The 63,085-nt window shown below is 37.6% G+C and overlaps 2 protein-coding genes and 2 pseudogenes across 13 annotated transcripts; 2 read left to right on the top strand and 2 right to left on the bottom strand.

Moving 5' to 3' along the window:
* Positions 1 to 3,889: 3,889 nt before the first annotated feature.
* Positions 3,890 to 14,313, bottom strand: LOC137818208 (uncharacterized). 10 transcript variants are annotated; one of them, XM_068621494.1, is made up of 5 exons: positions 14,125 to 14,303; positions 13,717 to 13,993; positions 12,788 to 12,857; positions 12,610 to 12,697; positions 3,890 to 4,203 (listed from the first exon to the last, which is right to left on the bottom strand). In XM_068621494.1, the coding sequence occupies exons 2-4, from the start codon at positions 13,897 to 13,899 to the stop codon at positions 12,648 to 12,650; spliced, it is 303 nt and encodes a 100-aa protein (XP_068477595.1). In that variant the 5' UTR covers positions 13,900 to 13,993; positions 14,125 to 14,303; the 3' UTR covers positions 3,890 to 4,203; positions 12,610 to 12,647. The 10 variants fall into 10 exon arrangements, with proteins under 10 accessions (XP_068477595.1, XP_090152453.1, XP_068477585.1 ...); XM_068621484.2 differs by lacking the exon at positions 3,890 to 4,203 and adding an exon at positions 7,025 to 7,312 and having other exon boundaries at positions 13,717 to 14,033; positions 14,125 to 14,313; XM_068621485.2 differs by lacking the exon at positions 3,890 to 4,203 and adding an exon at positions 7,025 to 7,312 and having other exon boundaries at positions 14,125 to 14,307.
* Positions 14,314 to 29,034: 14,721 nt separating this feature from the next.
* Positions 29,035 to 30,626, top strand: LOC137818207 (alpha-L-fucosidase 2 pseudogene; annotated as a pseudogene). The gene is made up of 2 exons (XR_016516154.1): positions 29,035 to 29,363; positions 29,456 to 30,626. The product of XR_016516154.1 is annotated as an alpha-L-fucosidase 2 pseudogene (transcript).
* Positions 30,627 to 33,440: 2,814 nt separating this feature from the next.
* LOC137814351 (alpha-L-fucosidase 2-like) lies at positions 33,441 to 39,933 on the top strand (annotated as a pseudogene). Its single transcript, XR_016516153.1, has 7 exons — positions 33,441 to 33,513; positions 34,796 to 35,102; positions 35,310 to 35,468; positions 36,147 to 36,372; positions 36,456 to 36,546; positions 36,707 to 36,814; positions 38,517 to 39,933. The product of XR_016516153.1 is annotated as an alpha-L-fucosidase 2-like (transcript).
* Positions 39,934 to 47,403: 7,470 nt separating this feature from the next.
* LOC137812779 (uncharacterized) lies at positions 47,404 to 55,271 on the bottom strand. Its single transcript, XM_068614979.1, has 9 exons — positions 54,848 to 55,271; positions 53,680 to 53,843; positions 53,397 to 53,520; positions 53,187 to 53,316; positions 52,820 to 52,881; positions 48,476 to 52,730; positions 48,302 to 48,388; positions 48,108 to 48,212; positions 47,404 to 48,000 (listed from the first exon to the last, which is right to left on the bottom strand). Exons 1-9 carry the CDS (start codon positions 55,000 to 55,002, stop codon positions 47,950 to 47,952), a joined length of 5,133 nt encoding a protein of 1,710 aa, XP_068471080.1. The 5' UTR covers positions 55,003 to 55,271; the 3' UTR covers positions 47,404 to 47,949.
* Between the last annotated feature and the right edge of the window lie 7,814 nt (positions 55,272 to 63,085).

Here is a 63,085-nt window from a genome sequence, read left to right as displayed (position 1 = left end):
CAAGTTTTTGCTAAGAGTTTTTGAGTTTTTCAAAGAGCTGAGATTGCTAAGAGTTTGTGATTGATCAAAGTGTATGGAATAGGATTCTGATTGTATTGATTTCAGATTATCTTCTGTAACAAGTGTAATCCTTGTACTCTGTTAAACAAGTTTCGTTTCTGTGTTGGTGTGTTGGCCAAGGAGAGTGTGTGTCTTGAGGTGTTCAAGGTCATTCTCTTGGTTGTTGTGTAAGTGATCAAGGTGTGATTACTTAGTGGATTTCCTCAGGGTTTCTGAAAAGACTGGATGTAGCTCTGGGTTTGGAGTGAACTAGTATAAACAACTGTGTACCATCTCTCTATCCCTATCTCTTTAAATTTAGTTTTGTTATTTGATAACTGGTATAAACAACCGATTGTTTCGGTAAAACAACCGATTGTTTTTCCAGTATTGTGCTTTTGCTTTATGTTTTGGAAAAACTGATTTCTTAATCAAGGTTTTCTTGAAGTATTTTCATTCTAAGCTTAAAAGTTTCTGAAAATCTTTCTTAAACAATTCAGCCCCCCTCTTGTTTAAGACCATATATTCTAACAGTGCCAAGGTTGCATATCCAATGCTAAATGTGGAAAATTGGAAATATCACACATGTACAAGTAGTGTTATTTGAAGCCAAGATATAAATCATTTGCAAGTTATAGTTTAGTTAGAATAACATGTGATATGTGTTCCTGGGGAATACAAAGACTAGCAATAGTGAGGATTGCAAGAAGATCTTTCCTAAACTTAGTAGCAGTGCAATTTCTTCCCCAAGCAAGAATAGCAAAAACAACCTGCATAACTGACAGACAGAGTGTGCGTTTATAGTGGGAAATGGTTTTCCTCAAAGAATTTGCAAGCACACGCCATAAACTTGGGGGCTCAGGAGCGTTAAGAACCCACTGAGACCTTACATTTTGTGCATTTTGCTCAATGTTCACTTGCATGTGTGAATCCTTTGATTTGTAGGTTTCCGAACCTTCAACAATGGAGAATACGAACCTTCAAACACATACTCACTATTCTAATTAAATCATAAAAAATAATAACAATACATCAAAATAATCTTATCGAAAACCCTCAAATTCTCGTCATGTCCCTTCACGCTTTTCCTAGAATCCAACATTACCACTCTCTTCTTCCCGATATTGATGTAGTAACACTTTTTGACAACAGAAGCTGAACCTGAAGGCTTACAACAGTGAAGCTCTTTGTGAATGCTTCTCCCCTTAACCATCTGAGTCTTCTCCTTCGATGACAGTTTCCCCCATTCTCTTGCTCCCCACACTCAGCTGAACCTGAAAAATAAAGGAAAGAAAAGTGAAAAACAAAAATTAAGAATAGGAGGAGGAGAAAGAGATGATTGCTAGATGATGATGGTGAAAATAGAAGACGGAATAGAGAGGGAAAGAAGAGAATAGGGTCGCTGGATTTTTATAGTTGGAAATGAAAACGAAAAATAATGCTACAGTTGGGAAATAACATAGGGTTAACGTTAGAGAGCACTGTTTCTCTAGGAGAAATGAAGAAAATTGAAATATTTTACTTTGCTTATTAAAAAACTGTTGATGTTTACCAGAGATTTGAAAAACCTCTACTAACGGTGTGTATTACCAGAGGTTTGGAAAACCTCTCCTATCTCTCGTCCTACTAGAGGTTATACTAACCTCCATTAATAAACCCCTATTAAAATAATTAAATTTGATAGTGCTAAAACTCCACAGTTTTGGCTTGTTTAAAGGAGAACAATCACTTTGAACCGATTAAAATTCTTAGAATTGAAACGGATAAAAGTGGATTAACTTAGTTGAACTGTGAGCTAGATTGTAATTGAGCTCGTGATACCACTTGATGGAGCTTTCTCTATACGTGATTAACTTGCACCGATTAAAATTGAAAATGATTGGCAATGGAAGGATTAATATGTAGAATGGAAGAGATGCACAGTGCAAAGCAAGGTTTTCTTCGGTTGAAGCTAGTGTGAAGAAGAGTTTCTTCTTCTAATTTCCCTAGACTAAAGCTTGAACCTTTGAGAGAGTTTAGACTAAAAAGAGGAAGTGGAATGTGTATGAGAAGCTACCCTAACCCTAGCTTGCATGGCAAGTTAGGATTAGGGTTTGAGCCTTGTCATCCAAGCTTCTACAAACCCTAGCTTTCCATGTAAGTTAGGGTTTCTATAAGTGCCCCTTATGCCTCTAACTTTCTAGGTTTAGGGTTTTCATTATATTCTAATTTGTGACCCAAAATACAAGGTCAAAGTAAATGGAAAACCCTAGTCTACTTTTTACACATTTTTGTACAAAGGTTTCAGAGCTGAAGATTTGTTACCTTGGAGCCTCTGCTCTAAACCTTCTTTTGTGGTGGTTGTCTTTATGTGTATGGTTCTCCGTCATATAAGGCCCAAAATAATTCTTAAACTACTTTGTACAATTTTTACAAAGCTAAGAAAAAGAAAAAGATTCTTCAATTGTGAATGCTCCTCCCCAAGAAGGCTTAATCTTCTTCTATCTTCTTAGTCAATGATTTTGAAGTTGAATGGTTTGCATCATACCCTCCCTCTTAAGAAGGATTTGTCCTCAAATAGGAATGATGTTTAATGATAACAACCTCTACTAGTTGATTTATTATTTTCCTTCATGGTAAATTTTATTTATTAAAATAAATTTAAGATAATGTATTTAAAGAAAAAAAAATGTAAGGAAATAAGGCCTATTATTATTTTTATACAAGTTTTGAAAAGAAAAAGTAAAGCCATTTTTAAAAATAATTTTGTTCACTTTATGTTGTTTTTTGCCCAAGCTTGGAAAAAACATCACAAAGTGTTATTTTTTAGAATTTTTAGAATAAGAGTTGACATCATGATGTAATAGGAAAAAAGATTTCAAAGTATCACAATCTTCTTTTAAGGATTCTTTCTCAGTTATGCCTGTAGGCTATGGGAAACTCCTCTTCCTTTTTGGATTTCTCTTCTTCCCCTCTCTCTTTTTCAACTACCCTTCATATTACTTTTTGTGGAAGAAATATTTATATCTATATTTGGTTTAGTCTCATGTACATATTTTTCTTTAAGAACTTCCTCACAAGGGTTATCTATAGAAGATAAAATTGTATAAATGTCTAATTCAATTCCAGACAAAGATTTTTCTTCTCTTCTCTTTCCTTTTCTATTTTTTCTTTCTCTTTGTTTCTCCTTTCTTCTTCTTGTCTTTCCTTTTCTATTTTTTCTCTCTTTTTTTCTCCTTTCTTCTTCTTCTATTTCTGTCTTTTATTTCTCTTCTTTCTTTGTTGTAAGAGTTTGTAGTTTTTCTCTAAATTTTTTTTTCTTCATCTATAAATTTTCTCCTTATTTTTACAAGGTCTTTCATTTCTTCTCTAATCTATTTGTTTATCTTATATGAAGGCGAAATAATTTCTTTATGAATCTCATGCACACCACAATGATAAAGAGAATGATCACTCATTTTTTAATAAAAGATGTAAATTTTTTTCACAAAAGTTTGAATTCAAGAAATAAGTGATAAAAGGGTTTTCATAAAAAGGTTTTCAAATTTTGGAAGTTTCTCATAAGGTCAAAAGGTCAAAGTTTTTATTAGTTTACTCCTAGGAGAGAGAGGTGACTCACTAGGACCATTTAAGAACTAAGTCTTTCCTAACCAAAGTTTCCTAGCTTTCACAAATCTTCCTTAAAGAAACTTGAAGATAATTTCCCCTAATTGTGTGTGCAAAAGTCCTAAAAACCAAACAAAATAGTCAACTAAATGTTTAGGCTCTTGAAAAGATTCAACCTAATTCTCATAGAGACCTAAAGAGAAATAACAAAGTAAAATTGCAAATGAAAGAAAGTAAAGGGAAGTGAATAAAACTAGACGAATCCTTTGTGAAAGATCAAGTGACACTTTGATCCCTTTGACACACTTCCACTACTAAACGATTTAGTTATTACAATGTTCAATTTGGGATTCCTCAAGCATTTTCCCAAAACAAAAACAAAATACACAAAATTCCATGATAAGTCTCAAAAAATATTATGCTTTTTGTTGTTCTTGGCTCTTGTAATTTGTAGTTTTTCCTCTCAAGTGTTTGGTACTCTTCTTTTGCGCTTTCAACTTGATGAATCTCTAAAGAGGAGTCTTCTTTAGCAAGCACTTGTTCTTCTCCAATAGGCTGGCTACCTAAGAAGTAGATAACCTTTCATCCAAGAATTACAAACCAATGAGTCATTCCATCTCAAGAGGTCAAGAAGTTCAAAGCAAGAAAATGCTAAAATTTAAAATGTTAAACTCAAGAGATTAGAATTGTGACAAACTACAAAGAGTGTTTTAGAAGATTCAAAATCAGGAAACTAAGGCTAAAAAACACTAGGCACACAAATGAATTCCTAGAGATGGTTCTAAAATAGAGTACAAAATAAAACAAATTCTAGAGTATTTCTAGCAACTATACTTCTCATATTTATTACAAATTTTTTACAATGAATTTGGCCACGAAATTTTTATCTTATCTTTCTAACTCAAAATAAAGATTGGTCATAATAAAATAGATTAAAAACACCACTAGACAAGTCAAAACAATTTTTAAATCGAGAGAAAACATAGACAAAGAACTTTGTTTTTCAACACATATCATCCTAGCTCTTTTATTTATCATTTTTTTCCTCTTTGAATTAGGATGCCCCTTTCATTAATATGTTGATATATTCAAATCCAAATCCGACTAAAAAATATGGCATATTTCGTATACAAAAAAATTTATAGGCCAATGCCATTAGTACTCAATTTTCAAGTGACTAGAAACCTAAAGGAGGCCACGGTTTTGAACAAAACAGGAAGACATAGTGGAAAACTAACTCTAAAAAAACTTGGTAATGATCTAATAACACGTTATAGAACTCAAATTCAGAATGTAGAAAGTACTTAAAGAACATTACAACTACAATTCTACTTAAGACATTTTATCAAACACTTGCTAGACTAGCATATGGCATTTTCACAAACACCTTCTAGACTAGCACATACTTGTGAATTTTGTGATAAATTTATGTAATACAGAAATTTTGACATAATATGTAAAGATTATAAAGTGAAAACTACTCAATTTTGAATTGATTTAACTAATAGAAATTGAAAAAAAAAAATATACTATAAAAACACAACAACACACAAATAAGAACACCTAAGGCACACAAGTGATGGTTTAAGTATGAACAAATGATTTAAATCAAGGAACAAGACATATTATCAAATTTAAATAGTGAAAACAGTTCAAGACATAGATTTAAACCAAAGAACAACATGAAACAGTTTAAAAATAGTAGAAGAAGAAGAGTTACTTATCTTAACCATAGCTAAGAATACCACTTGATGCAATTCTACTTCCATTTCATGCGCCTATTTCTTCTTCATGATGTTTTAGATTTTTTTAATGCTTTTAATGGTGTTGGAGGCAGAGAAAATCATGTAGGAAATGTAGTTTATGTTATTGTGAGAGATGAAACTTTGAGTTAGAATCCCTAGAGTAAGGTTAGGACAACACTTAGGAGGAGTCTAGAATGTGTCTTAAAAAAGATTACTCTAGAAAGAACCTTGACAAGTAGAAATGCTTTAAGAATTTTGGCAGAATTCATTACTCAAATCAAGATTGAAACTACATGTACAAGAGACTCCTATTTATAGACTAAGAAACTTGCAAAAGAAGCCTCAAACCTTAATCCTAGTCCTCTCCACTAACAAGTTGACACGTGACAAAGGTAGCTTGCAATCCAAACTTCAAATCTTCTCCATTGTGATTGTGATAAGTGGCACATGGAAGGTGGCGTCACCTAGCCCTAAACAAGTAATAACTTGACACCCAAGCTAGGTTATTTAAGGTTATTTATCCTAGCTTAATGCCAACTATCTCTTCTAAAATTAGATTATTTAACCTAAACTAGTAATGATCCAAATAATATCTTACTCTATTTGACCCAAAATACAAGGTTTAAAATAACTACTAAATTATTTTCTACAATATTTACAAAGCTAAGAAGAAGAAAAAGACTCTTCAGTTATGAGTGTTCTTTTCCATAAGGCTCCATCTTCTTCTATCTTCTCACCTAATGATTTGAGGCCGGATAGTTTGTATTTCACTTGTAAAGATAAGGAAGTTTTCCGTGTATACTTTTTTTCACCATGTATAGTTTGGTCTACTTTAATAAAAATGTTTTGAACTTGATAAAAGTCAGATTATGGACACAATTCAAGTCAAAAGATGGAAAAAAAAAATGTTTAATGCTCTCTTTGTTACGTTTATTAATTTTACAGTTTACTTTATTTATATTTCCCCCTTTAGCCTTACAAAACTTCGGTATTCAACTCGTTTAATACTCGTTTCTTAATAAAATTTTAATAATACCTAATATATTGTTGCAGATGTTCATATGTAGGTTTTATATATTTCTTCAATAAAGTTTTTTAATATGAATCATACGCGGGAATAGTTACAATTGGTTAGCTAAGAAAATAATAATACATTTTGAAGGAAAGTTTCCTTGGTAATTTTAAATGACATGGTTGTTATTGCATTTACTATGCTTGTAATCTTTATATAACAATAATTGTTAACTTATTGAAGTGTCTTTGTAGATAACTCTATAATCACTTATTCTATTTGGAGTTGTGATTATCTAATCAAAGTGCTAAATAGTATTCTAATTGAATTTAGTTTTTATGTTATATATAGAAGCAAATGATATGGTTACCATTATGACTATGAAAGCTATATTTACTTTTGTTTTTATTTAATTTCAGTGTCATTGTCATGTTTTATGTCACCAAGACTAGATGAAATTATAAGACTAACAGTCCATGTATAATGAACTTTCAGACATTCAATTATAAATAAACATTTTAAACTATTATCATAATCATCTTAAAAATCAGACTCATCACATCTGATTAACTGACCATATACATAGTTATCCTAAAAAAATGCATAGAAAGCAAACTCAAATTATGAATGATTGAAACTTAACTTAAACTCAAACTCACCATAATGGAGACGTATTTTAACCTTTAAAAATAATATAATTAAGATAAACTAATTTAAGTAAATAACAAACTAATTAGGAAATTAACATGCTAGTCACGAGACCCTAAGTTTTCACATTTGTTCTTCAAACTAAGACTATGAACACCTTTTTCTTTCCCTCTAGAAAAACAAAATTAGAGTAGCAAATCATACAAAATCAAAAACTAGATGTGAAGCTGCAAGTTACATGAACATCCACCATGGCTATGCATAAGTATGGTGCCTAGCAGACCTACAAAACAAAAAAGTATAACATAATATACCAAATAGTGCAGTAACAGGTACAAGAAATAACATCATGCAGAATGGTTACGTGGCTTCATCAATTAAGTTGGTTTAGCATTTGACACTTTTGAAAGGGTGAGAATATAATAAGAACATGTTCAGTTTGAAAAAATGTTCTGTTCTTGTTTTCTTATTATACAAATAATTGCTACATTGTTTTCTCTCAGATACTTATTTTAACTAACCACCAAAAAGTTGTTTTCACCATTTCCTATGCAAACCTCAAAACAGTATCTTGAACATGTCAGGCCCAGGGAACTTTCACTTCTCATCTTTGTAAAAGCTTGGTAGTCCATGAGTAATGAAGAACATTTGCTGCAAGAGATCAACCCCTTAAATGAATTTTCGTATCTTAAAAGATATTAATCTTTGGCTTTTGATTGGAAGATATCTTGGCACTCAAAAATGATTGTGTAGCACAACGATGAAGTGGCCAACAACCACACCACTATCAGCTAATACCATTCACAGCATTATGAATCACTGTATCATGTTAAGACATACTTCCAGGTGGTAGAATTACTTTCTGCTGTTTTATTTTTCTTGCAATATGAGGGTTTAGATAAAGAAGATAAATGTTAGGTTCCGAAAAGGAAAACAAAGAATCCCTCACAAACACAGCAAAAAGAAAGAAAACTCTGTTATTCCAGTACTGTTCAGAACTCACAAAAGAATTACAAAGGAATATAGCTCCTTTCACACAGGTTTGATCCTGTCAAACTTTAACAAATGAGCTAACATCTCCCCATAGCAGGTTGGTCTTTATTTAAAGACCCCCCTAACAACTTACTAATCCCCTTATCCCTTATTTTTAAATTTCCTTCTATGATACACCCTCCAAGTACTGTCCTTATTTTCCTGCCTAACATTAAATCATTATGATTACTGTACTGGACCAGAGCGATCGGTGGTCGGACCTCGGCACCTGCCAAAGACAGGTCAGCTCGACTCTTGGGCCAAGTTGGCGAGCTATGTGATTGGGCCCTAGATTTATATTAGTCCCTTTTTTGTATAACCCTTTGTGCATAAGGCCTAGGCGGCTAGCAACGGGTAGTTTTGAACCTAGAGGTGTGCTTAGTGCGTAGGGGGTCTAGCTTAAGTAAACGTTTTCTTTTAAACCTAAGCCCATGTGTGCTAGGGCACATAGATGTTAGGTTGCATGTATTCAAAAGATAGTGTAACGTCACGCTGAGGGTGGCTACGTAAATAGATTTGACCCCTGATGTTGGTACATGAGTTGGTACCCTGGTGGTTATTTTGTTATTATTGTATGCACTCCAAGAAGGAAAGATTTTGTTCTGTTGCAACACCATGAGGGTGTGCCCTTGAGCAGAATATTTTCCTGTTGAGTATGCTTTCGGTTGAGATTATATTCTCTTGATAGAAAGTTGTTACAAGAGGTAAACTATAAAAGGGACTTGAGATCCTAGGTTAAGGGACATTGTTTCTAAGACTGAAACTTACTACTTCTTGTTTCTTATAAGCCTTGTTGATACAAACCAAGTAGCTATGAAGATGACCAAGGAAGAAAAAGACAAAACACATGGCGAGCAGTCATCTCAACAAACAATTCAAGACCCCACCAAGGATCTCATGGACCCGACCAGAGGAGATGGGCATAAATCAAAGCACCAATTGTTCTTCCTTTTGGTCTTCTTAAGAGATAGAATATGTTGTAAATAATTTTGAGCTCACTTTAAGAGTCCAAATAGCAAAGATAAGCTAGAATAAGGTGTTTATAGCATAATAGTGGGTGTAAGTATCATTTTAGCTTGTTCCTAACCATTTAGGAAGACAATTTGAACTAGTTTCTAGAAGGACAAACCTAGGATGCGGGTTTGACTTAGTCCAACCCTAAGGCTGCTCATTTTCTCCCTTTTCCCATCCTACCCCTCTTGCTTGTTTTCCAAGGCTCCTTCACCTATAAATAAGAGGCCTACCCATTGTATTTTACATGTTGAATTTGAATGAAGTAAAGAAACTCTGCACAAATTGTGTGAGCTCTTAGTGAGGCTTATGTCTTCTTAGGTTTGAGGTCTTATATCGAGTGATTGGAAAACTCTCAAGTGGCGGCCAACACACTCATCTTGGAGCACATCACCCTCCAAGTGGTGTGACATTTCTCACCCACAATCATAAGTTTTCTCATTCCATTTTATGTGTTTGTCTCCTACTTTCTCTTCTTTTTTGCTCTTGGGTTTCACTCATAATCATGAGTATGGTGCATCATTTGGGAGGTCAGGACCACCATTGATGTTACCTTGTGCCCATTTCAATTTCGCAATTGCATCTCATTTTCACCATATCTTGTTTTTTCCTTTGTGAAGTGAACCTTCACACTTAACCACTTGGTTAAGTTCATGTCCAATGGGAATCTTCCTTAGGTCCTCACCATTAATTGCTAAAATCACAATCTTAAGTAAAAGTGTCACCATAAATGAAAACATATAAAAATCAACTCACATCACTTGTACTGACTTGATCGCTTACATCACTTGTACTGACTTGATCGTCGGAGTGCAATCAACAGGTAGGGCCCCCTCTGTTTCAGCGAAGCTACGTTCCAGAGCAACAAGAGACAGATGGAGCTAGAGCTTGTGATTGAAGTCAACCGCCGAGCAGGCCAACCGGTAAGAACAATTACCTATCTATACTCTTGCTTTGCTACTTCGCCCTTTACCACCACGGATTTGTCTCAGCAAGTTAAGGTGTCAACTTATTTCGGAGTAATAAAAAATATTTTAATCACAAAGATACCATATTGTGATTCAATAGAATCCTTCCAATTTGACTAAATAAGGTTGTCTTATAACTTCAATTGGAATCTCAAATTGATAGCAAAATTCCAAACTATACTATAGACAGTTTCTATTCTTAACTTAATCTAGAATTTATTTAATGAACATAAAAAAGGCTATAACTATGCCTTTAGCAAGGTAAATGGAGCTAACTAGCAGGTTGGAAGCACATGTCTTAAAAGCAACAAGAAACAAACAAGATGTTAGGATCCCAGGAAAAAACTACCAAGAAACACACAAGACACAGGCAATTCACTAAATATTCCTCTGTTTATTGTTGTTTCATTGTTACAAAAAGAATGCCTTCAAAGGGAACAAACTCCCTTTCACACAGGATTACTCCTGTCTAGAATTCTAAAATCCAAAAAACTCCCTTTCCCAAAGCTTGTTGCCATACCTAACCCCCTAACTAACCGCTCCCTTCATGGATCCTATTTTTATTTCTCCAATGGTATACCTTCCATGTATTTTCCTTATTTTTATTCTCTGTCCTAACACAAGACACCAAAATTATATTTTCTCATCATCCCTAATTACCACAAATTAGGCAGCTAGCAATTGAAGAAAAGTTTGGGTAACAATTCAACCATTACAGTTTAGGGACATGTTCGAAACATTAAGATTTCAAGAACAAATTAAACAGAAAAAATGAAAATTTTGTTTTCCATAACCAAAATTAGATTATGCTCAAGTTAAAAAACAAAGAATTTAGAGAAACTATACGAGATAGATTCTACAAATTAGCTTATGCACAAGTTAATTTTAACTATATGAGAAACTCATTTTATTCTCTTCGTATTTTTCTCTCCTAGAAGTCTTTATGGAGAAATTTGTACACACAGACCCTAAATGAAGCATATCAAAGCAATAGATATCATGGTGAGAGGTGTATTGGAGAGTACACCCACCCACAATGCTGAGGTAGCAAATTTGTGCACATCTAATTAAAATGAATTAAAATAAGAGAAAATTGGATTTGATAACCTTTCTGTGGGTTATCTCACTTTTTAGGCTAACCTAATTGATTCAAATCAAATGGGATCACTTGCGGCAGACTATCCAAAAGTTATTATACTATCTATTTCAAAACCACAATGAAAACTATATAAAGAATATTGAGAACAGTACAATTGAATCAAAGGTTATTGAAAATTAGGTTAGCACCGTGCCTTATTAATTGCTACCATCTATCCTTTTTTCTAATTAGATCAATTTATTTAGCTCCCAATTTACAAGTATTTCACTAGATAAGGGGAAGAAAACAAGACAGAAGAGATCAAGAGAATATGTAAACCATGTTAAACTTTCATATTCAAGGATTATAGACAGTGGAGAATATAACAATACTGACATTTATAGTCCCAAAGGACTCTCTACTATATAGACAGGGATAATTTATTCAACATTGATTACATGTCAAATTACAGAAGAAACTAAATATAAAAGCGATTGCTTATGCTGCTCCACCTTTGTGTCTGAAAGCTCTATATTCTATAAATGCATACTGCTACAGATATTTAACCTTGTAGACAGTAAATATGTTTATTAGACATTTGGGGTCATATTAATTTACGAGCATTTTTTTGTGTAGCACAAATGATTGAAATTGTATCTCAAATTTTCAATATAGTAACCACACTAGTTTCTATCCGAATATAGCGGTTTTGGGTTTGGCCACTCCATGCCACTACTTGAGATAGATAACTATGAACTAATACTGACATCAAAAGTCCCAGAGGACTCTCTACCATCTAGACAAGGATAATTTATTCAACATTTATTACATTTACATGCCAAATTACAGATGAAACTAAAAATAAAAACCGTCAATTACTTTTGCTGCTCCACCTTTGCGTCTGAAAGCCCTATATTTCATAAATGTATACTGCTACAAATATTCAACCTTGTAAACAGTAAATATGTTTATTAGATATTTGAGGTAATATTTATTTACGAGCTTTTTTACCTGTAGCACAAATTATTTAAATTGTATCTAAAATTTTCAATATAGGAGCCACGCTAGTTTTCTATGTGACTAAAGTGGTTTTGGGGTTGGCCACTCCATGCCACTACTTTATATAGATATCTGTGAACTAAAGTATGACAACAAAAGAAAACTATTAAGAAAAGAGGGTGTCTTAATAGAGCCATGTTATTTACCGTATAATCACTTTAATTAGTGTATACTAGAATGATTAGTTCTGGTAAATTAAGTCTTATTCTTGGAAAGTATTTAATTAGCTGCATATATATTGAACTGTATAGCCTTGTAATTCATCTACTGTTTAGATTCTTAAGTGAAAAATTAATTTTGAATTCTTATCCAAGTAAACTCAAAATACATTGTTATCTAAGAAGGAAGAACAGGCTGATAACTTAATGAGCTCAAGCTTCAAGCTGTTATTAAAATAACCAATAAATCCATAAGAGACTGGGAGAAACTAACCTCTCACATATTTAACCACGAAGGCAAATTAAGTTTGCTTAAGAATCCTCCTTCAATTCATCGGAATCAGAGTCACTGGCATTATAACCTAGAAGGATGCATCAAAACAAGTATGCTCACACCATTATAATTTATATCACAGAAGAACAAAATGAAGCTGCAGGCAATAACAAAGTACCTGGGTGCTTATCACCTACTTTCCAAACCGAAGATCTAGTTCTTGATGCTTTGGTCAGCCAAACTCTTCCCTTAATTGCCAACAGAGGAAATCAATTAGAAACCAAAAGTCCACAGAAACCAAGTACATCCACACGTTGTTAATTAATCTATGATAAAAATTAGACCTTCCTCTTTATATTCAACTAATTGCCCATATACATTTCGTACTACAAAACGTTTACATGCTCTTTCTGTTATTTGCTAATGTTACAAAAAAAATCAAGTTGGAAATCTTTTTATAATGTCATTCTAGATGTATTTACAGAGGCATCTATCCATGTAATTACAGTTACAAACATGCATTTGGAAACAGATTCTTAATTCCTTATATAAACTATTAACAAATGTATTAAAACTAAACAAAATGACATCCTTTTTAAAGTAGTACACAACTTCCGGTTCTCTTAAGCACAATCACATAGGAGAAAAAAAAGGAATGCTTGCAACACACTCCTTCTAAAAAATATATATATTCTTAATTAAAATATATCCGGAATTACAATTTATGAACTTTCAAATTTTGTGATTTTCAATAAATTACAACCAATAACAAAGAGTGTGTTTAGAATAAGAGTTTAATTATCAGCCCACAATGTTGCCGTACATACCATAACTGAATGATAGTATATATAAAATACTTTATACTGTAAGTATATTTAAACTAAATTATTAAACAAAAAATCTGTTCAGAGATTTCGTTGCTAGAATTTCTCAAAACTAGCTAACAATAAACAGAGTTGAATTCTTTAATTACTCGTTAACTTTAGACCAACAAAATCTAACACCACCCTAAGTCCCAACAAACCCTAATCCAGTGAACCAAGGAAAGTAAACCAGTGAAACCAAGGAAAGTTCAAAGAAAAAACAGCAAGAAGAAAAACCACCCACCTTCTGAGCATCTCTGGGAACCCCATAGCCACTGTAGTACATCTGACCCACCAACACTTGCATGTTTATGTCCCCTGCCTTAGCCTCTTTCAGAGCATCTCTGAACCACCGCTTCACACAATCTGCCACCACCTCGGACAGGGGCACGCGACTACTCCTTTCCCCCCCAACGGAACTCTCCATAACCCCTTTCAACTTCAAGTACAAAACGTCGTCTCAGTGTTGAAGTTTTAGTTTTTGCTCTTCTTTTTGTGAGACCCTAAAAGAATTGGACTTTCTGGAATTAGAGTTGAAAAGCGTAAGTCTCTCGCCGTATACTGTTGGAGAAAAATCATGGGTGTATCTCAGATTGAACTAAAATACCCAAATTAACACCAGAATAGCAACATGGGGTTTCGAAGTGCATACCTTTTTTCCCCCGGGTGGTTTCGAGTTTTCTGCGATGCTACTTGATGATCATTTTTGGTTTCAATGATAAGGGTTTGTTTGAAACGAAAAAATTACAAATAAAAAAAGTACTAGAGAGAATGATCACCTATTGGAGCTCGGTGTACAGGTCTGGATAGGTGAGTTCGCTTGTTTAGCTTTTAAATTGGGTCATTTGACCTACTTATATTAGTGTTTAAGAATAATTAAAATAATACTTTTATATATTAATATAAAATTATTAGTAAAAGATATTTTTTAACCTAAGTATGTGTGTTTTAGGGCACGTAGCGGTTAAGTTACATGCACCGTAAAAATATAATGTTGCATCATGAGTAAGGGTGTCCACGTAAACAAATTTTTTTTCTGCAGTTAGTCCTTGAAAATAAGTGGTGGCCTGTTAGTTGGTGATTTTTTTGTTAGTATTTTATGCTCTGATTATAGATAAGATTATTTTCTGTGTAGAGTGAAGGTGTCCATAAACATAATGTTTTTTCTGTTACATATGCTTTCGGTTGAGATTAGATTCTAATAAGAGAAAGTTGTTACAAGAGATAAGCTATAAAAGGGGCTTGAGACTCCACGTAAAGGTACATTGTTTTTTAGACTGAAACTGGATACTTCTTTAATTTTAGTAAGTTTTTACTAACTTGATCGTCGGAGTGTGATCAACAGGTAGAGTGCCCTTTGTTTGAATGGAGCCACGTTTTGTTTCAATGGAGCCACGTTCCAATGCAAAAAGAAGATGTAGAACAAATTCCAGAGGAGACAGATCGAAGGTGGAGTTTCTCACCATAGTCAACCGGCGAGAAAGTCAACCGAGGATAACATTTGGTGCCCACCGTGGGGGCCCGATAAGACCTGATCACATCCACATTTGTGTTTGAATTTTCCAGCGATATTAGAAACACTAGGCAAGGACGCTAGGATCTGAAGGGGACGACGCCCCTACCTTGCAATAGCTCATGGACACCGTGAGAGCTTTCCAAGAAGCCAACGAGTAGTACAGGCGAGAGCAGGAGCAGATCCAACTAGAAGCTAAAGTTGAGCACGAAAGGTTAATGGCTGATGCTAAAGTTGAGCAGGAAAAGATTATTGCAGAAGATCGAGCTGAGCAAGTGCTTAGGCAAGATCAACTAATGGCAGAGATAGATGTTTCGCGAACAGTGAGGAATTGCGCAAGGCCAAAGAGGAATTGTGCAAGAGTCTACAACAACTTGATCAACGCCCCACAAGGGAGCGAGGTTTGAATGCGCCCCTGAGAGCTCGTCCCAAGCCATTCTTGCAGGCAATCATGGATGCGCTTGTGCCACCACACTACATCATGTCTAAGATCGTTTTCACGGGAGTAGAAGACCTTGAAAGCCATCTCACAGCGTTCAATGCCCAGATGATTCTTTCTAGGGGAACAGATGCTATCCATTGCAAGATGTTCATGGGTTCATTCACATGTACAACCCTACAGTAGTTTAGTGGGCTTCCTGATGCCCACATCACCTCCTTTGACCAGTTTTCTGAACGGTTTAGGGAACAATTCTCTGTCAACCAGGCCAAACCTCCGATTTTATATGACCTCTTCAGCATGAAACAAGGGCAAGGTGAGTCTTTAAAAAACTATTTAAGCAGGTTCTAGGTGTTTACAGTGAAGCTCCAGACCCACGATGAGGTCTTGATGGTCAACGCCTTTGAACAGGGAATCATGGTAGGACCATTTAGCGACTCATTGATCAAGAATCCGACAGAGACATTCTTTGAAATACAACGACAGGTTGTCGCCCATATCAACGTGGAGGAGGCAATGTCCGTGAAGCACAACATCTCCTATCAAGGGTAGACCAAGCCTAAGGAGGGTAGTCGTTCCCAACCTCAAAGGGTCAACGAAACCTCAACCGAGAAGAGAACGAACTTGAGGCGTGCGCCATACCCAACCAAGAAGAACGTGCCCAAGGCAAAGGCCCGAGAGGACTTGGCATTTCGACCCAAGTTCCGAATATCTTACAAGGAATTGCTAAGCGTACTAAGGGTCGTGGAAAAGCTAAAGTTCCCTCAAAAGTCTGACAGGAACTGGTGCCACGAAAGGAGGTCTGGTGCGAATTCGACAAGGGATTTGGGCATGATGTTGAGCGATGTATAACTCTAGGTTACCAATTGGCAGGCTTGGTGAAGGACAAATTCTTGAAGGAATACCTTGAGGAGTACTAGGAAGAGCCGAAGGGAGAGGTTGCTCCCAGGGACCAAGCACATGAGATACCGGTCCATGGGGAGTTGAACACCATCTCAGCGGGATTTTTTGGAGGAGGGAGCTCTGCTTCCAAGCATAAGCGATACGCAAGAGCAGTGATGACCGTGGACGCAAGGGGACCCAACCATCCACCAGAGCCCACCCTCTGTTTTGCGAGCTCTGACCTAGAGGACGTGGTTCCTCATGAGGATGATCCAATGGTGATATTTGTTCTCACAATTGGAAGGAAGGTACACTGAGTTCTCATTGACAAGGGGAGCTCGACTGATGTGATGTTTTGGTCAACATTCAACAATTTATAGTTATCCCCCGACCAGCTAAAGTCGTACGATGATTGCTTGTTTGGCTTTGCGGGAGATCAGGTGGAAGTGCGGGGATACATCAAGCTGAGGACGACTTTTTTTTATGGCATCTCAGCTTGGACGATTAATGTTAGGTACATTGTGGTTAATGTCTCTTAAGCTTATAATTTGCTTTTGAGGAGACCTTCCTTGAACAACTTGGGTGTGGTGTCCCTGACGAGGCACATGAAGATGAAGTTGCCTTCCCTTGAGGGAGGAGTGATCACCATCAATTCTGATCAGAAGACGGCAAGAAAATGCTACGAGAGTAGCTTGAAAATTAAAAGGAGAACGTACTTGATCACTGTTCAGGCGGGAGAGCCAGAGGAGATTGTGCAAGCTGAAGTCACCAGTGAGAGGCGACCTAGACCTGCTGGTGAGGTTCAAGAAAATGAAATAGGAGGGAATTCCAATACCCTGAGTGGTTGGCAAATGTGGTGTTAGTGCAGAAGGCTAATGGGAAGTGGAGGACGTGCATCGATTTTATCGACCTGAACAAGGCTTGGCCCAAGGATTCTTACTCGCTTCCAAGTATAGATTCCTTGGTGGACAATGCCTCAGGTTGTCGGTTGTTGAACTTCCTGGACGTGTTCTCGACATACAACCAAATTCGTATGCACATAAGAGACGAGAGCAAGATTGGCTTCATGGCCGAGTTCGCCAGCTATTGTTATAAGGTCATGCCCTTTGGCCTTAAGAATGCTGGCGCCACTTACCAGAGGTTGATGGACAGGATTCTCGCCCCAATGGTTGGGCAAACACATGCAAGCGTATGTAGACGACTTGGTCGTCACATCAAAAAAGAAAGATCAACACATTGCTGATTTGGAGGAGTTATTCACAATAATAGTTGTTCTTGTCAGTTGACCTGGTTGTCGGTTGACTTCTAAGGCAAGCGGTGGCTCTTCCTATTTCTGGTGGATTATGTGCTTCCCCTTTGATGTTGGAAGGTGGCTCCATTGAAACAGAGGGGGCCTTACCTGTTGATTGCACTCTAACGATCAAGTCAGTTCATGGCTTATAGAAACAATAAGTAAGTAAGCAGTTTCAGTCTTAGAAACGGTGTACCTTTACTAGGGATCTCAACTCCCTTTTATAGGCTGCTTTTAGGTTACCTCATTGTAACAACCCTTCCCTCACGAGAACCCTATCTCGAGTGAAAGTAGGTTTGATGGGAAGACACTCTGTTACGTTGTTACACAATCTTAGTGTAACAACTGCACATAATCTTTCTCCTTGGAGTGCACAATCTTAACAGCATGGCCGCCAGGGTACCAACTCGTGTACCAGCATCAGGGGGCCCATCTGTCACAGTAGGCATTCTAGCCTTTATGTATCATGCATGCAGCTTACCCCTGGAAACTCTAGCGCTCTTGGGCCTAGGCGTTTGTAATGAGTACTTACTTGTGCTAGACCCAAATGTACTATACGCACCACACACACTTTTGCTAATCAGGTCTTTCATATATACGAGTTTCAACACATGCATCTTTGGGGGCCAACTTACGTGGCCCACTATCTCGACCAAACCACCGAGCTGACCTTCTCCATACAGGTGCCGATGTCTGATGCCGATACAGATGTTCGATGTCTGGTCCAGTACAATAGCTAAGTACAATTTGAAGTTGAACCTAGAGAAGTGTGTGTTCGGGGTCTAAGCAGGGAAGTTCCTTAGGTTTTTGCTCACTGAAAGGGGTATAGAGGCGAACCCCGAAAAATGTGCTGCAATCATAGGGATGAGGAGCCCTGTCAGCGTGAAGGAGGTCCAACAGTTAACTGGACGTATGGTTGCCCTGTCTCGATTTTTGTCAGCTAGTAAGGATAAGGGGTATCCATATTTAAAGTGCTTGAAGAAGAATAACTAGTTCGTGTTGACTCGTGAGTGTGAAGAGGCCTTCACCAGGTTGAATGAGTACTTTCCATCCCACCTGTCATTTGTAACCCGCTGCTAGGTACTCCCATTCATTTGTATTTTGTGGTCACATATCGGGCAATCTGCTCGGTCATTGTGCAAGAACAAGATAGGGTCCAGAAGTTGGTCTACCTTGTGAGCAAGGTGTTGCAGGGGTTAGAAACGTGGTACCAAGCCATTGAGAATGCCGCTTTGGCGGTGGTATTCACAACTCGATGGCTCCGCTACTACTTCCAGAGCTTTACTGTGATAATGATGACTGATCTGCCCATTTGTAAGGTCTTTCAGAAGCCCGACAAAGCAGGTCGGATGGTCTGTTGGGAAGTTGAGTTGTCCTAGTTTGATGTGAAGTACGAATCCCAAGGGCCTATCAAGGGCCAGGTGTATGCTGACTTCATGGTAAAGCTATTATCTGAAGGTCCCCAGCCTAATCCTAATGACTTCAAGTGGGTTCTTTCAGTGGACGGATCCTCTAACCAACAAGGGAGTGAAGTTGGGGTCATTCTAGAAGTGTCGAGTGGGTTGTTAATCAAGCAAGCTTTGAGGTTCGCCTTTAAAGCCAACAACAACCAAGTTAAGTAAGAAGCCTTGATAGTTGGGATGTTGATGGCCAAGGAGTTGCGTGCTCGAAGTTTGTTGGTGAAGAGTGACTCGTTGCTGGTTATTGGGCAGGTCACGGGTGAGTACCAGGCTAAGGATCTGCAGCTAGCCTCGTACCTAAGGTATGTTATGCTTTTGAAAGCAGCTTTCTCCATGTTCGAGCTAGTGCATGTCCCAAGAGAACATAACTCCCGAGCAGACTTGCTATCCAAACTGGCAAGCTGAAGGAAGGGATGTCGGCAGAGGTCAGCCATTTAGGAGACCTTGAAGTCGCCTAGGACCACTACAGGGGGCTAACCGAGGTCAGTCGTGTGGAGATCTTAGGTGTGAGCTTTTAGCAAGGGAGGAGGCACCGATCGTTGACACATGAGACCTTGAAAGTGCCCAAGATAACCACCTATGACTTGTTGGGAAATGATTCTTTGGAGGTCCTGCAGGTCGACATTGTGGAGACCTAGAGAACTCCATACCAACGCTGCCTAGGTGATGGTTTGCTCCCTGCAGAGCCTACAGAGGCAAAGACGATTAAGAGGAATGCGGGAAAGTATATCCTTGTAGATGGCAAGTTGTTCCGTCATGGTTATACCCACCCATTCCTCACTTGTGTAAGTGGGATCAGTGTACCCGCATCATGTGGGAGCTCCACGAAGGAATTTGCGAGAGTCATGTCAGAGGAAGGGCTCTCTCGTTGAAAGTCGTTCGAGATGGGTATTATTGGCCGACTATGAAGGAGTATTGCGTGAGACATGCACAACGATGCAAGCAGTGTCAGAAACATGCTGTTTGGCATCATGCACTAGCTGAGGAGTTACGGTCAATCTATAGCCCATACCCTTTCCATACCTGGGAATAGACATCTTGGGTCCTTTCCCTTTGGCGATTCGGCAGATGAACTATCTCATAATAGCCATTGAATACTTAACGAAGTGGATCAAAGCCGAGCCAGTTGCGCAAATAACTGCTCACAAGGTGCATCATTTTGTGTGGAAGAACATTGTATGTCGTTTTGGGATTCTTATGTTAACCTTGAAGTTTTGATGTCTCCAAATCCATGAAAATTGTTGGAAGACTAGGTTGTTGCTTGTGGGCATGGGTTCTAGGTAGATTAGAATTTGTCAATCCACTCTAAGCTTAATCCAAAACTGAATCAATCAAGTTCTTGTAAAGAAATCTGTTTTTCAAAGTTAGTGAAAAACAACTTGTTGATTTGTCGTTTCGATCGGTTGTTTTACAATTGGTGGTTTTGGAAAAGATTTGAAAAAGATGAAATTGGCTGACCTCACAGTCAAAGTCAATTCAATCGATTGATTCGTACTTTCAATCAATTGTTTTTTGAAAAAAACTTAACATAATTGGTTAAATCTGTTAAATCTGTTTTTGCTTGATTCAAATCTGTTTTGGTCCTTGATTGAAAGACTAAAACGACTATTTTTTAGGCTATATAACTAGTTTTTGAATCTCTGATTAAAGAGAGAGATCATATTACAAAAGATGAAAGATTTTTCAAAGATTGCAAGATTGCTTAAAGCTTTGCATTGGTTAAGAGTGGAATAGGATCTGTTGTATTCATTGTGTATTAGGTGTAATCCTTCCTATTATTTCTTGTATTTCAATTCATATTTGTAAACTTGAAAGGTACTGGTGTCTACATTCAGAGGGTGTTCTGACTTGTAGTGTTTGTGTTTCAAATAGGGTGAGTGTTCTTGAAGGGTTCAAGATCACCTCTTTGGTGTTTGTGTTTGTGTAATTTGTGATTTATTGCCTAGTGAAATACACAAGGGTTTCTGGGGACTGGATGTAGCTCAGGTTAAGAGTGAACCAGTACAAACCTTGTGTGTTGAATCTCTCTATCCCTCACTACTATTAAAACTGTTTGATCTGTGTTTTTGCAAAGTGTTGATCAAAACAATCGGTTGATTCGTATAAACAACTGATCCGGTCGGTCATCGGTAGTCGGTGACGTCAGCAACAGATAGCCACGTGGACCGTTCCTAGTGGGACATGTGGGCCAGGGAAGCAGATGTGTCTTTGAGAAAGTCACCCAGGGGGTGATCGGTGATCAGTGGGTGGTCGGTGGCCCTAGAGGATGCGCGATCAGCGCCTAGATAAGCGCCATGAGGCATAAGGCGTGGCGCTATGATGAATCGATCGGTCGTCTGGGGTGAGCGATGGTCATCGGGTCTTCGTGTTACGCGCGGTTAAGCTGGGACTGAGGGGTGATTCCCAGCGAGAGCGCTGCGTTACGAGCCTTGTGTGGCAGAGTATCAGAGTAAGGAGAAGTTATGTGTTTTGCAGTGTTGTGCATTAGGGTGGTCTAAGAGAGCTAGTAGCCAGTCAGTGATTGGTGCTCTCCTAGCCCATGACGTGCATGGTGCAAAGCAGAGGTGATCGGTCACACAGTAGGTGATGCCTAGTGCGTGCGCTTAGCCAAGCCACACTTGGTATTCACGCTGAGGTTGCACGAGACACCTAGTGAAAGAAACGCGCTAAGTTACTTCATACACGAATAACTTAGGCGCGCAACAGAGTATATAAAGGCATTCCGCGCTCATGCAGAGGAAGGTAAGTTTCATTCTTGCGAGTTACTAGTTTACACAGAGAGAGAGTCACAGAGTGCACACGAGTCTTGCTGAGATTCTTAGTTCTTAGTTCTTTGGTTGTTTTGCAAGGCTGACTTGAGCGTCGGAGTGCAATCGGCCACTAGAGGCGCCGTTTGTTGTGTTTCGCAGGTTTTGCTTGGAGTTCTTGTGGAGTGCTTGGAGCGTTCTTGCGGAAGACAGAGTTTGACGTGGCGAATCCTTCGACGTTCGAATCACTTGCGAGATCAACAACCGATTGATTTTTTGAATCAAATTAAAAAGTTTTGAAAACCTATGTGTGAAAAAGATAAAGTTACTCAAGTTTTGATTCAATTATTTTTTACATGGCTAATAAACTATCCTTTGGGGAAGGTGCCTCAATAAATAGACCACCTCTGTTATGTGGTGAAAACTATCAACTCTAGAAGATTATAATGAAAATTGTTTTTGAATCTATAGATAGAAAAATTTGGGATGCTATCACAATGGTCCTTTTATTCCTATGTGTGGAAAAGATAAAGTTTTTTCTGAAAACCTTGGTCCAAATGGACTAAGAGTGAAAGTAAAAAGGTTCAATGTGATTGCATTGCTAAAAATGTTATTATATATGCTATTGATTCTAATGAGTTCTTAAGAGTTTCAAAGTGTATTTCAGCAAAGGACATGTGGGATACTCTTGAAAGCACTCATGAAGGTTCAAGTGGAATTGTTTGGCAAGACAATGACATGTCTTCTTCTAATTCATCTTTAAAAGTTACAAAAACCAATCTGTGTCTGATGGCAAAGGCAGAATCTACATCAAGCAGTGTAAGTACAAACTCTAATATTAATGATGAAAATTACTATAAACTTCTTCAAGCTTTTAAAGAGACTCATGAAGAAGCTTATAGATTGACCCTTTTGAACAATCAATTGAAAAGTAAAACCAATTGGTTGGAAAATAGAGTCAAAATCTTGGAAGAAGAATTAAACAATTCAAAAACAGATTTTGAAAACTTGGAAATGGTTTATCAAAATTCTTCTTGCAAGTGTGATTCTACTTCTTGTGAAAACTATAAATCTTTTCAAAAGAAAATTTTTTATCTTGTGAAAACTGTGGATAAACTTTCTAAAGGAAAATGCAACTTTGACATTGTACTTGCATCTTAAAACTGTGTCTTTGGAAAATCTGGACTTGGTTTTAATCCACAAAGGAAAAACAGTGGCTTTTCAAAACCTTTTACAACCATCACAGAAAAATAACCAATTCAAAAGTCGAAACAACCGATTGTTTCTTGTCTTTAACAATCAACTCAAATAAGCAATTCAGAAAGCAAATCAAATAGTCAAACAGAAACTGATATCAGAATTTCAATCGGTTAAAAGCACGATTTAACCGGTTGTTTATGATAGTGGAAAATATCAAACAGTTATGAAGAGAAGAGATAGAGAGATTTACACACAAGGTTTATACTAGTTCACTCAATCCCTGAGCTACATCCATTCCTCAGTCAAACCACTGAGTATTCCACTATGTAACCAATCACAAATTACAAACACAAACACCACAAAGAGGTGACTTTGAATCCCACAAAGCCACTTACCCTTTTTGCACACAGCAAACAGCTCAAGCCAGAATCACACTGACTTTACAGGATTTTACAAACAGTTTTACAGAGTTTAATATGAACAATTATAAGAAACTAAGCAAGGGTAGAAAACACTTGGAACTATAGTACACCAGAAACCCTATTGATCAGTTCTTGAATCACAGCAAAGCCCAAAGGCAATCTTGCTAAACTTGGAAAAACAACTTTTCACAAACAGTTCATAATCTCTCTTTTTGATCTCAAATATGAGTGTAAAACTTCTCTCTTTCGTTAATTTCTAAACATTTGAAAGAAGACTATTTTTATATCCCCTTGAAAAGCTACCGTTTAAGGCAAATTTAAACAAATGAAATAGTTAAAACAGATTTTCAAAAAACTGTTATGAAAACTCACATTTAATCAGTTGAAGCTGCGATTTAACTGGTTGAATGGTTTCAGCAGTTATACAACTAATTCAAAAAACACTTTCAAAACCCCTTTGCCAGCTAAGTGACAAACAACAGATTGTCTTGAAACTTTAATTGGTTGTTTTTCCCTTTGCATGGAAAACACTTAGTTCTTTAAAACAGATTTTAACAAGCTTTGTGTGAGAATCAAGACTGATCTTACAAAGATTCTAAACCCATTAACTAAACCCAAACCTAAAACACAACACAGCTTCAGGCTCCATGAGGATTTGAAACATCAAAGCTTCCCATCTTCAACAAAACAAACTAAACATTCCTTTAAACCGAAAAATATGGTTGTGGTTGATAATTTTTCCAGGTTCATATGGACACTATTTTTGGAATAAAAAAGTGATGCCTTCTCTACATTCAATAAGCTAGCTAAGAGGTTGTAGAATACATGCTGCAACAACATATTTGTTATCCGTAGTGATCATGGAGGAGAATTCCATAATGAAAAGTTTAGCTCCTTTTGTGAAAAGCTTGGTATCTTCCACAATTTCTCTGCTCCAAGAACACCTCAGCAGAATGGTGTGGTGGAAAGAAAGAATAGATCGCTTGAAGAACTGGCCAGGACAATATTGAGTGAATCATCCTTGCCAAAATACTTTTGGGCAGATGTTGTAAGTACTGCATGCTATGTGATGAACCGGGTTCTCGTTAGGCCTATCTTGAAGAAGACTCCATATGAACTTCTCAATGGAAGGAAACCCAATATAGGTCATCTAAAGGTATTTGGATCTAAGTGTTATATTCTGAATAATGGTAAAGAACATCTTAGAAAATTTGATGAAAAAGCAGACAATGGTATTTTTCTTGGTTACTCTTTATCTAGTCATGCTTATAGGGTTTATAATAAAAGACTCATGATTGTAGAGGAATCTATACATGTTGTATTTGATGAGACTAACCCTGCAGAATAATGTTCTTTGAGGAATTGTGCAGAAGAAGATGAGCAAAACATCTTTTCAAAGAATCTGGAAACCTGTCTAGAAAAACAACCAATTGATTATGCGAATCAACCGATTGATATTCTGCAACAGGAGGAGCTCCCAAAGAATGGAGGAGCTCCCAAAGAATGGAGGATTCCAAGAGACCTCTATGTGGAAAACATAATTGGGCATAGGGATGGCAAAGCAGGTCAACCCATCCCGCATAGGCCTGCCCCGCACTTGGCCCGCCCTGCGTAATGGATGTGGGTTGGATTTCCTGTCCCGCCCCGCACAAGGGCGTGGCGATGCGAAGTTGCAGCGACGACGTGGGGCAGTAGTGAAGCGACAGTAGTGGCGATGCGGAGCAGCAGAGACGCAGAGCGACAACGGCGTGGAGTGGAAGGCAGAACGGCGACGCGGAGTTGCAAATTCGATATAAATGAAGTATGGAATGACTGAGTGAAATTGCAGAAAACCTAGCGTTTTTGGTTTGGAAGGAATGAAACCCTATATTTTTGGAATAAAATTTTTGGTAATGCACTCCTCTCTCCTCCTCCATTGCCAACTCCGCACACCTTTTTTTTTTGTGGGCTAGCGAGCCAGCCTGCCCCGTCCCGCTGTTGGCCCGCACGGGCTATGGGTTATGCAGGGCGGGCTAAAGTGGGTTGGCAGGTTGAAAAGATGAGCCCGCCCCGCGTTTTTTACTAGCGGGCTACAGGTCGGCCCGCATGGCCCGCCCTGCTTTGCCATCCCTAATTGGGCAGATTCATAAAGGAGTTTCTACATGAAGAATCATAGCAAACTACTGCAGGCACATGACCTTCTTCTCTCAAGTTGAACCCAAATCAATTGATGAAGCTCTCAATGATGAGAATTGGACTGTTGTTATACATGAAGAGCTAAATCAATTCGTCAGGAATGATGTGTGGCTCCTGGTTCCAAAAACTGATCAAATGAACATCATTGGAACCAAATGGGTGTTCAGAAACAAGGTAGATGAATCAGGGGTGATAACAAGGAACAAAGCAAGACTTATTGCAAAAGGGTACAATTAGGAAGAAGGGATAGACTATGACAAGACCTTTGCACGAGTGGCCAGATTGGAAGCTGTAAGGTTGCTACTAGCTTTTGCTTGCATGAGCCGGTTCAAATTGTTCCAAATGGATGTGAAGAGTTCCTTTCTTAATGGAGTGATTAATGAAGAGGCCTTTGTCTCACAACCACCCAGGTTTGTAGATCGTCAACATCCCAAGAATGTATACAAGCTCAAAAAGGCCTTGTATGGTCTCAAGCAAGCTCCAAGGCAGTGGTATTAGAGGTTAAGTAATTTCCTCTTGTCTCATGACTATGAAAGAAGGAAGGTTGACAAAACTCTTTTTATCAAAAAATCAATTTCTGCCATTATTTTAGTCCAAATATATGTTGATGACATTATTTTTGGTGCTACTAATGATAGCTTGTGTAAAGAATTTGTGGCAGCTATGCAGAGAGAATTTGAAATGTCAATGATGGGAGAGTTGTCCTTCTTCTTGGGTCTGTAGGTCAAGCAATCAAAGGATGACATCTTTCTAAGTCAATCCAAGTATTGCAAGGAGATCCTAAAAAAGTTTGAAATGGAGCAGTGTAAAGAGGCAACTACACCAATGTCTACAAGCTGCTACATGGATGTTGATGCAGTTGGAATAGCAGTGGATCAAACCAAATATAGGGGTTTGATTGGCTCTTTGCTCTACCTTACAGCCAGTAGACCAAATATTATGTTTGTAGTGTGCCTCTGTGCTAGATTCCAGTCCAATCTGAAAGAATCATACCTTAAAGTTGCCAAAAGAATTATGAAGTATCTAAAGGGCACATCTACTGTTGGGTTATGGTATCCCTCTCATTCTCTTGTACATTTAGTTGGATACTCTGATTCGGATTTTGCAGGATGCAAACTGGACAGAAAAATCACAAGTGGAACTTGTCATCTACTTGGCTCCAACCTTATCTCTTGGCATAGCAAGAAGCAAGCATTTGTGGCACTTTCCACTGGTGAAGCAAAATACATTGCTGTAAGAAGCTGTTGTGCTTAGATTTTGTGGATTAAATAACAGCTTGAAGACTTTGGATTAAAAGTCAACAAAGTACCCTTAATCTGTAACAACATAAGTGCCATTAATCTCACAAAAAATCATGTTCAAAACTCTAGGACAAAACATATTGAGATCCGACACCATTTCATAAGAGATCATGTGAGTAATGGAGACTGTGAGGTGAAATTCATTGCAACCAAAAGGCAACTCGTAGACTTTTTCACTAAACCTTTGTCAAAGGACAAGTTCTTCTTTTCCTAAATGAGTTAGGAATTCTTGACTCACAAACTCTATTTTAATGATTTTTTTTTACCTCTTCTTTAAGTCTATTTGTGAAGACAAATAGGGGGTGAAGTTTATGGTTTGTATGGTTTGTATTGTGTGCTTAAATTCTGATTTAATTTTGTTTATATGTTGCTCACTTTGATTAAACTGCTGCATATAACTCTATTGCATAAAACTCTGATTTGCACTTTGCTTTAACTATCTTTTCACACTGATTTTGCTTATTTTCCTTATGGAAATCACTAACTGAAAAATGGTTTTGTGGTGCTAATGAAATATGGAAAGGATTACCTCTGGTACATGCAAATTTTGTGTTTTGCAAGTATTGTCAAATTCAAACAGAATATCCCAAGCTAACCAGGGATTTGTCTCAATCAAATAGGGGGAGATTGTTGAACTTGAAGCTTTGATGTCTCCAAATCCATGAAGATTTCTTAAAGACTAGGTTGTTTCTCGTGGGCATGGGTTTTAGGTAGATTAGAATATTCATTTACTTTTCTTGAGGACAAACAAGATTCCAAGTTGGGGAGAGTGATAAGTGCCTAATTTCAGTCATATTTCATATTAAAAGATAGGCACTTATGAGGATTTATTGCTAATTTACATAAAAATTAATCCCTAATTTACGAATTTATAGCTTTTTACATTTTTGTTGATCTTTATTTGAATAAGAGAATTTTATTCCCAAATTTGGTGTTGATTGCAAGTTTTTAGGGAGGATTGAATATTTGGAGTAAAGGAGAATGATTTGAGCTAAAAAGAGAAAGTTGGAAGGTCCCATAATAGAGAAAAGCGTCGAAAAAGCAAATTTCGCAACAAGAGTATCTCGCTCAAGCAAGATATTATCACTTGAGTGAGAATGCTCCAGGGGTGTTTTCGAAAATTGACGCCTTTCTCGCTTAAGCGAGATATTCTCGCTTGAGTGAGAATGCGTCAGACAGATTGGGCTTGCTTTTATGTTTTCATCACTTAGCCCATCAGTGCGACACAGGAAGTGACCTAACCCTAGAAAATTAGGTTAAATAGGGGGCTAGAGGCTCAACCCTAGTGTGCAAGATTGAGAGAAAAATACCATTAAGTGAATTGTAACCCAATTGGGAGGATGAAAGGTGCTAGAAGTATAAGTGACTAATTCTACCCTTTGGAATTGGGAGTAATCTGCTCGAACTCTTATGTATTGAGGTGATATTTAATATGATATAATATTTTGTTCTTGATTGATTATTGGTATTGTTGTTTTACTTCTAAATTTGTGTGACAAATTGAGAATCTTAAATCTGACTGGAAAGTATTTTTAGGGTTCTGACCTAAACAACAATACTAAACATATTTTGAGTGTTAGGAATAGACTTGAAATGTTAATTGTTATTAGCGTCTGAGCTTCATTCTAAGTTGTTCTTATAATTATGCGAGAGATCGATATTTAGTGAACATTATTAAGGATTTTATATGCAAGGAATCAATATAAATGACTTTTATACGGGTATAAATTTCAATCAAAGACCTTAATATTAACATGCCAATCAAAATACATGAGAGTGTGAGAGATGAAACATAATCCTATTTCACTACAAAAAAATCATGTAAAAAGTGATGGTTTTAATATGGCGGTTATTAATAACCGCCACACATTTCAGTATAATATGTCATTTGACTAACCGCCACAATTATCTTTCAAAATATGTCATTTTCAACCGTCACAATTATCCTTCAGAATAAAAACAAGTTTTTCTTCCCTCATTATTCCCAATTATTTTTTAAAATATCTTTGGTAACCAAAATTAGTTTATTTCCAATTAATTTTGAAAATCTGGTTTGACTAAACAGTCAAACCTCTCTCTCTGCCTAAACACGAATCCCTAAATGCTCCTCACGAACCCTCATAGTCAAACCCTAAACGCTCAAACGCTCCTCACGAAGCTGTCGCAAACATGTCGCCAAGCTGTACGAAACCATTTCACGATTATCCGAAATCGCCACCATCGGGGCCTCTGCGGAAGAATTTGTTCAGGTTTGTTCACATTCTTTTTGAGTTCGATTTATCCAGTGTTTTTATATTTGATTGGATTGGATTTGTATGGTTTTCTTCTATTGATTTTTTTATCTTAGAGATTTCAGTTGTGGTGAATTTCATTCTGATTTGCTGTCTTAATGGTTTGATAAATTAACTCTAGCAATTTGTAATTTGTGAATCACGACTCTTCATTGAAGAATATTATGTAGGTAGAGTTGAATCTCTTCATTTCATTTGTTTCTATTCATGAAAACAGATGCAAATTAAGCTAAAGCTAAAATATAGATGTTCACCTGTATAGCCATGGCGAAGACACCATGCATAGGAACACCTTGCCAAACATGACCGAAACAGAACCTTTTCTGAACATGACTGAAACATGACTGAGGTGGCACATTTCTGTTGAGCATTTGGAGGGTGTTGAAAGTTCATCTATTGTGGTATGTAGTATGTACTGATTCTTCCTGGGCTGAGATGTAGTTGGTCCATATTTCAGGTTATGATGTTCTCTCCACTTGCGTTGTATATATTTGAATTTGTGTTTATCCTTGAAAAAATCCTGTTACTGACTCCATGGAAAGATTGTTGGTTCTTGTAATTGAGGACAAGAATATGTAAAATGTTCCACTTAGGCACAGATACCACAACTCTTCTGCACCACATTTGATTGTTGAGATAATATTACTTTCTTCATTATTTTAATTAATTCAGTAATTCAATTGTTTTGTCTTTTTGCCCCTGTTCCTTGAGTTGGTCCAGAAGTTATTCGAAGGAGTCATATCACAGGGAGCTGGATTTGGATACTGCAAGGGCTAAAATGAAATACTCTGTGGGTGATGTAGAATTTACGAGAGAACATTTTGTTTTTAATCCAGAGCAAGTAATAATGACAAGGTTGTGTGCAAGCAAACCCGGCTCATTATCATTTACAGTGTATTTTGATAGCAAAATGCATCACGATTCAAGGGTAAATGGCCAAAATCAGATAATAATAGAAGGGAGATGTCCGGGTAGTAGGATTCGACCAAGAGTGAATTCAATTGACAATCCAAAGGGAGTTCAGTTTTCTGCAGTTTTTGATATGGAGATTGGTAACGAGGTTATACAAGTTTTGGATGATAGGAAGCTAAGAGTTGAAGGTTTAGATTGGGTTGTTTTGCTTTTGACAGCTTCTTCTTCCTTTGATGGCCCATTTACTATGCCTGAAGACTCTAAGAAGGAACCTACTTCTGAGTCCCTCAGTAAAATGAAGTCTGAAAAAAATTTCATATGCTGATCTTTATGCATGACACTTGGATGACTATCAAAATCTATTTCATCGCGTCTCATTGTAACTCTCTAAAAGCTCCAAGACTTTAGGAAAATCTGTTTTTTACAAAAGGCAATCGGTTTCCTCCCAAACAATCGTCTCATTGCAACAAGTTGGGAATGATAGATATACATTCACCAACTTGAGGGGGAGTGTTGCATAATCAGGAGAATTATGTTATAATTAAGTGCAGATTCTATTTTATATTTATTAGGACAGATTTGTTAGTGATTTGATTTTATTTGATTTGTACAGCTTTAAACACTCATTATTTCTGACTTTCATTGCCTATTATTTCTTTCTTTAATTAGGTTGTAAAACAGTCTATAAATAGAGACTGTAATCACATTTGTAAGAGATCTCAGAAATATATTTCACTTATTTCTTTCCACTTGGTATCAGAGCTCCTGATCTAGGAGACTCTGCTTCCGCAATTTATTTTTTTTTAGCCTTCATTGCTGTAATCATTTTCCTTGACAGCCTTCATTGCTGCAATTATTATTTTTTTGGACAGCCTTCATTGTTGCAACTTTCTATTTTTCCTTATCCTTTCTCCATTGACCACCACCACCACCTTGCACCACATTGACCGTTACTGCCACCGCCATTGACCACCACCGACCACCACTGCCGTTGCTCGCCGAAAACTGCACCGGTCGCCGTAACTGCCACTGCTCGCCGAAAAACGCCGCCGGAAACCGCCACCGGAAAAATTTTCCGGCGGATTTTTTTTTTATGTGTAAACAGGATCAAATTTTGCCAATCTGAAAAACTCAGTTGGTTTTGAATGGACTCCCTTAGTAAGCCATCTAGCTATTGTTCCTTTACTATGAGTGGTAAGAGTTCTAGTTTTTTATCCTTTAATGCTTCTAGTACTGAAAATATCTGGATTATAGACTCTGGTGCTACTGATCATATGACACCTCATTCCTCTTCTTTTTCATCCTACACTACTTTATCCGGTAAGCCATATATTACTGTTGCTAATGGTTCCACTACCCCCATTAATGGTCGTGGTAACATTCACCTTCAACCTTCATTTCCTTTAAAAAATGTGCTTCATGTTCCCACACTATCCAATAACCTCTTGTCTATTCAAAAGATTACCCAAGATTTAAATTGTGCAGTGGTATTTTTCCCTTCCCATTGTGTTTTTCAGGATCTTGTCACGGGAAAGACTATTGGAATTGCTAAAGAGCAGGGCGGGTTATATTATTTACAGCATGAAGAAAGTAAAAAGGGTGCTAGACTACAGGCACACACTTCTAATCTTCAACAAGGTCATGAATCTTGGTCATCCTCTCAGATATGGCTTCAACACAGACGTCTTGGTCATCCTCCATTTAGTACCCTAAAGTCCTTATTTCCTGTTTTATTTACAAAAGTGTCTGCTGAGTCATTTCATTGTGATGTTTGTCAGTTTGCTAAACACCATCGGACAACTTTTCCTCCCAATGGTAATAAAAGTTCTAAACCTTTTGATCTTATTCATTCAGATGTATGGGGACCTTCACCTATTCCTAATATCTCGGGTGCAAAATGGTTTGTTTCATTTATTGATGATTGTACTCGGGTTACTTGGTTATTCCTCATGAAAGATAAGTCTGAAGTTTTTCACTTGTTTGTAAAGTTTTACAGAATGATTCAAACACAATTTGAAAGTTCAATTAAGAGATTGCGTTCTGATAATGGAAGAGAATATGTGAACCAAAACCTTTCCAAGTTCCTTGAGGAAAATGGAGTTGTTCATGAATTAACCTGTGTGGACACTCCTCAACAAAATGGGGTTGCTGAAAGGAAAAATCGTCATCTCCTTGAGGTTACTCGAGCTTTACTTTTCCAAACATCTGTTCCTAGATCTTATTGGGGGGAAGCAGTCCTGACTGCCACTTATTTGATTAATAGATTACCCTCTCGGGTTCTAGAGGGTGTTACTCCTATTCAGGTTATGACCACATTCTATCCTTCTATTCCCATGTTGAATAGTCTTCAGAATCGTGTCTTTGGTTGTCCTGCTTTTGTCCATGTTCATAGTCCTAATCGGGGTAAGTTAGATCCTCGTGCCATCAAATGTGTCTTCATCGGTTATGCCCCCAACAAAAAGGGGTACAAATGTTATCATCCTCAAAGTCGTAAAGTTTATATTTCCAAAGATGTCACATTCCATGAAACAGAGTCTTTCTTTCCTAGTTCTCAGCTTCAGGGGGAGAGTATTCAAGAAGCTGAGGACCTTGAGTTGCCACCTTTTCCTTTGTTGCAGGATTTCGTTCTTAGGGAGGATGACAAAGACCCTGCACCAACATCATTACCAGAGAAGAATAATGAAGACAAATATTTTGGAAAACAATATCAACGAAGGCAACAAGAACCCGTCCTGGTCGAACAGCAACTTCAATTGTCTGAACCGGAGGTAAGAACTCATACCAGTGAGACTCTTGAGGACACCTTAAATACTGCTTTTGAACCTAACCTAAATGATTTACCTATTGCCTTGAGAAAAGAAAAAAGATCTTGTGCCAAATATCCTATATCCCAATTTGTGTCTACAGAAAAACTTTCTATGCAGCACCAGAGTTTTCTTTCAGCTATTGATTCTATCAAAATCCCTACATCGGTACAAGAAGCCTTAAAAGATGAGAACTGGATTCGAGCCATGAATGAAGAAATGAGCGCGTTAGAAAGGAATGAGACTTGGGAGATTGTAGAGAGACCAAAAGATAAGAAAGCAGTGGGTTGTAGGTGGATATACACAGTTAAGTATAAGTCTGATGGCACACTGGATCGGTATAAAGCAAGGTTGGTTGCAAAAGGGTACACTCAAACCTATGGGATCGATTATGAGGAGACTTTTGCTCCAGTGGCAAAAATGAATACCGTTAGAATTATTCTCTCCCTGGCAGCACACTTTGGTTGGGCAATGCATCAATTTGATGTTAAAAATGCCTTCTTGCATGGAAGCTTGGAGGAAGAAGTATACATGGAGATTCCACCTGGGTATGGTATTGTTAATGAAGGGAATAAGGCGTGCAGACTTAAGAAGGCCCTATATGGTCTTAAACAATCACCTCGTGCTTGGTTTGGAAGGTTTACTCAAGCTATGGTATCTTTGGGGTACCGACAAAGCCAAGGTGACCATACTCTGTTTATAAAACATTCTCAGAATGGTAAACTCACTCTACTTTTGGTCTATGTAGATGATATGATTATTACAGGTGATGATGAGATTGAAAAACAAAATTTGAGGGAGAGACTAGCTGCTCAATTTGAAATGAAGGATCTTGGGAAGCTGAAGTACTTCCTTGGGATAGAGGTTGCTTACTCGAGACAGAGCATCTTTATTTCTCAAAGGAAATACATCCTTGATCTTCTCAAAGAGATTGGTAAGTTGGGTTGTAAGCCCACTGGAGTGCCAATAGAGCAAAATCATAGGATTGGGAATGATGAGGAAAACCCAAAAGTGGAGAAGACACAATATCAAAGACTTGTGGGAAAACTCATTTATCTCTCACACACTAGGCCAGATATAGCCTATGCAGTTAGTGTGGTTAGTCAATTTATGCATGATCCAAGAGAAAGACACTTGCAGGCAGTAGATAAAATTATTCAGTACTTAAAAGCCTCTCCAGGAAAAGGATTGCTATTCAAAAAGGGGGAAAACTTATCCATGAAAGTATATACTGATGCTGACTATGCAGGATCGATTGTTGATAGGAGATCCACCACAGGCTACTGCATGTTCTTGGGTGGAAATCTGGTGACATGGAGGAGCAAGAAGCAAAATGTAGTTGCAAGATCAAGTGCAGAGGCAGAATTTAGAGCCATGGCTCAAGGGGTGTGTGAACTCTTATGGATGAAGATCATACTTGATGACCTAAAAATAAAATATGAAGCTCCTATGGGTTTGGCATGTGATAATAAGTCCGCTATCAGTATTGCACACAATCCGGTTCAACATGATCGAACAAAGCACGTAGAGATAGACCGACACTTTATTAAAGAGAAGTTGGATGATGGTCTTATAGCCACTGAGTACATCCCTTCAAGACTCCAATTGGCAGATATGTTTACTAAGGGACTTCCCGCAAAACAATTCGAAGATCTTACTTGCAAGTTGGGAATGATAGATATACATTCACCAACTTGAGGGGGAGTGTTGCATAATCAGGAGAATTATGTTATAATTAAGTGCAGATTCTATTTTATATTTATTAGGACAGATTTGTTAGTGATTTTATTTTATTTGATTTGTACAGCTTTAAACACTCATTATTTCTGACTTTCATTGCCTATTATTTCTTTCTTTAATTAGGTTGTAAAACAGTCTATAAATAGAGACTGTAATCACATTTGTAAGAGATCTCAGAAATATATTTCACTTATTTCTTTCCACTATCTCTCAAAAGGAAACTGACACAATTCCAACTTCAGCAAGAGTCAAATCTTTTCAAACTGACGAGGATCCTTCCTTTGTTGAGCTTTTATTTCAATATGGTCGATATCTGCTGATCTCTTGTTCACGTCCTGGAACTCAGGTGGCAAATGAGTGTCAAGAGCCCTTTCTAGCAACCTACATGAGTGTCAAGAGCCCTTATTTGATTTCATTTCGTCTTTGTCAGCCAATGGTAAAAAAACTGCAAAGGTATTTTGTTCTTTTCCCTCTTTCTTTCATATTATTCTTGGCATTATACTTAAGAAAGAGATCCATCCTTTCTGCTATCAGTAACATTTTATCCTGTATAACAAAGCAAAAAGACAAGAACATATAGTCTACCGTATTACCATTTCCACACTATGTCATGAATTTTATATGCTCTAACCTTATTGTGCTCTGATCTTTTGCATACAGGTGAACTATGAAACAAATGGTAGGGTTGCACATCAAGTTTCTGACATATGGGGTAAAACATCACCAGATAGAGGTGAGGCTGTTTGGGCTTTATGGCCTATGGGTGGAGCTTGGCTTTCTGTCCATTTATGGGAGCATTATACTTATACAATGGACAAAGTAAGTTCTGATTTTTCAGAAAATTATCTAATCCTTGATTTAAAGTATTGACTAAAAACTGATCTTGTGAAAAGAGTTGTTTAGGGGGATTAATTTTAGATAGTTATTGAAATTATTGATGATGAACTGATATACTAGTATAGCTGCATGTTTCATGCATGCAATTATCTGTGTCTATTTTCATGGCTTAAGGATGTGTTGGACCTGAAATATTGAAAGATGTTATTCATCTTCATGTTACGATATATGACCAGTTGATCTATTTTTGGTTATTATGTTTTATGAACTCAATACAGTTTCAAAATTGATATCAATCCAAATATTGCCTTGTTCATCTATGATATTTAATAATTCTAGGGAGCAACATACTCTTTTCAAATGGATTTTCAAACCACAACCAAAAACTTTAATTATAGATTTCAAGTTTCATTTAAGGATGGCACTTGTTTACAGCCATTGTTACCAAAATACCTTTGAGGTTATAAATATAGACTAGTATTAGAGTATTAGACACGCATACCAAAGGGATGGGGAATCTAATATTTTATCATGGGACATATAGTTATATTTTTATTTGTAAATGCTATATTCATACATTGTATATCTGTTTTGTGAGTATCTTGTGAGTGTATCGATTACTAGGTAAGTGATGGCTGAATTTTCTTTTTTTTTTATTAGGATTTTCTTAAAAATAAAGCATACCCTTTGTTTGGAAGAATGTACATCATTTTTGTTGGATTGGTTGATTGAAGGTCGTGGTGGATTATTACAAACTAACCCATCAACTTCACCAGAGCACATGTTCACTGTCCCAGACCGAAAGCCTGCTAGTGTGAGCTACTCATCAACCATGGACATTTCAATCATAAAATAAGTTTTCTCTATAATGATTGCTGCTTCTGAGGTGAGCATGATCTTAATATTCAAACCAATGCTAGTTTCATATTGTCCTATTTTTGTCTTGGTCACTAAATATCTGAAAAACAGGTTCTGGGAAGACAATGATGCAATCATCACCGAGTATCAGTCTAAGCTTCCTCCGACAAAAGTTTCTAGAGATGGTACGATTATGGAATGGGTAAGCAATTATATTTATGATCTGTATTCCTTCCCTCCATCCATTTAATGTCCATTTGGCCAGTTCTTGTCATCGGATATTTTATTCTGATTTGCAACGAACAAGTTTGACTGTTTGCCAGCAATTCCATGTTGACTATAGCACCTTACTTATTTTGCAGGCAGAAGATTTTGAGGACCCAGATGTACATCATCGACATGTTACACGATTAGTCTTGAGAAAACTCCAGGCCTCTGTAAAGCTGTGGAATTTAGTCTAATTAAAAGAGGTATTTTATGAGAACTTTAAGAGCTAAAATCTTTCAAGGGATCATATTTTTTTCCATGCAATATGTATGGAACTTATTTATTTTGTTGAAATTTCATATTCTTAGGTAAGTTAGAACAGCCATACATAACTATTAATAGGTTTAATTACTCAATTTTTCCATGTAGTTACAACTTTTAGTCTCTATACTTAACAATGTTTCCATTTAGTTACTATAGATATCCTTTTTAATCCAATTTAGTCTCTACAAGTATCATTTTAATTCTTTTTAGTCTCCTTACGAATTAGAAATAGCTGTACAGAAATTAAAAAAAGGTTTTGTACTTGTAAAGTTCAAATGAGTAATTTTAACCTTATTAATATCCCATTTGAAGAAACTTGTATAAGATACTCTAGTGTTGTGTGGTTTTTCTCTGATATCTAGCGAACTTATTCATGTTTGAAACAATTTCATTTGTCAATTGTTTAATTTTATTTTTATTTATGAATATTTTTTCATTTTTTTTTATTTTCTTCCTCATATAATTATGAATAATCTATATGTTTTTTTTTATGCTTTGATTCTTGAAGTATAACATGTGTAATAGAAATAGAGATATAAGGAAGAGACAAATTACTCCGCACACTGGTGGTGCTATGTCTTTGTCAAGAAGAAGAAATAATTTGGTATTTGTTTACTTATATTGTGCTCTCTATTTTAATATATTACAATTTCTGCCACATTATACTTATTTTATTATTGTTGAACATATAGAAAATTGAGACTGGTAAAAATATTGAGGTTATGCAAAGGTATGAATGTATTTCATTATGCATTTCTCATCACTTTGAAAGATGATTAGCTTTGAAAAATAACATTTTCTTGTTGTCTCAGAAAAACAACCGATTGTTTTCACGAAACAACCGATTGTTTTACCTCTAGCACATTTGAATAAAACTGTTATGAATTCTTATGCATGATTACAACTGTTTCTTTTCTTTTAAAACCCATTGTGGGTCAAAAATTCATTTACTATGCCTCTAAATCAGATAATAAAAAGATGTATTCTTTGTTTTCCTTTAAATTCAAAGCTTTTTATGAATGGCAACCACATTGGTGGTCATGGGGTTGATGAATATTTGTGAATGTATCTTTCGAACGTCTGGAAGGTTTGCTCTTAACAGAAGAGAGAATATTTCTACCAAATCCACCTCTTGAGCAATCATTTGACCAACTTGAAGATTAACCTTTTGAAGTACTCCATTAATGGGTATTGTTGGATGAAGAAAAGATAGGGGGAGAAATTGTTGTCTCCTTACTGAAATTTCTGGGGTCTATGGTACTTTGATTCTGTTGCTGTCATAACTCTGATACACCATAGATTTTTGTTGTAATTTTGATATGGTATCACAGGTTTGTTGTTGCAATGGTGTTGCTACACACACTGGTATTCTGGTTTTACCCCTTCTTCTATTCTATTTGAGAAGACAAATAGGGAGAGAATTATATGGTTTGTATGCTGCTATATCTCTGTTACATATCTGTTTTAAAACTGGGTTTATATTATTTAGTTAGCTGCTGCATAACTCTAATTTTGCACCATGTTTTCACACTAATTTTGCTAGTTTTCCTTATAAGAATCACCTAGTGAAAACTGGTTATGTGGTGCTAATGATATATGGATATGATTACTTCTGGTACATGCACAAATTATGTTTTGCAGGTACTAACAAATTCAAACAGAACATCACAAGCACATCACAAGCAAACCAAGGATTTGTCTTCATCAAATAGGGGGAGATTGTTGAACAAGATGTTTTGATGTCTCCAAATCCAAGTGGAAAGCTTGAAGACCTTGTTGTTGTTGTGTGTGCGTGTAGTTGTTTGAAACTTGTTAACTCACTCCTTAAGTTGATCCAAGCTCAATTGAATCTTTAACATTTTGAAAAGATGGATTTTCTAAAAGGAAGTGAAATTTCAACAAGTTGAAATTTCAAATCAACAGGTTGTTTTGACACTTACTAGATTTTAAAATGATTTGAAAAATCTTTGTCTTTACCTTTGCTGTCAAAAAAATTTTAACAGGTTGAAATTTCGAAACAACAAGTTCTTTGACACTTAGTGGTTTTTAAAATGATTTGGAAAAGCTTTGTCTTTTGCCTTTGCTGTTAAACAAATTTTAACAGGTTGAAATTTCGAAACAACAGGTTGTTTGACACTTAGTGGTTTTTAAAATGATTTGGAAAAGCTTTGTCTTTGCCTTTGCTGTGAAACAAATTTTAACAGATTGAAATTTCGAAACAAAAGGTTGTTTGACACTTAGAGGTTTTTAAATGATTTGGGAAAGCTTTGTCTTTGCCTTTGCTGTGAAACAAATTTCAACAGGTTGAAATTTCGAAACAACAGGTTATTTGACACTTAGTGGATTTTAATGCTGTCAAATAAAAATCAATCGCTTATTTTGAAAAATCAACTGATTGTTTTGCTAAAAACCTTAACAAAATTTTGTTAAGTAGTTGTTCTGTTTTAAATTATTCCAACTGCTTTTGGGCTTTTGTTGTAACTGTTTTAATCATTTGATTGAAAGATAAAAAGGTGGTTTTACGCTCTTGTGCATTAACTAAGTGAGAGAGATCAATCAAAGAGAGTTTTCAAGTTTTCAAAGAGCTTTTGGATCATCTCAAATGTGTGGAATATGATTGAGTCTTGTATTCTGATCTTTGATATTGTGATTTACCAAGGTGTATTCTATTCCTTTCCTTCTTAATAATTGTATTTTTGTACTGGTGTTGCCAAGAAGTGTTGTGTATTCTTGAGGGAATCAAGATCAACATTCTTGGAGTGGTGTGGTGTTTGCCAATGAGTGGTGTGTGTTCTTGAGTGGTTCAAGATCATCACTCTTGGTGTGTGTGTTCTTGAGTGGTTCAAGATCATCACTCTTGGTGTGTGTGAAATCCTATAAAGTCAGAGGGTGTTCTGACTAGAGGTCTGTGGTTGGAAAGAGGGTGAGTGGGTCTTGTGGTTTTCAAGGTCACCTCTTTGTGGATGTGTTGTTTGTAATCTATGATTGATTACATAGTGAATTCTCAATGGTTTCTGAGGACTGGATGTAGCTCAAGTGTTGAGTGAAGCAGTATAAATATTATGTGTGAATCTCTCTATCCTTACACTCTTTAAATTGCTTTAAATCTATTTCGATAAAACTACTGATAAAAACAACCGACTGTTTCGTAAACAGAACTGATTGATTTTCTACATCAAGCTTAAAATCAGTTTTATATTTGGCTGGACAAATTTTCCATTGATTAATTCTTCATTGTCTTTCACTCTACCTTTTGTACTTGCGAAAATTTTTCAAAAACAATTCACCCCTATTGTTTTAGCCCATTAATTCTAACATAATTGTACATGCCAGACCTCGGTCATCGGCCTGAGAGAAAGACATCGGACATCGGTGGTCTGATAGTAAAGGTGGGCCATGTAAGCTGGGTCCCACAAACAGTATGAGTTAACATAAAGTTAACACCCAGATACCAGAAAAAGACCTAAGTCACAAGAGGATCATGCATGGGGGTGTGTGTGGTACATTCGGGTACGGCACAAGCAAGTGTTCCTTGGAGGCGCTAAGGCCCGTTAGGATTAGGGTTTCCAGGGAAAGACTGCATGCATGGCACGTGGATACTTAGGGCACCCACAGAACAGATGATGCCGTACCGCTGGTACGTGAGTAGGTACCTTGGCGGCTACGCTGTTAGGTTTATGCACTCTAGAAAAGGGAAGTCCTATGCGCCAAATTACGCTAAGATTGTGTGATAGCGGCGCAAGGACATTCTCGTAGGAACCCTAAGCCCACTAAGAGACGTGGGAGCATCACAGAAGTAACCCTAGATACAACCTATAAAGAGGGTGATAAGAACACTAGCAAGGTATGCCGTTTCTAAGACTGAAACTGCTTTACACACATTATTGTTTCTTTAGCCCTTACTGACTTGAGCGTTGGAGTGCAAACGAACGTAAGGGCGCCATTTTGTCTTTACAAGTGAAGTGTTCTTCTACCAAGGAAGTTCGACTGCAGGAGGAGACAGGCGGGCCTGAGGCTGCCGTTCCAGTCAACCGGCAACCAAGTCAACTGGCGAGAACAATAATCGTCTTCCTCAAAGCTTCGTTCTCCTTCAGTATTTCTTTGTGGGTTTTAACTACATCCTCCATCAATTTTTAGGTCATTTATACATCGTCCATGAGCTTCATTTGTTCCTCATGGGCTTCCTTTTGTCGGTGCTCATGCTTTTCTTGTAATTCTAGGTGCATGTGTTCTTGGGCAACGCTAGCTTCTTCTTGTATATGATCTTGCACCACTCGAAATCCTTCATCTGGTCTCGGCCTCTATAGTATCTCGTTGAAGCTCCTGCATGGTCTCTGTTCCATATGGTTGATCTGGTCGCCGGTTGACTTCAAAGGCAAGCGCTGGCTCCTCCTATTTCTAGTGGATTATGTGCTTCCCTTGGATGTTGGAAGGCGGCTCCGTTGAAACAGAGGGGACCCTACCTGTTGATTGCACTTCAACAATCAAGTCAGTTCAGGGCTTATAGAAACAATGAGTAAATAAGATACTAGTTTCAGTCTTAGAAACGGTATACCTTTACCAGGGATCTCAACTCCCTTTTATAGACTACTTTTAGGTTACCTCATTGTAACAACCCCTCTCTCACCAAAGCTTATCTCTAGTGAAATTAGGTTTGCAGGGAGGACATTTTGTTACATTGTTACATAATCTTAGCACAACAACCGCACAAAATCTTCCTCTTCGGAGTGCACAATCTTAACAGCATGGCCGTCAGGGTACCAACTCATGTACCAGCTTTCCCTGAAGACCCTAGCACATGCACTCTCTCGCTGATTAGGCCTTATATATATATATATATACGGGTTTCAACACAGGCATCTCTAGGCCCACTTACGTGACCCACTATCTCAACCAGACCACCGAGCCGACCTGTGCCGATGTCTGAAGTCTAGTCCAGTACAGTCTCCATAAGTTGCTGAACTGATGCAACTTCATTCTTCATTTTTGTTGCCGCATTTGGTTTAAGGTTCGACATAGTGTCATCATTTTTTCTTTAAATCCTATTTTCAGTGTAATGTTGGTGTAGGAACAGTTTTTACCTGCCCCACACCCACAGTGGCCACCAGTTTGTTTTGGCTCAAAAGGCTTTTTTAGGTTTTAGATTTGTTGAAGAGTTAAAGTTTTCCCTTGAGCCAACACAAAATAATTTTTTTATCCTTTTTTCTTCTTCAGTTCTCTCATTTGTAGATAGTTCCCTTGAGTTCGAAAAAACCTTCATTTTTCTTCGTTAACTAATCAAGATGTTGGTTAAAAACTACTTTCCCCCTTCTTCTTTTTTGTTGTTGTTGATTTAGTCATTTTTCTTTGTTATTATTATGTTAAATAGAAAAAAAAATCACGTTTTTGTATTTCCACTTTTTTAGGCGAGATCCGGGTAGATATATTTTTTCTATTTTGGAAATATTTTGGCCGCTCAACTTCCGTGCCCCCATGCCATTCGTCATTGTTTCTCGATCCACACCTTTAATCGTAATCAATAAGTCATAGGTCTCCTTAATATCGAACAGTCCTAAATATCGAACAGTCCTAGAATATCACAAATATCAATTTAAAAGCTAGTTTATAAATTTTGAAATTAATTTAGATATCGATAAATTTTTAGTCTATAAAATACTATCTAATTTTAATTTCGTCAATATAATAAATGTATATTTTTTATTTTAAAATTAATTTTCATTTAATAATTTTCTAGTAATATATTTTTTGAGGATAAAAAATTATTTTAACAATCAATTTTCAAAACTATTTTTACGATAGTAGGGTTAGAGAAGATGTGACAATAAAGAAAAAATATAGTTTTAAAACTGAAACTAGAAAACTAAAATAATTTAAAAACTATTTTAATTTTAATAAATAAAAAGAGATTTTTCTTAAGATAAAGGGTTAACAACCCAAAGTCCGAGAGAATAATAACTTCATGATGCGGTGCTTGGAATTTGAAAAAATTGTTAGTATAATTATTTTATTGGTTTTTATATTTAGGTTCAACTTACCTTCACTTCCAACCATGTAGCAGATTGGGCTTAATTTATTGTTATCAGTGCCTCCCTTACAAAATTGTATTTCCACCCATCATTTCAATTAGATTTGAGATTTTATCTGCAATTTATGTAATAAACAAATCTATTAAATATCAATATATTATCAAATCAATTTTTTTAATTTGATTAGAAATAGAGGAAGCATTTCTGCAGCTAAATTTTAATAACTATAAAGAAAACATCAATAAATTTTTTACACGTGACCGTTTCGTTCTCAAAAACTAAATTAATAATCTCTCAAATCCGAAACATCTGGACGCCAAAAACGGTACTCTCTTCTATCCTTTTTTTTATCTTTCATCAAAACTTTTCACGATAAATTTTCTATTTGAAGGTTCTTATTTTGCTCGTTTCCATTATTAAATCACTACATATACTAACTATATACATACATAAATATACATACACATATATATATATATACATATATATACATATATATATATATATATACATATATATATACATATATATATACCTATATATATATATATATATATATATATATAAAAGATATAATTAGTAAAAAATAATTAATGTTATATTAAATTTTTTTTAAAAAGTATTCAACGAGTCTAAGTGATGTGATTCCAATAGCCACATAGAACAAGATTTTTGACATTTTTAGGAATCACCTTGAGCTGGAAAATATAGAGGCACTTTTCTTAGAGTTGGATCATTGTTCTAAGACAAGAACTCACCAATAACTAGTACCAAATCCCAAACTCATTTGGATGAACCAAATATTGTCAAATTGAATCAACAAAGAGATTAAAACTGGAATTGACCGAACAGAATTGAACAAATGATCAAATGAACCGAACCAAAACAGAAATTAAAAACAGAAACAGAACATAGTGCTGGAAAAAATAGAAAAACCGAAACTGAAAAATTCAAGAACACAAAGCAACATGAACAATTGAAGAAGAAGAAAGGAAGGAGAAGAGAATGCTCATGAAGATGGAAGGACGATGGATGATCTCGCCACTAGAAGTGTGGAATGCTCCTAGATGAGAGTGATGCCGCCACTTGAGGACTCCATTGATCCATCAAGATAAGACTAGAGAAGAAGGCTCCAAAAGCTCTCCAAAGGTCACTCAAAATTTGAGTAGAGTTTTCTTAGATTAATTCCAATCTGAAAAATACAAAGAGAGCACCTCTATTTATAGCCTAAGGTGCTGAAATATAAGCTACACAAATTCAAAAAAACTCCCTCCCAAAAAGCTTCTAGAATTTGCGCCTAAAACAAAGCATGAGGAAGGTGTGACCTCTTCCTTCACTTTGGCACCTCCTTTTCTACTCCTACACCTATCTACTAACACACACCCCCTAAGACTCCTAACTAAAGACTAAAAGATGCTAAAACAAAAGAGGTTTCTAATGTTTCCCTCTAAGCACCTTCAACTAAAGAAATTATAAAAAGAGAAAATAAATGTCCTCTAGCTCCCAAAGCTTTGAACATGCTTCTTGTAATCCTTTGAGGTGGACTTTGACCTCCATGGGCGTCTTCTATTTGTGCCTCCACCTCCTCTTGATCTTGTTGATTGGCCTCCATGTCCTCTTGGGCTTGATCTCCATCACTAAGAAACTCTACACAGAATGTCTTCATGAATACTCCAAATCATTTGCTAGCTTAGCACTACTTACAGATGCGATGTTCATCAACTTCGCAAAGTGCAAATTGAAAAGCAAATTCTTCCTAATATTTTTGTGTTTTGGAAATAAAAATCCAAAAACAAAAATCAAAAGTCATTCTGAATAAGAAAATCCAGAGGCACATTCTTCTTGCACCTGATCAATTCAAACTAGCATCCGATCTTAGATTTGAAAAGACAAAAGTGTCCTTAATGAATTTTAGATTAGGTCAAGTGATGAATGTGAATTAGAGACCTGCACCCAACCCTCACATCTGCACCCAACACACAGTCGCAACTCATGTACTGGTTTTAACTATTAACACTTATATGTTCCAGATATTGATATCCATAGGCACCTGATTGACTTCCGGATTTTTTCATCCATAGACATGTTAATGAGTTACGGATTTTTCCATCTATAAATAGTTGTATGACTTACGGATTTTTCCATCCATAAACAGTTGTATGACTTACGGATTTTTTTATCCATAGGCACAAATATTGGGTTACGGATAAATCCATCCATAGGCACAAATATTGGGTTACGGATAAATCCATCCATAGGCACAAGTATTGGGTTACGGATGACCTACCATTGTCTCTGTCAAATCATGATTGTGAGATCCACAAATTAATTCAACCATCCACCCTTGACCACCTTTGACTGGTTTGCCTCGCAATCTGAAAGGACACTCACACTTCCTACTTCTCGTTCTACTTATATTTACGTCTTTTTTATACCGCCTGTATTTACCTCCTCTCTCACAACCTAATAATACGAATGTCATCCTTTCTCATTGACCCGTCCATGTATCCGACTTTAATATAACAATAACAAACCCATAACTATAACCAACACTTCTCGCCCACTCTAACAGCTCATCTCGGTCACGAAATACCTACAATAACATATGCCAAATTTTAAAATCATTCATAAACAATAACATTCAAAACCCCAACATTTACCTTACCTCATTTGTAGTAAATGCCTCACTACACTTATGTGTCATATCTTCATTATCTAACACATTGTAAGTTATTGACTGCTCCATATCAACATCATCTAATCCATCTCACACATCAATTTCTCCTGAAATTCCCATGTATGAGTCTTGTGTATCCATTCACAATGCTGGAATTTTTTTTTTACTTAGCTTGCGAAAAATAGTCAACTATTCCGGATATGGATATCCATAATCCAAAAAACAACTACGGATATGGATACCCATAATTCAAAATACAACTACGGATATTTAAATCCATAATACAAAACGAAATTTCGGATAATTATATCCGTAAGGCAGTGATATGGTGCAAAACATGTTACTGACTTACGGACGCTTACATCCGTAAGGTTAAAAGAAGACTTCCGGATATCGGTATCCGTCACTACCTAAGCTCGAACAAAATGCGATAAAAAAGCTTAAATCGATTCTTACCTCACAACAATGTTAAAGTGCAAACGACCCCGTCCACCACCACTGTAAATCCACCTCCTACGCAACTCAAAGCACTACCAAAGAAGAAAACCAACTCAAAGCACCACCGTCACAGCTTTTTCAAAGAAACCTTCACAGTTTTTCCACAATACAGTCGATAGTTTTATGGAATAGGAAATCTATATTATTTTTTTCATTCCGAATTATGAAATCTAGTAAAATTTCGAATTGACACTTCTTGTAAAATTTCGTATTGGCGTGTCCAGGACCTTTCCATACTGGTGCTTTCGGTAGTAACTAGTTAATTAATAAAACAAGTGAAAGCATGTTGAGAGAATCATGAATAAAAGAGAAAAACTTCAAATAAGAGAAAACCAACCCTCTGCTCCAACATTTCCTAGGTTCCGAACAAGTTTTCTGCTCCTCATTTCACTTTTATTTAATTCTAGCTTTATGTTTTTTTTCTTTTTTTTTTAGTTGGTTTTTGGTGTTCTTTTCCTTTTTTTTTTTATGCTAAAAAAATGTTCAAATAGCAGAATTTAATTAGATCTAAAGCTGCGTATTGAATGAAGCAATATGGAAAGAGCTAGCAGCAGCAACAGTGGTGAGAGAGTAAAAAGGGCTGCAGAAGAGGACATTGGAGACCCTCCCAAGATGAGACACTTAATAAACTTGTGAAGGAATATGGTTCCCAAAACTGGAACTTTGTTTCAGAACATCTAGAACGAACATCAGGTCAATTATAACTATCATGAGTCATGACAATATTTGTATTTATGCGTTTCCCTTTTCTCTTACTTTGCATAACTTTAATGAATGATGAGTAAATAAAATGCAAAATACAGAAATCCATTATTGAATAAAGCATTTCATATCCATCAATCCGTAATAAAAATTAGGCTTCTAAATTCAACGAAAATCAACAATTTATGCAAATTTTGTTTCTAGAACATCCCCTCATCTAGAAAGCAACACAATTCACTTTCGAATTGATGAATCCGTAGCACACTGCCGGATCCCAATTTCCGATCCAGTTTTTTCAAATAAAAAGGTGAAGGCCAGTTTTGGGATTTACAAAATTGTGGGGGTGCAGGAAGAAAAATATAGGGGTACAGGAAGAAGAAGCCATTCCAAAAAAGGGGATCCAGAATGTATTTTTATATGTAACCCATTTTTTAAGGGCATTTTTGTCTTTTCCAATGAAATTGGGTGCAGTGATATGGTGCAGGAAGAAATTGCCAATTGAAGATACCGAAAGCAATCTGATGACATATTTTAGTATCACTTTAATTTATCTCTTCCATTTTTTCCAATTTACTTGCTAATATATAACAAGAACAGTAATCATAAAGAGGGATTGAACAATGAATAATGGTAATAGTGGACTGTACACTGAAATGATTTTACTCACGTATATATGTTACTATACTGGACACAGATGAACTACATGATAAATGGGCAATTATCACAAAACACAACTACATCACAGAATTACAAAATTGGATACTCGTGACTAAATATAAAAAAAATTATGACACGACACAAATATACATGTGCTTATATGTGAACGGGAGGCATGGGGATATTTCTTGATAGCATGGATCTAGACTTGTACAGCGCTTGCACGCTGAACTTGAGTCGTCTTCAGTGAAGTGAGTTCCACCTCTGAGACATCGAAGCTAATCTACATGCTAGTACAATTTTTCATGCATATATATGTGAAGAAAGAAGACTAAGAAAGCTATATCCTATATGGAGTTCAGAGTATCATATATGAACAGAGTAGGATAAAGAATCTTGCATTTCAGGGAGATTTCCTATTCATTAAAAGGGAGCGTGACTATATAAATCAAGCTCAAGAAAGAACCAGAGTGTCAAAAACATCCACCAGCTGAGAACACTTCTAATAGTAAATTCAAGAATCGCTCCAATCCGCATCGTCATCTTCATCACTTCCAGCCAAAGCCTATTTATTTAAACAACTATCAAATTAGTGAACTCTGAAAAGTGAGTAAAACCATCGAGACAGAAGCACACGCCTATTACAGTTAAATAAACAGATGAAAAAGAGACCTGGCGAATTGCGTTTGCTTTCTCCAAGATGGCTGCAAGCTTCAAATTTGTTTTTGGACCTTGAATGCTAGGTCGCGTAGTCACAGCAGGCTTCAAGTTGAAGGACTGAGAGAACCAAAATGTTTTTTTTTCAAATAAAAATAATGCTTTCAATACAAAAGGGTACACTAAGCATAAATGAAGTAAGTTCTAACCTTTGTTCTTATCTGTTCTAGTAGAGAATCTCTTTCATCTACCTTCGGTGCAATTTGAGGCATGACCCGTTCGGTAACCCTCCTAAGCTGCAGTAGTCAAAGGCAAAGTTTTATGAGAGAATGAAGACCTCAAAAGGATATTCAGTGTCGTATAAAAACTTGATAATATCTCACCTTGCTTTTGTCATGAGCAGCAACAGCATCTATTAGAGGATTTCGAGGACGAAGAAGCTTACTCTTTGGTTTTCCATTAGTTCTTTCACTCTCCACGTCTGAAGTATGATCAGATGTATCCAAGGACATTGTCATTCCCCCTTCATTGGTTGCGAAACTCTGATTAGGCTCCATACTTTCCATGTTTGCAGACATGAATGAGATAGGCAAACATTCTTGTTCCCCTTCCAAATTATGCATAGACTGCTGCAGGGTTTGAACTTCAGAACTAGTCCCTGACATTAATTGACTTGGAGGTAGAGTCAGTTTTCCTTCAGAAATGATAGAATCATGTCCAGGCCCGGGAACAGCACATTCAACAGGTGGAATTGGAGGCTCTGGGTTAGAACTTTGTTCCATTTCTCCATCGGAAGCAACAATGTGAATGTCAGGACTGTCCATTGGTACCCCATCAGTAACAGACTGCTTAAGTGTTTTATCATCTGAACTAGGCTCCATCATTAATTGACTTGGAGGCTGAGGCAGTTTTTCTTCAGCTGAAACGAAATCCTGTCCAGAAAGAGCACATTCAGCAGGTGGAATTGTAGGGCAAGGGTTTGAATTCAGTACAATTTCTCCCCCAGAATCAATTGCGTGACCATTTGGAGGCCCGTCCATAGATACCATATTAGTCATACTCTGTTGAAGTGATTTATCATCGGATCTAGTCTCCAACATTAACTTATGTGGAGGTTGAGTTGAACTTTCTTCTGTAGGGATGGAATCATGCACTGAAACAGCATATGCAGCTGCTGGTACAGGCACAAATGGGTTTGAATTCTGCATCACTTTTCCCTCAGGAGCAACAATGAGACCATGAGGAGACATGCCTGTAGATGCCACAGGTAAGGATAAGAAGGGATTCGGAATTTGGTTTCTCTCCAGAAATAGGTAATTATATTGACCTTTTGATTCATTAACCATGATAGGAAATTGAAAAGGAATAGCAACAGGATGCCCTGAAACACCAACAGGAAACCCAGAAGAATGTTCGAGCTTATCACTTTCCACAGCCATGACAGGCAAAAATGGATGCTGATACAACGAGGTCTCTCTCTCAGAAATTGGCACACCAAATAGAGATGTTTTATCCAGCCTAATTGGCTGGACTGAAGCCTGACTTACTTCTAATTCTTCTCTATGTGAAGGTAGGGAAGCATTTTGAACCTTTCCCATTCTCCATTGCATAGGCGGTAGAGGAGGCAAAGGTGGCATCTCATCAAGATTATTTTGAGTTGCCTTGGGAAAGTGGCTAGGAAGAAGAGGCATCAATGGATCCATGACAAGTTTTGCAGCATTCTGACTAGATGAATGTGGCAAGGAATAAAATGGTGATGGCTCATCTGCGTGTATTTCTGACACATATTCAGAAGTAGCATGATTGCTTTCTTGCTCCAATAGATATTGCATCTTCTGATATTGAGATTTCTCAGAGGCAAAGTTTCTTTCATCTCTGAGTGGATATTCTTCAACCAGTTCACCAATTTGGGATTTTGAGAACAGATCTAAATCAGCTTCAGGTCCCCACTGATTCCCCGAAGGTGATGAAAAACTATCTCTGCCATTTTGTAGTGGATCATGCTGACCATTAAATATTGATTCTGACTGCTGGGCATCCAACCCTGAAAATTCAGGCACTGTTTCAGCATCATCAACAAAAGCACTATGTTGGAACTTCTGAATATTACATGTTCCAGAATCAGAAAGATCACAAGGAACAATTTTGTTCAGGTTCAATTTTGCATCCATAGAAGCAATTTCTGGTTGATCCACTATCTTCTGGTCCTCTAGTTCTGTAGATTCTCTGGAAACTGCCTCGTCAACTTCCCTCTCCTGTGAATCTGCAAAAATAGGAAGAGATTCTTCTAACTTCGCAATATTACCGGTTGCAGAATTTATTACATCAGATGATGTTAAATCTAGCAAAGGTGCCAATTGATTCTCATTCGCCTCTGCATTTGTGTCCATGGCACTTTGCATCAATTCTACTTCATTGGATTTCAAGTCCATTTTATAAGAATGCGTATTCAACAGAGGCTCTTCTGAATCTGAAGAACCCCTTGAAGGAGAAGTCTGATTGGAAACTAGACTAGTAATGACACCCACACCATTTTCAGCACTATAAACACATGGGACAGAATATACACGTTGATCTTCTGACTGAACATTTTCAGTGACCAGATCATTTACCATCACATGATTATCAGAAGATGGATGTTTAAAACGACTATCAACTTCAACTGGATCAACACTGCAGGTGGATCCGTTTGTTTCATCATCATGCACCATCTTCGGTACCTCGTCAACTTCTGATGCCAGATCAGGATTTGAAACTTCAATTTCTTCTGAGCCTGGTTCCTCCTGTGTTTTGTTTTGAATTGAGTCAGAGGAAAGAACCCCAGTAAAGCAACTCATTGAAGGAACCTTCACAACAGTCTCTGTATTAAGCTGGGTTGCTGTAGTAGAACCTTGATCTTTTGTGTCATGAAATTCAGGAGCCAGCACAGCACCTGAATTCACTTTTAATTCTTTGGTGGACAGGCAAACAGGATCCTCACCTGGTGAATCAATATCTCTATTAGCCAAAATTTCAGAAATGTTTTCATCTGTAGGTCCTGCTTGGAACATTTTGATTTCAGAATGAGAATTGGATTCATCTCCATGAGCAAATCCCAAATCATTAGAAACTTGTAACAAATCATCAGAGTGAATACATGGATTATCATCATCCAAGTTGTCTATTGATGTTTTATCAGAAGAATTCATAGGACAAGCATTATCTTTTATGAGGGAGAGAGAGACAGGTTTGGAAGTAATAGATTCTGCAAGCCCTTTTCTGTCTGCATCATCATCTCCTGTTCTACCTGCATCATCATCATCATCATCTCCTGTTCTGCCTGCATCATCTTCTTGAGTTTTGTCTGCATCATCACCATCTAACCTTAACTTAAGTTCAACAGGATCAGATGAGGTTTCACCTGATTCAGTCCCTGCAGGTATGACCACTTGTGAGGTGTATCCAGTATCTGAACACAACCACTGTCCTGAAGTCGTCCTATCTGAACAGGCTTGCCTGGAATCAGAAATCTCTTCTTCATGAACAGCAGCATCATCATGCATGACAGACCTCCTACAATCTGTGTGTTGGAACTCAACATTTTGGGGAAGCTGGTTGGATGGCACATCTGCAACCACCGGTCCATAATACTTAGCATTTGTGAATAATGAAGGTTCTGGTGTGTTTTCAATGACGGTGCTTGATGAATCAGACTGAGGTAAATAGGATCTATTTTTCATGAAAGAAACATGTTTGTCTGATGTAGAGGAGTTTCCAACAGATCGATAATCTGAGAGGTGAGCTTGTAGTTCTATATGCTGCCCATTTATATCTCTTCTGAGTGAACTATTATCATCTAATGAAGAGGAGGTTCCAGTTGATTGAGAATCTGAAGACTTAGCTTGCACTTTAATAAGTTCTTCATTTCTATCTTGTTTGAAAGAACTACTGTCATCAGACATTGAAGACTCCCCAAATGATTGAGAATCTGAAAAATGAGCTTGTAGTTGTCGTTCTTCTTTATCCTTAGTATTTGTTTCCTTTTGAACATTCAAGAATCTATTCTTAGGTTTGTACTCGTTGTCTGTATCCAATTCTGATTCCATGGTAGTTAAAGCATCCATGTAATTGTCAACCTCACTAGTCACGTCATCTGAATGGTACCCATCTAAGTTGCCTTCTATTTTCCTTCGTTCATCAATAGCCAATTGTGCTACATCAAGCAACTTCCGATTATTAGAAGATATATGAAGTGTCACACCAGATGAGATTTCTTCTTTCACCTTCACAGGATCTCCATCAGTCCCACCATTCATTTCTGAAAATGATTTTAGTTCTAAGTCCTGCTCATCAAGGGATGAATAGGTGTTTTTATTTCCTTTTGACCTTTTCACAGGACTGATGCTACTAATTTCAAGAATTTTAATCCCAGTCTCACTAGTATCATCTGATGTCAATTTCACAGGCAGTGGAAAGATTGAAGTTTCACAAACCATTTTTTGATCAGGTGAACGAGTTTCCAGAAATTTCTCCATGTAACTCTTACCAACATCTGCTTCAACTGCCGGTCCATTCAGTTGTCTTTTTTTCAACTTCACTAGACGTGCAGGATTACTATAACCATTTTCAATACGCTCTTCAAGAAGCAGCTGGTGTAATCTGCAATGATGGAAATTAAATTGAACCACCAATCATTAAAAAACATAATAATAAAAATGATTCATCACAATAAAATTATTGGGGCTTACTTTGAATGTGATGGTACAACATTAGGAGCTTCACCATCCCTCAGCCTTGCTCCTTTCTTCAGCTGGAAGTGAAGAAAATAAATTATTTCTACAAAATTGTAGCATTTAATTTTATATTGCATAAAATTATTTGCTATGGTAATTACAGAGAAATGCAACCCAGGTATATACAACAAAAGGCAGAGCTAAAAGTTGTCCACCTGCTTGTATCATATGCAGTCTCATACGTGTATGAATGACGATAATGCACAGAAATAATTTAAAAAATTTCAGCAAAACAATAATACACAACATATCAAGATCAAACATTTAAGACAATTATTCAGTAAAAAAACTGTATATAAATGGTAGAATTGAAATTTTGTACCTTGATTTTACGAATTCTCTTCTCTCTCTGAACTTCTATGGTAGCATTTACAGGAGAAGTTGATTCTATTTTAAAGAATGATGGATCAGTATAACGCTTAAGGCATGCCCCAGCCCCAGCTACATCGAACCTTTAAAGAAGCCAGAAGAAAAAAAATCAAAAATCTATAGCATTACTTTCTAATCATATAATTGATGAATCAACTCATACTTATCCAGAAGGAACAGTCTTGGAGGGCCCCGACATTCTTCATATGAATCCATTATAAATCGAGGTAAGTCTCCACGAGTCACAAGATTTTGTTCAGACTGTAGATTAGGATGCCAATCAATCCCTGTAATGCAATATGCAAGTATGTTTAAATTAGCAAAGGGACCATAGCAGCAAAAGGTTACAACTTAACAAAAATTCCTGCATTTTACAAGATTAACAGTATTTAAATTACGATCATGAGAAGTTAAACTTAATAGGACTCTGTAAAGAGAAATCTAACCTCCGTTAGTATAGAATGATGAGTGATGAGTTTGAGAGAAGAAAGCCTTCTCAAGTGAAGGAACTTCAGCCTCAAGTTGTTTAACACGAGCCATAAGACCATGGCCTCTTGCAGCAGTAACCATTACTTCTTCATGTAAATCATGGAAAATCTCAGCAGCAAACCTAACCAAAATGAAATAGTTTAATAGTGAGAATTTAATGGCACCTAGGGGCAGTCAAAATTTCCAGTACTAAAAAGGCAGGAAACAACTTCAAAGTTGAGATATCCTATTACAATCGAAACTCCGCCAAGTAGAACTAACCTCAAGGAAATCAGAATGTCACTATGACATCTATTACTATTTGAACCAGATTCACATGATTAAGACACCAAGGCGTGCCATTTGTGGCATATGAAAAAGTTAAGCCTTAATACCCAACCCAATACTCACTTAAGGAAAAATCACACATGTTCAGTAACTCTACTCAGCTATAGATGGTCTACTAAAATTGCTCTACTCGTCCGATTTTAAAATATCAGCAAATTCCCAAAAACATCAAAGAACAAACATACTTTTTCAACAGTCAAATCTATCTTAAACCCAATAACTACGCTTCTCAATTTAATCTCATACAGCCAAAACCGATCAGGAACTTCATCAATCCAAGTTTGGAGTCTACAATAAGTCAGACAAATTCAAACCAAGTCAAGCTCTACGCCTCCACAAGGTCACCGCAACACTTACACAACTCAACAGTTTAAATCAATCCCCGAACTATAACTGCCCAATTTTCTTTCAATTTCTTCCCCTCGCCCTCTCAAAACTCTACGCATACAAAGCTCAAAAGGAGAAGACGTAAAATTTGAAACTAACTAACTAACTAAACAAATTAATCATTTAATAACCAATAAACCATAACAAAACCACCGAATTAAGCATGTATACTATCTTCCACTTCCAAAGTAGCTCCTCGATCCAGCCAGCAAACGAAATCCAAAATCACACAACCTTGCCAAATTAAGCTCACTCCAGCACAGACCTAAACATTCCCACTTGTTTTAATCTTTCGCTTTCCTTTTCCAAACTCACCACTCTTTCAACTAAACGCAACCACCGAAAATCAGAATTACGAAACCAAAGAAATTAAAAAATAATGCAGAAGGAACGGAATAAGAAGAAACTGACTCGGCGAGGTCGCCGAGCTGGCGCAAGAGTCCAACGAGACCGGCCATGGCGACGGCTTCGAGAAGCGCTTCTGGATCATCTTTGTCGGCGGCACGATACAGCTCGGGATCCGCCAAGCTGTACTCGTTCCGCACGCGGTACTTCGAGAGCGGCATTTTTCTTTGTCTTCGTCGGCAATTTAGAAAACCCTATTTTTGGCGATCGACTTGCCTCGACGCTTCGATCTTCTCTCTTATTCTTCTTCCGGCGACTCTGCGTCTGCGGTGTTCCACCATGGAAGGAGAGAGAGAGAGAGAGTGAGAGAAAAAGTGTGAGAATTTCCTTTTATTTTTATTTTTACTTTAAATAATTGTTTTGCGGAAAAGAAATGAACGAAGATACGGGGGTGGTGGGTACGTCAGTGGTAGACGTGAAGAGAGTGACCGAGCAGGAAAAGCAGTACACTCACTATTTATTGATTAACCTAACCCATTTCAGACAAAGTAATATTTTTCATATTTTTGGGAGATGACAAAAGTAATTATTCATTTCAGATTTAATTTAATTAGGGATCTTGCCAATTTCCTTAAACACCTTCTGCTAAAGAAATTAAAATAAAGTTAGTGACTAACGCATTAATTGCAAAGTGAAATTGTAACATCTATTACTAAATACATGACTCTTGAATCATAGCAAAATAATTAAACATATGTGTAATAACTATGTTATACTTTAAGAAAAAAACTTTTCTTTACACAGAAAATTACTATATTAAAAAATAAAGTAAACAAAAATAATAACATAAATAATTTTCTCTTCTCTTCCATTTGTCTAAGTTGAGAATGAAATATTATCAACTCTCTTGTACACCACACTATCATTATGGTTTAAAATTAACAACACATAAGTACATAAGATAAGATAAAACAGTATTTGAAATCTCATATTTATTGTAAAATATTGTCTAAAAAGGTATTTTTATTGCTTAACCGCATTAGATTGTCCAATATTTGATATGCAGCTTGTATCATATGTGGTGGATTATCTTAGTAGATTGTCTAGTCATTTAGCATATACTTGAACTTTGATTGTTTGGAGAAATCATTTAAGTAACTTTTAAACTCAGTAATGAGAAACACTATTCATGTGTCTTCCTCTTTAATATATGTGTGTTTCACGTGAGTTATTTACAACAATATTGTTGTATAAATAGGAACTTTGTATCATCAGTTGATGTTAATGTTTGGGTTATGCTTGAATGCGAGCCCAAGTAAGAGTTTATTGTAGATTTGTCATGATAATTGAGAAAGCCATTGGTTTGAATGATTTTAGATTGTGGCGGTTGAAGATGTGTGCTTTTTTGGTTCAACAGGGTCTCCTCGAAGTTTTATTGGAAAGTAAATTCAAGTTTAACGTGTCCATGGCGGAAAAGGATAAGAAAAAATTGTTAGAGAAGGTTCACAACACAATATTCTTAGCCTCAATGATAAGTTGTTGAGGCAACTCTCGAAGGAGAAGATTGCATCAAGACTATGGATTAAGCATAAGAGCTTGTACATGATGAAGTCCTTAGTGAACCGTCTATATCTAAAGCAAACGTTGTACTCATATAAGATGAGTAGTGAAAATCAATTAACGAACAAGTGGATCCTGTAAGAATTAATGGCCTTAACTAGAAGGAGGTGAATTATTTAAGGGAAGTTTTTCACAAATACTGGTTAAGAATGAAGATTGATATTGATTTACAGATCAAAGAATCAAATCAGCCAAGAAAACAGAATTGTTAAACCTGTAATCAGAAAAACAACCGGTTGAAAATACGTTTTAACCGATTGTTTATGGCAGTAGAGATAAAATCACAATTCAACTAGATTTTAAATGAGTGTGTGTGTGAGAGAGAGAGAAGATCACACAAACAATTATATTGGTTAACTCCTTTCCAGAGCTACATCCAGTCCTAGAAAACCATTGGGTATTTCACTAAGTAACCAACAACAGATTACAATCACACAACAACCTCAAAGAGGTAATCTTGACGACTCAAGAACACACACCCTCTTTAACTTTACACACACACAGTTAGGACAACTCTCTGACCTTACAGATTACACAATTTACAAGAGTTCAAATTCAAAAAGAATTACAAGAGAATATGGAACAAATTACACCTGATTACAGGAAATCATAGTTGTTCGTAATCCACACTTAAACCAAAGCACAACTCAAGGCAATCCAAACTTTCACAAAACCTTTTCTGAATCACTTCTTGTGCATTTGAAATAGGAAGGGTAATTACAACTTTATAGCTCATCAAACTAGTCGTTTTAATCAGTTAAACATGAGCTAAAACAGTTTGTAAATAACTGAAAACAGATTTTGTTCCGGGCGGTTGACTTTGATCACCTTCGTGCGTATCTACGAACTGCGCTTCAAGAGCCCCTTTGCTTCTGTTCCAACGTTCTCCTTCCTCCGTCGTGAACACCTGAAACAGAGAGACAAATGACGCCCTCGCGGCCGTTTGCACTCCGACGATCAAGTCAGCTATTGGACAAGAAACACCAAACACTTCTCGTCGCAGAACACCGTAAGGTCAATGTCCAGATAAATGTGTAACTGAATTGTAACTGAAAATGCTAGCTTCCCTCAAAATAAGTTAACTTGTGCATTCATGTGTGAAAACGTACCTTATTTTGTTTATCGTAAAACCTTATATACCTTCCTGGTGTTTTTGTCCACGTGTCAGCTTGAGACTTGTGTATTCTGTGGGCGCTCTTTAGCAACACCGTCCCAGTCTTAGGGTCTTCTCAGTGTGTAAGATTGCCTTGTCGAATGTGCAACTCGTGCAGGGGTGGCTGCATGGGTGCCAACTCATGCGCTCATTCTCTGAGTCATTCGCCTTGGGAGTACCCTGCCTTCCTCACGTGCCATGCATGTGGATCACCTTCTGGGACGTGACCTTCTCATGGGTCGTTTTTGTCCCAGTGGCTTTCCAGCGGTGGTGCGTACTGTCGCGTCCCTACACCTCATGCACAAATCCTTCGTGAGTTGGGTCTCTCCCTTCTAGTACTAGGGGTGTGGCTTGAGAACCACCTTTCTTTATCTATTATTACTGTCTGGGATGCCGAGGCCCGAGGTCTCCACGCCCCTACCGTGTCGCCTCCTATTATGCCGCCTCCTCCACGGTTATCCTTACCCATGGATATCAGGAGGGGACACTTCCCTGGTCTACCAAACTTCCCGAACGCCTTTATTATGCTAAGCTTGGGTGATGCCCGAGGCCGGTCAACACCCGAGGCCGTGGACCTTAAAGAAAACTTCTTCCTGCCCTGCAGTACTTTCTAATGGATCCCTCTCTCGAGGTCCCACCATGTTGACTTTGGTCAACGCCTGAGGACCGTACTTTACACCCACCAACTTGGCCCAAGAGTCGAGTTGACCTGCTTATGGCTAATGCTGAGGTCTGACCACCGAGCGCTGAGCTCTGAGCACGCTAGTCCTGTACACAAGCCCCCTAGGCTCGAGCTGAGCTTGCTTTAGCGAAGAGGCGATTTACTCGCCCTTGGTGGCTTACGTGTCCTGTGGGTAGTGGCACGTGTGGCGCGACACACGAAGCATTTCTGAGTGGACGTCTCACCATACTCCATCACGAGCGCACATGTGGCCCTTATTAACGGCTTAAAAGCATTGTCGCTTACTCTTCCCAACACTGGGCCTTTTAACGTTCGAAAAACCTCGTCCTTTCTCACTGTTCTATTTCCCCTTCACAAAGCTGTCGTGCCTCCCCCCAAACTCTTTGCACCTCGTTCTTCAACCTGGGAAACCTACTCGCCTCGACTCGCTTTTTGAATCCAGCTACCTCCTCTGACTCATGACTATGAACTGGTATTTTTTAACGCTTTCATCATGATCAAATCACCTGTTCTACAAATGTTCTGTATTCATTAGATTTTGATTGTTATCTCTATTTGTCTTCATCATTTTTCTTGAATCCAAAATGCACGTTTGCTTTCACTGCTTGAATGTGTGCTTGTATTTGCTATTTTGTTTTCCTATTTTAGATACTCTGTTATGATGGATTACCGAACCATGCACCCCTGGGCTCCCGATAACCTTCTAGAGGAAACCTCTATGCACACCTCTTTTGAGTAGATAATGTTGTACATGAAAAGTGAATGCCCTAAAAAATGTATTTTTGGTAGGGAAAACGATAGGGGTCTTAGAGTAGTGTCGTGTAGGGAGGACGAGGCAGTTTGTTGCGATGAGTCCTCGGACCCAAAAGGTCCTTTCTGTTATTTCTTTACCACTTTCTTTAAAAAAGTTCTTCTTCGCTTACCCCTATATAACTTTGAAAAGAGCTCCTCGCTGAAATAAATGTCGCCCTAGCCCAACTACATCCAAATAGTTGGGCATTTGTCCGGGCTTTTTCCATTCTTTGTACCAATTTCGGCCATCTGCCGTTGGTGGAGGTCTTTTTGTACTTCTTTGAGGCCAAACGCCTGGGCTCCCAATTGTGGGTCTCCTTCAACGAAGTAGCTGGGAGAGCATTGCTTTTGCTCTTCCAGCAGTCTTATAAGGGTAAGTTCTTGAAAATTCGCTACAACAAGAGGGACCCAATTCTTCTTGATGGGTTCCCTTCGTACTGGACTCAAAACCCCAACTTCCAATGTGCTCGGTGCCTGGAGGACATGCCATAGTGGGACCAGGAGCAGTGCCTTTTCTTCTCCAGCCTGAAGGTGGTTTTTGACATAACCACCCTTATAAGTAAAGAGTTCTCCCTAGTGGGATTAAAAACTTACATTGGTATCTTTCGTTCTCTTGCTCTTACTAATGTTAACTTGTGTGTTTGCTTGTTGATCTACCTATGTTTCCCTTGCAGACAACATGCTGGGTAGACTTAACAAAAAGGACTTGGCAGGCAGGGCCAAGAAGATGAAGGAAGTTGCCCAAGCTCGCCTTGCTAAAGACCTGAAGCTTAAAGTCGTTGCTGAGGCCGCCCCTGATCCTACTGATGATAAGGAGACCTACTCTGGGCCAGTCTTCAAAAGGAGGCGCAAGGCTGCCACTGAGCCCTCTAAGCACTGTCTTAGATGGGCGTGCTCCCTCCCCACAATCCCCTCCGCCAAGCCCACCTTCTTGTTGTGACATGGTGGTGGTGTAGGAGGACGAGGGATCCTAGCTTGGATGCCCCTTCTTTCCTCAAGAAGACCCTCCTATCCGCCAAGGAAAAGGAAAAGCTAGAGAGCCTGAAGGAGGACCAACTAGTGGAGTAAGCTGTGAGGCAACTAGAGCAGGCATTGGTTGCAAACTGCTTGGCCATTTCCAAGCTGCAAGGGTGTAAAGGCTCAGTTAAAAAGGAGTCTCACAAGGTTGTCGAGCTCTCATAGCAGGTTGGAGGTCTCAAGCAAGAAACAACCAAACTCCGTGAAGAGCTCCAACGCACACAAGAAGAGGTTAGGGCTCTCCTGACTGAGAAGTCCAAGGAAGCCCTAGAATTATCCAACAAGAACATGGAACTCCAAGCTGAAGTGGAGAGACTGAAGGGGAGCTGGCCAAGAAGGATGAAGAGCTGATCCGAAAGGGTGAGGAGCAGGTTAAAGAGAGGGAAGCCCTCACTGACGATGCTGCTAACTCATACATGACGGGCTTTGAAGATGCCGTCGTGCAAGCCTCATGAATCTACCCAGAGATGGACTTCTCCCAACTTGGTTTGGGAAAAACGGTGGTAGATGGGCGACTTGTGGATGAGTAACATCTTTCTGTAACCAACTACCTTTTGTAACCCTCTGAACAATTTCATACCTTCTAATATCTTGTATGTACATTAATCTATTTATTCAACTTCGTTCAACTTTAGCGTATCTCGACTAGCATAATTTTATCATCCAACGATAATATAACTAACTACCTTAACAATGTAATGTACCAGACCGAAATGGGAAATCAAAATTCTCCTATAGAGCTAACCTGTGTATGACTCATACCCTTTGACTGTTAAAAGTGTCTTGCTTGTTCGCATGTTGACTAGTCACATGAACAAGGACTTGACTTTTTTTATCTTATCGCGCAGGACTTGTGCACTTGGAAAGGCTATCCGCTTTCTGCACACATCCTTCCCCAATGTTGGGGATGACTTGAGTATCTGACTTGAGTGTCAATCCCTACACCGAGTATACTCTTGAACGATCACCTTTGTTTAGAGCATCTGACTCATGTGTTGGCTTACACACCAAGTCAACTCTTAAACCTTTTTACTTTTGTTTAGAGCATCTGACTTGGGTGTTAGCTCAAACACTAGGTCTGCTCTTAAACCTTTTACCTTTGTTTAGTGCATCTGACTTGGGTGCTAGCTCAAACACCAGGTTTGCTCTTAAACCTTTTACTTTTGTTTAAAGTATATGACTTGGGTGTTATCTCAAACACTAGGTCTGCTCTTAAAAATTTTACTTTTTTTCAGAGCATCTGACTTGGATGTTAGCTCAAATACCAAGTCTGCTCATAAACCTTTTACTTTTGTTTAGAGCATCTAACTTGGGTGTTAGCTCGAACACCAGGTCTGCTCTTAAACCTTTTACTTTTGTTCAAAGCATCTGACTTGGGTGTTAGCTCAAACACCAGGTCTGCTCTTAAATGACTTTATTAGCTTTGGAGTATTCGACTTGTGTGCTGGTCCACACACAAAGTCTACCCTTCAAGAACTTTTATTGCGTGGAGTATCTGACTTGGGTGTTGGAGTACACCATCAAGTCTACTCTTCAAGTAATTTTATCGCTTGGAGTATCTGACTTGTATGTTGGCTCACACACCAAGTCTACTCTCGACACCCTCGTGGTGTATTGTTACCCTGCAAGGTTTACCTCAGCTTTCCACAGAGCGTCCGACCTCGGGTGGTTTTTTCAGCGTCGAGGTGAGTGCACAATTTTCTTATAGCGCCTACTCAGGTATTCTTTACCGAGTGAAGTCACCTTACATGTCTTTAGTCACGCCTTTTTAGCCATAGCGAGTCGTACCTAAGTACCTTCAGACTCAAAAAATCTTACTGAAAAGAAGGTGTACCACCTCATGGTGGATACTTGGGGTGCTTGAACTCAGAGTCTTACTGAGGTAGGCCATCTTCCCTAACTTTCACCTAACCACCTTAGTTACGGCAAACGAAGCTTTAGGACACCTAAAATCAGAATCTTACGAAATCGTCCTACATCCTAACACGTGTTCAAGGTGCCTGAACTCGGAGTCTTACCGAAACAGGTCAACCTCCTGATTCAAGCCAAACAGTCTTAATTATGGCTAACTTATGATTCTGGGTACATGGGCTCAGAATCTCACTAAGCAAAAGTCGTCCCATTTGAATCACCATGAATTTCAGAACGCCTAGACTTGGAATCTTACCTAGGAAAGGTCGCCTTACTCTCTTGCGTTCGGAGTATCTGACTTGGGTGTTGGCTCACACGCCAAGCCTACTCTTTAATGACTTTGGTTGGAGTATCTGACTTGGGTGTTGGCTTTCACGCCAATTTTACTCTACAACATTGAGCTAGGTTAGCTTACCTACCTCTGGTCAAATAATTTCAGGGAAATTCAGGGTGCCTGGACTCAGAATCTTATTGAGAAGATGTTTTCCCCATCTGAATTGTACAAGCGTCGAGTTGCCTAGGCCTGGAATCTTACCAGGGAACTAGATCGCCTCGTTTATTAATCAATTATGCACACATGGCGCTTACTCGGGTAATTCGTCGGTCAAGTCGCCTTATCGTGTGTTAGAAAAGAATTACCTTTCAAGAACAATTTTTCATTGGGCGACCTCATTAAAAAACCCTCATGAGGGAAAAAGAGTGTCCCCCTTAATTATTAAAATTGTTCATAAGAGATTTGAAAAAACATATCAGCTGAAATAAAACTTAAGGTTAGCCCCATTCCACATTCGGGGTATAGCCCCACCTTCCAAAGTCTCGAGTCTGTAGGCCTCATTTCCGAGCACCTCTACCATGCGAAATAGGCCAGTCCATTTGGGAGACAACTTATTCTCCAACTGGTAAGGGTGAGCCTTTCGCATTACCACGTCGGCAACCTGGAACCGTCGAGGTCTCAACTTGGACCTTTACTTATACTCCACCCTTCTCTTCAAAGCTTTAGCTTTGACACGTGCTTGGTCTCACACCTCGTCGAGTAGGTCTAAGTTCACCTTCCTCCCTTCGTTAGAATCGCGGCGAACTCTCCTGGATCTCTATTGGGATCATGGCGTCTAATCCGTATACCAAATTG

This window comes from Phaseolus vulgaris, chromosome 10 (assembly GCF_051622355.1).
Source record: "Phaseolus vulgaris cultivar YP4 chromosome 10, ASM5162235v1, whole genome shotgun sequence".
Classification (NCBI taxonomy): domain Eukaryota; kingdom Viridiplantae; phylum Streptophyta; class Magnoliopsida; order Fabales; family Fabaceae; genus Phaseolus; species Phaseolus vulgaris.
This window is presented reverse-complemented; position numbering and strand designations above follow the sequence as displayed.

Excerpts from the sequence above, each read along its gene's own strand:
- LOC137818208 (XM_068621484.2), bottom strand. The coding sequence starts at position 13,899 with ATGGAGAGTTCCGTTGGGGGGGAAAGGAGTAGTCGCGTGCCCCTGTCC. Across the intron at positions 12,858-13,716 it reads TTCCCAGAGATGCTCAGAAG|GGAAGAGTTTGGCTGACCAA; the intron begins GTGGGTGGTTTT and ends TTGGCAATTAAG. Across the intron at positions 12,698-12,787 it reads AGTAGGTGATAAGCACCCAG|GTTATAATGCCAGTGACTCT; the intron begins GTACTTTGTTAT and ends GCATCCTTCTAG.
- LOC137812779 (XM_068614979.1), bottom strand. The coding sequence starts at position 55,002 with ATGCCGCTCTCGAAGTACCGCGTGCGGAACGAGTACAGCTTGGCGGAT. Across the intron at positions 53,521-53,679 it reads ATCATTCTATACTAACGGAG|GGATTGATTGGCATCCTAAT; the intron begins GTTAGATTTCTC and ends ATTGCATTACAG. Across the intron at positions 52,882-53,186 it reads AGAGAATTCGTAAAATCAAG|CTGAAGAAAGGAGCAAGGCT; the intron begins GTACAAAATTTC and ends CTTCACTTCCAG.